General features: G+C 42.2%; 2 protein-coding genes across 2 annotated transcripts; one reads left to right on the forward strand and one right to left on the reverse strand.

Annotated features, from left to right (window-relative positions):
* The first annotated feature begins 15,868 nt into the window (after positions 1-15,868).
* adoa (2-aminoethanethiol (cysteamine) dioxygenase a) lies at positions 15,869-19,250 on the forward strand. Its single transcript, XM_041962865.1, has 2 exons — positions 15,869-16,434; positions 17,696-19,250. Exons 1-2 carry the CDS (start codon positions 16,099-16,101, stop codon positions 18,152-18,154), a joined length of 795 nt encoding a protein of 264 aa, XP_041818799.1. The 5' UTR covers positions 15,869-16,098; the 3' UTR covers positions 18,155-19,250.
* A 4,518-nt stretch (positions 19,251-23,768) lies between these two features.
* egr2b (early growth response 2b) lies at positions 23,769-26,358 on the reverse strand. Its single transcript, XM_041962859.1, has 2 exons — positions 25,992-26,358; positions 23,769-25,570 (listed from the first exon to the last, which is right to left on the reverse strand). The coding sequence occupies exons 1-2, from the start codon at positions 26,161-26,163 to the stop codon at positions 24,399-24,401; spliced, it is 1,344 nt and encodes a 447-aa protein (XP_041818793.1). The 5' UTR covers positions 26,164-26,358; the 3' UTR covers positions 23,769-24,398.
* Positions 26,359-72,089: the final 45,731 nt, after the last annotated feature.

A 72,089-nucleotide genomic window follows, 5' to 3' on the forward strand; every position in this document is an offset into this window, starting at 1 on the left:
CTCTGTGGGTGACCCATCTGTTACAAAACTGGGTGTTGCTTAAGTGAATCGGTCGAGGAAATTCCCTGCACATAACCAAAATGTATATATTGCAACACTATTGTGAATTTGTTTTTTCTACTTTAAATGTCAAGAGTGTCATGACCATAATGTTTCTGGTTTAGGGACAGAGTGAATGCAAGGTCAGTTTGTCAAGTTTGCAGGATTGTATTCTGCTGTGCTGATAGCTAAATGCTAACATTGGCACGCTAACATGCCCACAAATCTCGATGTTAATGTGTTGGTGTTAAGCAAGTTATGCTCACCATGGTCAGCATTATAGTTTAGTGTGTGAGCATGCTAACAACTGCTGATTTGCAGTAAACAGTACAGCTGAGGCTGATGGGAATATCATTAATTCTGCAGGTATGCACAATATTGACAAAACTGAAAAATAGATACACCCACTGACTCCACTGACATCTCCACAGCCAGTGTGGCTAAAAAGTATATAGGAGCTTGTTTTAATCTTCTTAAGATCAAGAGCTCTTTTGCAAGAGACACCTAAGTTCAACGGACACACAGAAAAACAAACAGACGAAACAAAAGGAAAGTGCATGCAACAGAGATAACCAGAAAAACAGAAGCACATATGCATACAAAGAACATGGCCGGACAAAACAAAAGCACACACAGCATCAGAGACAATCACAGACATCACTGAACAGATTTTAAAAAAGATTGAACTAGCTAGAAGACCCAGATGTCTTCTAGGAAAAACCTTCAATTTGTATTTCAGGAATGGGACTTTTTGAATAAACCTCTATGCATTCATGAAGTAGCTCCACTGTAGATGGGAACATAACGGCCACATATGAACCAGAGAGGACACAGGCGTCTGTACGAGGTAGTATGAGGATGTCTCTGCTATTGGACTTTTTTAGCTGCGATGGAAAAACTGGAAGTCTACATGCACCAGCAAAAAAATGCAGATTTCTCCAAAATGCCCAATGTGCAAGGGGGCCCGAGGCACCAAACGAGCTGTTGTTACTTCATTAAGCGCAAACTTATTTAGTCAAATGTGCCATGCAAGTCCAGTTAAAAGTACACTGAAACAATAAAGACCTGAAAACTGTTATACTCAGGGCACCAAGATGGGGCCTCAAGATTAGGAAGTAATGAAGGTGTTGCCTTAAGGCCTCCATCATTTCAATTTACACTGTACTTTAGAGGTGTAGTTAATTAAACTGAGGGTCCCCATGAGGGTCTGAGGCCCTGGGTCAGTTGCCTGCTATGCCTCTTTGGTAAATCAGCATTGCCCTTGGGTGAAAAAGTCAACTTTGCACTCATCATAAAGTCTAGTGGACAGATTACTAAGGGGATAAAGCTGTTGGACCTGAAAACTCTCAGGACACACAATTCTTGACTCTCCACTGGTCCCCCTCATTGCACCCTGAAGAAGCTGCTTTTTTATGCCGTGAGTCTTAATGTCCTCGAGCAGCAGATTTAAGGTGGACTATGACATTGTTGCCACTCGCTCACTGCCACGTCACAGCCGCTGTATTGCCAAACGTCTCCTTCTCCACACCCCCGCTCTGCTCTCCCACACATTTCACTGGGCACATATCGTGGAATGGCAGAGATTTGACTATATTTAGCAGCATGACTTTCAAAATCAGTACTGACACACATTAATCCACATACACACAAGCTGAGAGTGAGGCCTTGTCAATCTTCCATGACCTATGAGCTGGTCTTTCACTTCCTTGTTTTGGATCTGTGGATTCCCCTCATGACACACACACACACACACACTCACACACACACACACACACACACACACTCTACTTCTGTTTATGGCAAAAACAACATTTGAAACATAAAAAGATGAAACTTGCAAACTTCGCTCCATTTAAGGATTGATGTTTCTGATGTTTTGCAGCCCCACTTTATTTACTCCATAGCCATTATGAGCCTTCAATGACTAATGCTAGTGTGATGCAGCAAGCTTTAACAAGCTGTCCCAGTCGTCTTTGTGCAGTTCAGCAGTATCAGCCACTGAGCAGGACGTTCATGTGGGTCTTTGAATGTGCAATGCCCTCACCTGCCAATCAAGCATCTCCATCAGATTCTTGAAGCTCCTAACATGGCTCACATGCTCTCTCCATCCCTTTTCTCTCAGTATGCTTGATGTTCATACAACGCATCATCCAACCGCATCTCAAGCCACCAGTGTTCATGCCTGTTCCACAGTGCCCTGATAGGAGGCAGGGCAGAAAGCCTGCAATCACAGCATCCTCTGGCTGCCTGACACTGCCTCCCTGATCTCCCTCCACATATTCTGTGCCTTTTGTATGTCTTTGCAGTCTAGATTCAATGGATTGTACAAATGGAGATAAGGGTGCACACTTTCTGACAGGTATTCATTGTGTTGCATTCAGTCATACACATTCAGTGCTTCAGACAAACAAACTAAACCTTTTTCCTGCTGGTAGCATCTTTTCTGTATCCTTAATGAAGTTCTTTTGAAACCCAACCGTAAGGGCCTGAAATATACTGTAGACTGAAGAGTTATGCTTCAGGCACAGCTCCCCCTTTTTCCAAGATGTCCAGCACAACTTCTGCTGTATTGCAGACGCTGAGCCGATCCGATTATCAATTACAGACCCAGTCTCAGTAGGCTTGAGACAAAGCAGTCTCTGTAATGTGTCATCCAACCACATCTGATTGCAAAAGAGTTTAAAATCATAATAACAAAACCACAAATTCCTTGAGAAGAGTTAGTAGGTGTACTTCATTTGTCACAGTCAGGCTGGTTGTTTCCTCCTCCCTCCAGTCTTTATGCTGATCTGGGCTAACCACATCCTGATTCCAGCTCTGTACACCCAGATATGAGACTGATGACAATCTGCTCATCTCACTTTCAGAAAGAAAGCAAAAAAGGCTCTTTTTTAAAATGTTGAATATTTCTTTAAAAGGTGGAAACCCTGATTTTTGCTTTCATTGCTAATTGTTAGTGCATTTTTAAAGGAACTTAGTTTCAGTTTTTGACTGATCCATTCTCTCCTCCTCCTCCTCTTCCTCTTCATCTTGGCACTATCGCTGTTACGATTACAACGCAGCCTCTACATCCATGAAACTGGCGCTTTATGTCTGGATATAAGCTTAATGTATTATTGTGACGACAGGAAATGATTCTTCGCAGACATTTGTGTGCATGTGTTTCAAGTCTTTGTGTCGTATGGACATCATTCAGATATTATACTGTATTATCCATTCAATAATTGGGCCTCCATCTCTGAAAGATCATAATATCTATTTCCTGTCTGAGTCATGATCCATCTACATGCAGTCCACGCACACACATGCGTGCACACGCACACACAAGCTCACAAAAGCATCCAAACAACCTCTCTTATAAACACACTGTGCTTCCCTCCGCCTGTATCGCTCTCATGTTTTTAAGTCATTAAGCTCTCTCTGTCGCTTCCTTGTTTTTCTGTGTTTGCCTGTCCTCATTTTCATCAGCTGTCCATTGCTCCCTCATCATCTTCCCTATAAAACTTGATCATTATAGTAATTTTGATGTGTTTTTACGATCTTCAGGGCTAAGAGTTCGGGCTGTTACAGCAAACTTAGAGGTTTTGTAATTGCTACAACCTAAATTGGCCCATTGTGATTAATCTTATTAATCTGATCCTCCAGGAAACTCAATTACTAAGAATAATTTTTACACACATTTGCAAGTCTGCCTCACTCTGTCTTTTCTTTATTTAGACCCTAATTTAGAACAACTCCTGCTAGAAGCCATTTGACAACAAGGTTTGAAGTGCCCTTAATTGCCTATAACGGCCGAAATGTTTATTATACCCCAGATTGTGAAAGAGTATCTGATATCACCACCACACTATGCAGATATATCGTACATGTATGTATGACCAGGCCGTATAATGCTTTAATAGCATATGCCCCACAGTTAATATGTTTACATTCTTTCATTCACTTTGTCAGTGAGCAGTGTGCAGTATAACGGTTTTTCCTGATGTGTGTTCATGAAATCAGCAGATATCTGAGTCTTTCTTCAACTTCCTTCATGATATTTTGGCCTCTACATGGTATCCCCATAGCCATAGACCTGATTAGTTGTTCCACTACAGCGTAGCTACGGCGGCTGTGTGCAGACTTTGTAGCTATGCCGCAATCCCTTTAACACGATACAGTAAATCTGGCTTTAGAGTCTTACCCCGAGTGCAGCTGAAAACATCACGTTTGTTCTGGTGGTACTAGAGGAAAGTTATTTTGTTTAGCAGCTGGATTTGCGAGGTCACGCAAGGTGGAAATCTATCTTACCAGGCTTTGAGTTATGTGCTTCAGTGTCCTGTGAACTACAAGCAGGCATGGATTGGATGTGATCAGCACGACTGCTTGTCTGAAAACAACAATGGCGGCTCCTAAAGAGGTTGGTGTAGATGCTGCTGTAGCAGTATTATGTATATCAAAACATGAGCAAAGACCAGCACCGAGGCTCTTCTCGATGGGAAAGATGTTTTTGCTTGTCTCCCGTCTGGTTTTGGCAAGAGCTTTGCTCGTCCATTATGTTGTGTGGTTCATTGATCCACAATTACAGACGATGATAGACAATCCTGAACAATGATAGCGGAGGCACCTCATGAAAGAGGACTCAAGTTCATTTTTGGTGAAATAAAGGTTTGTTTATTTTCCCTACACAAATTGTATCCCCCCCAACAGTGGTTCCCCGCAGGTTTGAGAATCACTGAGTCAAGGGATCACCAAAGTGATTATTATTCATCCTGAGGGGAGCATGAAGGTCTGAACCAAATTTCATTCAATCAGCGATGTCCAGCTGTCGTTGTGTTTCAGTCAAAGCCATAAATGTCAACTTCATGATGGTACTAGAAAGTGACTGATGAACCGAGCTACACTGCCATCCCTATAGCCATGTTGCTATCATGGTGAGAAAATGATTGGCTGTAATGAAGACTGTGCTTGGCTTCTACTTTGCTGCAGTGTGACATCTTCATGCAGAACTCGAACCACCCTCGACTGATGGCATTCAGTCAGTGTGAATGCTCTGGGAAAACGTGGCTTTGCTGCCTTTTGCGAGACCAGTCATCTCAGGAATGTCCGACAGGAACCGGAGGACCGGGGATCCCCCTCACTTCTCCTCCGCTGTCACCCAGCCCACAAAGACCTGCGCAGGTCCCCATCCATCCATCCACCCCTCCATCCTCTCATACATCATCCATCCATCCATCCAAATGTCAGGCCATGGCGGGACCCAGCACGGCCGACAGACGTGAGCCGCCGTCAGGTTGAGTCTTCTCTTACGAGGGCCCCTCTCAGAGCTGTCCAAGGGCCCCGTCGGAGCCTGGAGTGCTGCGCCAACTCAATCTTAGTAGTGGACAAAGTGAAGAGAGCGGGAGCCGTCCCATCAGTCTCCATTATGGGACAGCGTTGTTGCTCCGCTGTCATGTTCCTGTGGTACTCCAAGGGAGATGCTGTCTCATACATCATCAGGGAACAAAGGGACTGGCCGGGGGAGTGGGGAGAGGAGGTGGGAGGAGGTGGGTCCTTCCTGCCCCTGACACACACACACACACTCACATACATACACTCCAACCCCCTCCTCAAGTTCCGCCATTATCAGCCCCTCCTCTGGAGGGGAGCTCTGCTCAACTTGAGGTTTGTTTCAAGATTATCTTCCAAAATGAGATCTCTGTGATGACAATGAGATCCTCTCTCACATAATGCTCCAATGTGCAAAATAAATATAAAAACATATCAGCATGTGTTACAGGATTATTACAAAGTATTATTACAACTCACAGAAGGCTGCACAGAGAATATAAAACATGTATGCACTGCAAATGAAAACAAATTTTGTGGGGTTGTGGCTGAGTTTTAATATGTCGGTTAAAGTTACTGTAAGATGTTATGGTCGAGTTCACAGCATTTGCGATGCACACACACCTGGCACACAGAACCACATGCACAGCTGTTTGACATGTAAACCCACATGAAGCAGGGGGAGTTCAGAGACCCTTCACCAGCTTTTATAAAGATAAAGAAAAGCATTTTGCGTATTGTAGTTCATACACAAATATCCCTTATAACCCAGCCAACCAATTCTCAACTCAAAAATGTGTGAGAGCTCAAGGGTCAAGGGTGGCCACTTTTTGTCTCCACTGTGTGTGAAGCATTGCAAATGTGTCATTTTCAAGTGTGCTGTATTTGTAACTGGTGCTTTGTGTGTAATATAGCAGGAAGGACAGATAGGACAGAGAGGATCTGGCTGTTGAATGTGACGAGCGGAACATTAGCATAGCAATGGGCAACTCTGTTGTCACTACAGTTGCTCAAATCAGCCCTCCCCCGTTCACCGCGGACAGTAAAAAAGTCAGAGTCCCTCCACAATCAGCTGGCTTAATTTGGCTCTCCATCCACACTTTGGCAGCTTTTTCTCTCTTAAAAAATGTGCTTTTACAAAGAAGTCTCCAGAGATAAATCTGCAGATGCTGGCTGAATGTTTTAGTGTACACATGGAATTGCAAGATGACGATTTAAGCCTGGCTGAGGCCTGTGTGGAAGTAAAGCCCGCCTCTGTGATCACTGATTTTAAATGTCAACGTAAACTATATAGATCCCTAAACTAAAAAAATGTAGAATTTTGAGATATAATCCTTTCTCCTTGCTGTTTGTTTGATGTCTGGCTGGTTAGCCACCACCATCTTGTCAGTCTGGATCTGGAAGTCCCACAGGATCTTGGCTCTGTCATTCTCCACCGCCTTAGGAGGTGTCTTCTTTTTTGACCTTGTGGCTTCCAGCCTGCCATGCCTGCCCCTTGGTTGTGGCGTTCCATGTAGGCTTTCCTGCCAGCATGTTACACCCTGCCTCTATTGATCTTGTACTGAGGGCCTGTTCTTGTGCAGCCATGATTAGTGCTTCTGTGCTGACCTTCACTCAAGCCTTTTGCAGCCACTGGTGGGATTTCTTGATGTCAGCCACTTCTTCTATCTGGCGGTGGTACATGCATGAAGGGGCTTGTCCCTCCATGATGGTGTGCCATCTGCTTAACTTCTCAAATAAGCTCTTCATTCATCCTTTTCAACAATAATCTGATGATTGTTGTTTTCTACTGGGGTGGTAGTTTTTTTCATCTTGTAGGTGTCAAAGGCTCCAGGTCAGCAATGGTCCAGGCTTTTGCCTTGATCATAGAATATCTGCTTGTGACGCATGACATTTGAAGCTGCTTTGGAAGCAGTGTCTCTGCAGCAGCAGGAGATTTTGATGCACCTTTGCACATACATTTGGTGGGGCTGTACAGAACGGTTTGAAGCGTCATTCATAATGTTGACATTTGAATTTTAAATCAAGGCTGGATGCTAAGAGCTACAACAGCTTGACACAATCATTGTCATTTGTTTCTCACATGTTCTACATGTTAAATGGCGTCCAGTTTGGAAGAAAAATCTAACTTCAGTAGCTAGCATCACTTGAGAACTGTCGTGCAAATCTTTCCCGTCAGTGAGCTCACCGTTGCTTTTCTCTGCCACAGCCTCATATGTTAACCTCACTACTGGCACAGTTAGTATCAGAACTCGATTTAAAAGAAACGTTGGCAACTTGGACTGAAATGGCTTCTTGACTTTTTTTCCAGGTTCCTTCGGGCGAAGGGAATCACAGCTCCTAATTACACTGATCAAGTCGTTGAATATCCCAAATAAGAAAGGTAGCATAGCCCAGGTCAGTAAATCATCTTGCCACATTAGCATAACTAGCATGACCCAATGCATGAAGTTTAATCAGACCCACACAGTGTTGGAAGAGTTACAGAAATGAACTGGAAGGCTATTCATGAAGCCCACAGGTGAAGCATGAGCGCACTCGCAGACTGAAGGGCATGTCTGAAAAGTGACTCCGAACAACAGAAAACTGCAGGCGAACCCCACACCACCATGAGATGCACTGGAGTCAGACAGTTTACACAGAGGTTATAGTTCCCATCAAAGCAACAGCAGCAGTGACAAATGGGCCGGTTCCACCCCATTGTTTTACACTTTACTCATTCTCCTCTGAGCCCTGATTGATAGAGACGCAGTTGATTTTATCATCAGCTTTGGATGTGGGGATGCTTTTTCACAAACCAGCGTTTCCCTCGGGAGTGTGTATCAGAGGAACCAACGAAAACAATTCAGACTCATTATACAGGTCAAGTAAGATTATAAAGATATAACTCGGCAGCTATCAATCACCAGCAGCTGCTCTTTTTCAGCATCATGCCAAGTTCACATGTCAATATGTAGTTCTTTCTGTGTGTGTTGGCATTTCGGTTACACACAAACACAGTTTTAGACCAATGAAAACGGAGCTTTTGGAAAACTCCTTATAGGGTGCAGATATTCAAACACTGTGCTGATGTGTATACAGGGAAAACAGAGATTTAGGCTTGTGACGAAGGCGCTTGTGCCCTCATCTCCTTTGTTTACAGGAGGATTGGACCTCTAGTTGCAGGTAGCCTACTGTGAGTGACTTTTTTAAGGCTTCTGATTGGCCAACATGGCTTTAGAATTACGGTTATATTACTGTTTTTGTTTTGTTTTTTTTTTGCTTATGAAAGAAATACCTGTGTGCCTGTGGACGAAGCATCAGCCTAATTTAGGCAGCGTTAAGACAACAACAGCAGTGTAAAAATAAATTGTAGGCTCTGCATTAATTTCAATCCCACCAAAACCGTGGGAGTGATGCAGAAGAACATGGAGTAGCCTTATCAAAACTGTTGATTGTCACTCAACTTTTGCTGCAGCGTCGTCCAGTATCATCGAGCAATGCAATTGGCTGAACAATAGAATATGAGCAATTGTACATCCCAAGCACAACACCAGGGCCACCCCAGCACAGACCCTTTATTTTTGCATTTATTGATGCAGTGCTGCTGTTGTTGAGCTGAGCACAGCAGGTTGCACAGTCATCATGTAAGAATTTCCTGGAATTAACTTAAAAAGATTTTTAAGTTTTGCTAATTTATTATTATTCAGTTAGTATTATTCAAGAGATATATGAGAATTTTCTCCCTGTTTTCTGTATGTTTAGAAGTGTCTGTCTGTGTACGCATGCATATTTGTCTGCGTGCGTATGTGTGTGCATGGCAGTGCTTGTCATCATTCCTAATCCAGAGATCTCAGATAGGCGGTCAGGGTCTGCAACCCAACCATAGAAGACACAGAGAACATAGTATGATGCGTGTGTGTGTGTGTGTGTGTGTGTGTGTGTGTGTGTGTGTGTGTAAGAGAGAGAGAGAGAGAGAGAGAGTGATAAATGAGATAGTAAAAGTCTAGCCAACTTGGTGCACACACACATACACACACACAGCGTGGCTGTATCAGTTCATCTGGATGTGATGAGGCCAGTTCAAACAGAGCACATCCACATCATCAATTTCTGTCAAAGTTACTCTCTCTCTCCTAACAAAGGTCCATCACATGACATACCTATATTCCCTCCTTTATATGCTCAACACACACACACACACACACACACAAACACACACACACACACACACAGATCATGTTTGGGTGCTCTGGCCGTCTCAGTCTCAGTCCATTGAGACCAAAGATTTCTAATGCAACCACAGCTGATCTGTTGGAGCAGCTGGGGGGTCGGTGCCTTGCTGAGGGGCAACATGCCTCTGTCTGATCATGTTGTTTTTTTTACCTTGCCCACCCAGATTTATCCTGCCAGTACAGGGACCACAGTGACCTTCATCTTCTCTAACCTTCAGGCCACCACTTGCACATACAGAGATAATCCTAATAAAGCATGTAGACATGAAACTTTTGTCTTTGTGGGAGAAACATGGAGAAAGGAAATCTAGACCAGTGGCTTTCTGCCATGCTCCCCTTTGGAAGCTGAACTGTTTTTGCATACAAAAGACCCTCCTGCTATTTTCACAGTGAACTCATGTGCAAGACAAGCCTCTTCATATTTCGGTTTTGACTGCAGTGTTTCCTTGACAAGCATCGCATGTTTTTATTCTCTTCCCTGTCCATCTTGTATCTTAGATGATGTTGTGATTTCTGAGGAGATCTTGTTCACATGAATCTTGATGGGCAAACCACCATCAGAGCGCTCAGAACAAGCACAGGAGCAACTAATGACAATGACATAACCAGTTACTCTCTGTGTTTGAAAGGTCATAATGTCTGCTATGAACAACTTCAGTTAGCATCATTTTTCAGCATCACCCACCCTAAATCCACCCTGAAATGGTTCTCCAACCCCCAGTCTTTGTTAGTTCGGAGTGATTTACTTTAAACCACATCTGCAGTCTGACTACAAACACTTTACACATCTGAATTACCACTTCTTATTTATATATTTACTAATTTAGATCATTTTAGCTGTGTTTTGGTTACTTTTCTTTCTCAGTGTAATCCCACTACCCTCCTGGGTGCAAAGGCTGATGGGCAGGTGTTTGTCTTGTGGTGGTGGTGGTGGGTTTTTTATTTGACCGGGCTGGGAAGTGGAGGGAGGGCTTTGTCCTCGTAGTAATTTGTGATTTAACAAACAAGAAATAAAAAACAGCCAAACAAAAATAAAAACTAAACAAAACATTATATTATTTAATTATGAATATCTAATTGTTAATGAAAATTAGGGTCACTAGTAAACTCTAAAAAAAAATGTTAATTAAGCTGCTGGTTATTTGAAAAAAATTTTGTCACATTGGTGGGCAACACGAGCGTTACCTAAGTTTTGCATTGTGATGTCTGCGGGAGCTTTAAGGCCTTTTTTATGAATAAATACTGTTTGACATGTAAATATACAGTAAATTATGTTATGACAAACTCACAATATGTGTGCATTAAGACCCCACCAAGAACACCTTTCTACAGAATGCCAGCAGAGTAAGCCTTTGCATTTTGCATCTCATGGTTCTGATGAGATTGGCTGTGTAGGCTCGCAGTCCATTGACGGACCTACAAAATCCCCAGAAAACCTCGATGTGAAGAAAGCAGCCTGTTGATGGAAAGAACAAACATTAGCATTGCGTCGTCTCCCGCTGCTTCCACTAAAGTTATGCAGACATTTTTTTCCGGCAGTCTAATGAATTTTCAACTTTGGCCTGGGCCGTTAGCATTCTTTGGCGGACAACGGAGTTGGCTTCATTCTCAATGATGGCCTGATTCAGTGAGGCCACGGGGGGCAACAAATAAAAGACTCCTCATGTTCTCAACCGTGGAACACATTGCTAAATAATGACAACTCTGATGACAGAGAACAGGCGGTGTATTGACTGAACACAAAGGCTACGTTGACTTCTTGCACTAAGTGATCCATAAGCAGCTGTTATCATTGTCTCATTGTCTCAATATGCTGATTCGAGAGGACAGAGGAATGTGTGTGTGTCTCTCTCTCTCTCTCTTTCTCTATGTGTGTGTGCATGTGTGTGTATGTCACACTTGTGCATACCTGTGTTGCCACCTGTGTGCATGTCTTTGTTAAAATAGAAATGTTACATTATGTCTCTGCCAAATGTGCAATCATACGTGTGTGTGTGTGTGTATGTGTTCATATGTAGCTATGCAAATTGTGGACGGCCAGAGAATCACTTGCTCCATTCAGAGTTCCTTGGCTGCGGCTCTGAGGACGGCATGATGAAGCTCGTTTGACTTCTCTGCAATGTCAGTCATGCACATTTTAAACAGCCAGAGAATAATGTTGGCTTTATGTCCGAGGAGCAGAGCAAATGCTAATAAGATCTCAGACAAACAGGGGTCTTTGCAACTTTGTCCTCGGTGAACGCATAACTCAAACAATATTGTTTTATGCAACTTAAACTCAGGATGGTGAGATGCCTTGTCAGTAGAGTTCCAGCAAAGTTAGGACTAGTGGAAGCTCTGGAAACACTGGAGTTCAGTCAGAAAAAATATCTCTTGCATCTACATCAAATCCAGAGTGACTGAAGTGCATTAGAGAGGCTGAGCACAATGCATGATGCTACAAGCAGAGCGGTATGATAGAAAACACAGAGAACAGCAGTCTGCTGCCTGAGGACCATTGCTTGGAGGGCGAGATGATGGAGCTCCACTTCTCATGCTTCTGCAATGGAAAGCCATGTTGCCACCATATGTGGTTATTGATGCCTACATACTCAGCAACCAATGCAGAGAGGTTGGACACGCAAATCCAATCTAATCACTTGCAAACAGCAGTAGGGACAGTCAGTCTTAAACATCTGATGTGACAAATCTGATTTGTCCGCAGTCTGAGCAAAGCCTATGTAGCGACTTCAAAGAACAAAGAGTGGCTGAAAGGCTGAGGCCGGGCCTTCCACTTTGTCTGATGCACCTAACGGAAAAAATCACTGGAATATGAAAATATGTTTTACCTTTTTGTTTACGAAAAAGAATGATCAACTTATGATACCGTGCACAAACTCATAATCAAAGTGATCAGGAAATAGCGGTCGACAAAAAATACGGCGACCCTGCTCACCCTCCTTCACTTTCTAGCCACACACCCCAAAAAACCCCATATCCACTTGACCTACATATTCCCTCATCAACAGAATCACACAAACCTATACAATAACAAACAACAATATTTCAATCAGCACACATAGAAAAATCCCTTCTAACTCATTCATGGCTCCTACAGCCTAAGTGTCACACATCCTCGTACACATACACATACTTGTGCGTCCGTTAGCCAGATCACAAATCAGGAAGAGTGGGATGCCATATATAAACGATTAGTTGACCTCCCCTTATTGCTAAATTGCTACACACTCGTCACTATCTGCGGCCACTGTCGAAGAAGACATTTGCTGTCATAGTACCTCTTCCCACAGTTCCCATATTAGCTTCCCTTATAACTCAGCCGACTCCCAAATTACACTGATTACAGGTGTATTTTGTGTGTTTTTGATTATGAAAAGTATGAGTGAGGATAAACCAAAATTTGTGGTGTTGTCCATTACTACTAAAAACTGACCCTTTTGTCTGACCCTCTGGGATTTCAAATGGAATTTAATTTGTTTGCCACACGCCTTATCTGATGAAGACAGGTCACTAAGCAACACAGTCTCATCTTCTCAAGCAACGATAGTGTGTCTGTGTCAACCACACAAAAGTGTGTGTGTGTGCGTGTGTGTTTGTGTGTGTGTGTGTGTGTGTGTGGACCTATAATGAACCCGGCCTCATTATCTCTCAAGAGGATACTGCTTACTTTGTGTCTCCCTCACTCGTCATGCAGGATGCATCATAAATAATGCAACACACGCACAAATGCACTGAGTTACACACAAAAAAATACACAGGTAAAGAGGTACTCAAACCTAAACCCACCCACAAGTGGGCCAACTGTTCAGCTACGCTGCACGTGAACACACACACACAGAGAAGCACACATGTGATGGGTACAGCACATTGCCTCAGAAAGTGTTTGTGATGCTGGTGACTCAGCCCTGTGTTTTAGAGTGTTTGTGATGCAGGTGACTCAGCCCCGTGTTGGGTTAACCATGTTCACTTCCCTCTGCTCCAGAGGGCAGTGACGGGCAGAAAACACTACCGTAGTCTGATCGGTCGATCTCTCGTTGTCTTCATGGAGATGTTTGATTTGAAAGATTCATAAACATTCAGATCATCAAGTTCACATCACACAAAAACCAGACTTTGACTCAGCCTACCTCTGTCTCATGACTGTCTATCAATAAACTGGACCCTGTTATCAGTGCTACAGTTTCTAGGTCCTGACAATGTTCTGTGCCTTACAACAGGTGGTGTGGCTTGTAATGTGTGTTTTACAAGTCCTCATGCATTGATGAAATAAGTCTTTTGTCCTTACCTTCCACAATGGGGTGTTTTCTGAACCGCCCCTCCTATCAGAGGGATGACAAAAATTAAGTGTCGGGCGGTTTCTGATGTGTCACCTCTATGGTTAAAGGACTCCATGGCTTAATATGAAGTGGGCTTTATTCGTGTAAGCAAGTGCTGAGAGATCACGGAACACAGCAACATCACTAACAATAGGTCCATAGGTCCACCCTCATTAAAATCAAAGAAAATGAAGCCGAGCCTGTGGCGTAAGCTAGTGACGACGGACAAAAAACCTGCAGCCAGTCTCACCAGCAAATCACCAACTTGATGCATCACAGCAGCACAAGTATCAGCACAGCTGTCAGGATCACGCTGCGATCTGCTTCCTGTTCTGCAACAAGCTGATCCTGCTGCTGGAGCAGATCCTGTCAGAGTGCTGCCCCCCCACACATTGTCACACATTTGCTCTGAATTGTTGAACAACAGCAAAACAAGTAATCCTTCATCAGAGACATGAAGTCTGTATCTCGCCTCTTCTTCCTCTCGTTCTCGCCCTCTTTTCCCTGAATATGAACAGAACATCGGTCCACATGTGGAGGTCTGTACTGTCTGTGTTTAGCTGCTGTTTGGCTGTACTGTGCAGAAAAAGAATGAGAAGAAGAAAGAGTTCACAGTTTCGGGATTGTAACTGTTGTGCTCTGAGCAGCATCAGCAGAATGAAGTGAACTTGGATACAGTGCCTGAGCACACAGCTGCAGCAGCACATATGTGAGTGGGGACAACAACATATCACCCAGCAATCATTGCATCTGTATATGAGATGAATACCAGAGGAAATAAGAAATATTCATTGGATTGAATTATTTTTTAATAGTTTATTCATAGTTATCATGGTATATGAAAATCCAAGCCACAGTAAATCAGTGAGAAACATGAAGCGACAATAAGTGTCCCAACTTTAAGTTCCACCTGACACAAGAGGCACAAAGCTGCAGGTTCATGAGGAAACACATACATGCCAAGCAAATGGCAATTTCTTTCAGAGAGAGAGCTTAAGAAAGATAATATAGATGAATGAGTACTCTCGGAAGGTAGTTCTTACGTGCTGTACACACTCATGATTTTCTTCTGCAGTGAGAGGTTATGAGGCCACGCTGACACTAATTTTAGCCCTCTTTGAAAAAAAATGCTGACTTTTATTCATTTGGATGCAGTCAGTCCATTGGTGCAGTAAAACAATGCAGGCCCACCAAGCAAAAAAGTTTATGACTGTCTTCCATTATCTTTCACATGACTCCTGGATAAAACAGGTCTCTGTGCTGCCTCTAAATGAAACCTGAAAATGACAACTGCCATTGTTTTGAACCCAGTCCACAAAATTATGGAGCACATATTTCAAAAGGTCTTTATTATCTGTAGGTTCCATCTGTAATTGATTATTTGTATTTAGTATTTTCATTTTTAGGTTTTATCTGATTTAACAAGTCTTTATATTGTGCAGGTGTGTAACAGCTGTTTGCTCTACAGGTGCACTCCTCTCTTACCTCTTACCTCCCAATAATGAATCACAGATGTAGAGATATGTTAGTACTCTAAAATCCTGACTCTGAAGATTATGACCGTTAAAATCGGTGAAAATCGCTGGTTATAATTTTAAACAATCGCAAAGTGGGAAGAATGCGAAAGGGCGGATGCTGGAACCAGTGATAAAGGATGTGATGTTGGACACGGAGGACTGCATAGAGTTCAATGGCCTGTCTGGCCTTCCCCTCTTAGATTTTGGTTTCCCATCAGGACCTCTGGGAACTGTAGTCTCCATCCACTGCAAGCTGTCTCATTTTTTTATTGTTTTAAGCCATAAGTAGATGTCCTAATCTGACAAAATCACACGCATATTTCTGTGACAAACGATCGTATTATGCAGTTCTTCACTCTTGATGTTTACAGGAATAAAAGTATTTTATATTAGCTGATAAAACGTCATATCCCAGGGTGCATTTCGTTTCGTGCGCAGGCTCCGTAGCGGGACGAGGAGGAGAGTTGGTGGAAAATGACTGGAGGGAGGCTCTTATCTAGGGGTGAAATCACACATTGTCACCATGGATTGCGTTTTATTTTTAATATAGTCACATTTTTTGTTTTTTTGAGCGCGGACCAGCCAGCTCCGGGCGAAATTTGGTGACACCGGAGGATTTGTGAAGCCTTTTCAAACTGTTTTATTGACGTCGGAGCAGTGCCAGAGACACACCGATAACCGTTAGTTTTTTTTTCCGCAGCCAGAATGCCGCGGGACAACAAAACTCCTCTTATCCAGAAAATAGCAAAGCAAGCCTACATCTCCTTCAAGGGCTTTAAGTCTTCGGCCAACGGGGATAATAATGTCGTTGCGGACAAACAGAGTGAATTAATCTCCCTAGTGACTGCGGTCAGGGCTGCCGACCTGAAAATTGCTTCCCGGAAAAGTAAACCGAGCTCCGCAGCAGCCGGGCTCCAAAGCCCCCCGGTCACCTACATGCACATCTGTGAGACGGAGGTGTTCAGTATGGGGGTGTTCCTGTTGAGGACCGGCGCCTCCATCCCGCTGCACGACCACCCGGGCATGAACGGGATGCTGAAGGTGTTTTCCCCCCTCCTGTTGATTGTGATGTGGCCTGTTGTTGCCCACGGCGGGCCGCTCTCTGCTCTGCTCTGCCATGTTACTCTGTTTTGTTAGCTATAGCCAGCTAGGCTAACCGAGAGACGGCTTTAACTGTTTGCTGTCTGACTAGCATTCATTAAATGAAGTTAAGAAAACATTCCGTACAAGTATATCAGGCAAACGAGACAAGGTTTGGTCACCCTCTTTGATTTGTGTACCTGGGCCAAAACCGAGGGACTACATTACAACATTTTAGCACAATCTCTCATGTTCATACAGAGTTTATTGTGTGTGTTATTCTTATTTTTTCTCTCACAGAGAGCATAGAGTGTGTAGGGGCCCCATGTTTCTGTGACTCACCCTCACATCACAAATATATATGCAGTCCAAGGGCCCAGATAGCATGCTGGGCTCCTGTGTGCACACAGAGGACACCATGCCACACACACACACACACACACACACGTCAACTGTCCTGGGGCCCCAGACCCTGAAGGGCCTCAAAAGTGTCACTGCATGCCAGTTGGTTTTGGTAACACGATTAATTGTAGATTTGTCTGGGAATTTGTGTCAAGTACAAAATGAGCTAAACTGAGCCTGGCATTATTGGTGACCATGTCTTGTAGACCTGGTACCTGGTGACAAATGCAGTCCTCGAGAGCTTTATAAGATCAGTTATTGTGCTCACATTGTCCGTATTCCTGAATAAGTTATGGACAAACTAATGCAAATGAAGTATTATCTGTTACAGGAACATGTCACGAACAATGTCAGTTTCTAAACTTGCACATAACTCCCACACACTTCTTGAAGAGTTAAAAAGTGAGGTAGTCCACGCAGAATATTACAGGCTCCATAAAATGCGAAAATGAAAGCATGACAGTGGAAGATCAGAATAAATGTCATTTAGTGATTAATTATGCAGAAGTCTGTTTGTTTTTGGCTTGAAATCCTGGTAATTCCCCAAAAAGTGTGATATATTCCCAGGAAGAAATAATCAAGGGGAACCTTCAGTCTTGTTATGCACGCTGAAGTCAATAACATCTCCTGTCCTCAATAGGAGAGTCAGAGGTGGTGGAGGAGAGGAGCACATTTTGTGTCTAAGGGGGACAGCAAAACCTTACATTACACTAACATGTTTGATAATAACCACATGTACATGTCAGTGGCTTGTAAGTCATCCCATGGTAACCTACTGTATGTATGTTAGCCTTCTAACTGTATCCTGTCTCTTGTTCAGGTTCTCTACGGGAAGGTGAGCGTCCGCTGTTTTGACAAGCTGGAAGATAACCTGACTGACAGTTCTGTGCTGCCTCACTTCGAGCCTCCACTGACTCCGCTCCAGACGGGCTCCCTGCGGCGCTCCGTGCTGCGCTCGGTGGCCGAGTACTCAGAGAACAGCGGGCCCTGCCTCCTCACTCCTGTACGGGATAACCTCCACCAGATTGACGCAGTGGAGGGGCCGGCGGCATTCCTGGATATCCTGGCACCCCCATACAATCCAGATGATGGTCGGGACTGTCACTATTACAAAGTGCTGCAAACTGCGGCAGAGGGGGGAACAGATGGAAAGAGCAACGAGGAGGAGCAGGGAGAGGACAAGGATAAAGAGGAGGAGGCATGGCTGCTAGAAATCCCTCAGCCAGAGGACTTCTGGTGTGGTGGGGAACCCTACCCAGGCCCTGCGGTCTCTGTCTGAATGCAACCTCTGATCAGAGGAGCTAGACTACAGTATATGACAGATAGTACAGTGATATCCATCCATCCACAAGGGGGAACTTTGTTTTGCCCCGTTCCACAGGGAGGTCAAACATGTGGGTCATTATTGCCTGAGAGTCAAAGAGAATGAGTGTCTTGCTCAAGGATGCTACAGCAGGGCAGAAGCTTGTAGTAAGAGGAGCGTGAACTCTGACAACCTGCACAGCATCAGGACCACTGAACCTTCTTCCACAAACCAAAACCCTTGTCAGTGCTGAGAAAACATTTGACCCGAGGAATTCCCATTCCTCATTCAGTATTTTTCTTCAGACGATTACGTTGCCTTGAATGTCATCAGCCAGATGTTGTGGGAATGGTGGCGTGTCATTTGGATCTCTGATGTGTGTTCTGTGAGGCTTGGAAAGCCTTGTCTACATTATTTTTCACTCTGCTGCAGAGGACCTCCACATTGTGACATGTCTTAATGCCAAAGCCTGTAACTCAAGACGTACCCGCCTTATTTGTGAATATTGAATGTATACTTATTAAGAGTGCCATTTCTTTTGTACACACTCATTTCTTCTTCCAACATGCACACACTACATTATGTATGCTTTATTTTCATTTTCTGTTTCCAGGTAAGATGGTACCTGCACAGGTCTGGTCAGTTGAGGGGAAAGGCTGATGTTCAGCTTTTTTTTACAGATTCTGTGATGTCATATCATCTACTGTAACTTAATCCAGAGTGATATAGTGTACATGATGTGTCTTATTAAAGACTGAACAAAGTCTTTAAACTCGTTTCACAAAGTATAGTCTATAAAAAAAGTATTGATTTCAAAATGGAAGCTGTGTTAGAGAGCTTAAACATTTTTATGGTATGAAGCCAACGCACTTACACTTTCTTCACCACCTTTTACATGTAGCTTGATAAACACTCTATCATTCCAGCCTGTATGTTACATTACTTTATCTTATACCTCTATCCTCTTTGGGCCTACATTAGACTTCACACAGGTCTATGTGCCAGTTTGACAATGATTCAATCTGGTGTTGAATGTATGAGGAACAATAAAATAGATGGGAATAATCATGGAGATGGATTTAATTTGTATTCTTTCTCATACTGCTCGTCCTCCAGTGATCTTGATTTCTTTGATTTCGGTCAACACAGTATCTGGGGAACCACCGCTGGTGATAGAAAGACACAGGAAGTGTAATGTCCTACTGGAACCAATGTTTTAGCACTAGCATGGGGTGAAACAAATAGAGTAGGACCCAATTTAATGTTAACCTTAAAGGAAGACAAAGATTAATTTGTTTTTACACTGTGTTCATAACCAAAGTTACAGTGCCATTATTTTCTCATCCAGCGTGGAAAGTTGTTTAAAAAGTGGAAAATGCTATAATATTTGTTGTGTTGTATATGCTTATTTTAAAGCTATGAGTTTAGGTACAAAATTCACATAAAAATGACGACAGGATGCACTCAGTGAAACTTTTGTATATTCCTGGTCTTACATTAATTGTAGCTTGTTCAACAGGCTAGCATCCGCTACACCTAACCCAACATCTGTCAGTGAGTGGATGTTAAATAAGGTGCAGAATCGTTTGCCTATCTGGTATTACTTTTACACCAAACATGACAATAAATAATGTTTAGCTTGAACATTAGGGATTGGCCCTGTGCTGACACTGACGGACAAAATGATATGAACAGGACTGAAAGTGCTGAGCAGAAAAACATGGTCAAAGCTTGTTAAATTAGATTCTCTGGAAAAATGTCCACAAGAAAATGAGAAGACAGAAGTACAAATGAGTGCAAAAAAGTAGAGGTAAATCCTTCAAACTGTGCAAGAAAAGAGAATGAGAGGATTCACCTCCCAGCAGGACAATGACCCTCAAACAGAATCAAATCCAGACAGAAACAGCTCCGACGAGAAGAAAGGTCAACGTCCGGACAGGCCGAGCCTTCTCCCACACTGCAACACAATAGAGGATCTGTAGCGCCACTTGAGCGGTATTGTTAATTTGTGGTTCTTTCTCAAGCTTGGGCAATACTTGAAGAAATCTGTGTGTAGCTGAATATTTAGCAAATATTTCTATCTGCTAATTAATTTAAAGGATCAGTATTAGGTTGCAAGATTGCAACCAAATGAATACCTCTTGACTCACCCCTTCTCTTCCAAGCATGGTGGAGAACCTAGGGCTACCATAGAAACAGACACTGTGGAAGTGGACCCACTCCCTCTGTAGACATAATGAGCATGTTCTGAGGTCGTGAAAACGCAGTTCTTACTTTCAGGTGATTCTACACAAATGAAAACATATTTATGAATATCCTAATCCATTTCTGTAATATTCTGCCAATAGATCGGTCTAAATTTTACACACTGGTCCTTTAAATGAACATCCTTTTCGGCCGCTCGTGGATGGGTTGCTGGGTCTTCTTGCATTGGTAGAAGACCACCCTATAACTGGAAGAGCAGGTTTCATCCCAGCTACTGAGTCGGTCAGTATGTGCATCCCTAACTAAAGCTTTTTAGATTCTTCTGTTGGACACCATACTGCTTCCCTCAGTTTTAGTCTGAAGCCTTCTTTCATGTAAAATATCATCAACTACAGCGCTAATACTCATGTCTGCATGTTCACACATTAGCTGACATTGACTGCCACTCGGCTCTGCAGGGACACTGACCCTGTCAGTCAGGTCAGTGGCGCACATTAAATGCAATTATCTTCAATTTCCAGTGTACAATCTATCAGTCCAGTACATCAGTGTGGGGAATAGTTGGTGCAGCTTGAACAAGAGGAGCCATTTGTTGTCAGCCGCGAGTAGAGATGTCAGATATGTGTGTCCATTTTCCTCACTGTGAATTCCCTGCTGCTCTGACTGCCGGGAAATGTTCCACCATTTGCCATCAGGCAGGTAAAACACCAAAATTACCATTCAACGAGATGGTAAGACAAGTGCAGCTGCACTAGTGACCATCACGAACAATGAACAATGAAGGACAGCACTTCACTTGTGATCTATTTAGCATTCAGAAGCAGCACGTATCCTGGATAAATATTACACAGCAGACTATTATATAGTTGTAAGGGTTGGGGGGGGGGGGTTAAGGAAAGTGTCACCGGACCGTCAGTGAGGAGAGGAGGAGGTGGAGAACTGTAACATTCTTTGTCCTGCTCACGATGACTCTCGACAGTATCGCTCATTTGTTCTTGCGGTCAAGTTGGCGTCAGAAGAATAAAGATGTTACAGATGACTGCAGGCTTCACACACGTCTTAAAAGCAAAAGTCTGACACACTGACAAAAGTGCTTGTTTGTCTTCCTCCCCAGAATCTAACTAGAGGATTGATGTCCCTTTAATCTATGTGTCCAATGCAGGGACAGGTCTGAGACATAAAGCTACTTTGTTTACACCAAAGGAGAACTACCAAAGAAGGTGATGAATTTCCACACAGAGCCGCCAATTATTTTCTTTTATTATCTGTTTTTCTATGCATCTGTGTACCAGGCGTGCATGAAAAAACACTCAGTTAAAAGAATAGGCATTATGCTTATATACTATATATCTATATATGTAAATAATAAATCCTTATGTAGATTAACTTCCATTAACAATTAGGGAAAAATTTACAGAACCATAACATGCTATGGGCAGGCTGTCACTGTTTTCTCACAGTTTATCCTGGAATGTCTGAAGTCTTGGGCCTAGTGGCTCACTGAAGGCCCACATATAATGCCTCTGTCACAACAACACTAGAAACTGAGAGAAACCTGTTGTTAGCCAGTCTCACTGCAGTTTGTCTGACCTGGACTCACGATTCTGCCGCAGTGTTTACCACCTGTCCATTCATAAATTGTGCTTTGCTCGACTGCACATAGTTGAAATGACATCGTATTACTTAGGACAATACATTCAATGACTTCAAAATGCAGTTCATTGATTGTCAAACGTATAGGATGATTCTATATTGGCAGGGAGCTGGGGCTTGTGTTTACAGTAGCACTATTTAGCCACACAAAATCTTAATTATTTACCCAATGTTTGACAGACCAACACAGTAACAGTGTGGTGAAGTGGAATAAATAAACAGCAGAATGACCCATAAGATGAGTTTTTTTAGATTCAATGTTATCAGAAATCTTTTTATGAAATGTCATGATAATATAACACAGCTCAGTATATTTCACAGGAGAGATGTGTGACACTAAAAATCAGATCCGGCTGTTCTCTTTTATTTCTCCACGCTCTGCAAAGTGGGGCTTTTTGTTTTGTCCTCAAAAAATGAATTGTTCTTACATTTGTAAAGTTTACTTTACAGCATCAGCGTTCGCTCTTCAGCTTGGTTCCCTGGTGTGATGAACCCTTCAGGTACTAAGTTAAAGCACCATAAATGCCTACACCATACCAAATCCTGGTGACAATTAATAGACAGACATTTAGTAAATGGAAAGGAATCAGATCACCACAGCTGCCCACTTGACAGAGGTGTGTAGGTGTGAGTCACAATAAATAACACAGACAGACGCTGCAGCAAAGGAAAGACACACAGAAAACAAATGGAGCAGCTGGTAGACATTTAGAACAATAAACAGCTTCTAAACATCATCATCGTCATGTCCTCTGTGTTTTTCTGGAAATTTGTGGGTTTTGGCAACGTAAGAGGGGTTTACATTCTCAATTAAAGAATTACACATAATGAGTCTTTTATAGGCTGATTGCAGTATTTTTTTCCCAGATCTTCTGCTTTTAGGCCAACAGATAAGCAGAAAAATAAATAAAGTGTATGAATGAATATATGAAGGATCCAGCATTTCTCCCCACAGCTGCATTCCAGGCAGTGCCGGGAAGACTTTGAAACAGCTGTTACCTTCATACTGGGAAATAAACTTCAGAGAAAACATAATTGAACTGTTAACTTAGTAAAGTATGAAAAAGAAAAACTGCATGTGACTTGGGACTCATGAACTCAGTGTTTCTAAAATCCATGGCCTTGCCTGAATCCTGTGGATGTATGCACCATCTGTAGTCTTGTATCTGACAAAGTGTATTTATTTTCTTTATATTCTGCCTCTTTTTATAATATTTTTTTATATATTGCTGCTTTTTCCTCTGAAACTTGAGCTTCTTTGGAAGAGAATGACCTAACAGTATTTCAGATGGTTGAGAAATGTAGACGAGATCATTTGGACTCTTTTGCTGAAATGTGTCTTTCACCTTTACTGTGACAAACTGAGCATTAGATCCAGTGTGTTTAGAACCTGATGTGATATCTAAATTAAAAGTGAGTGGGTGAAAACTGAGTCAGAGATGCCATGAGTGACGCAAGGCGGGATTTACCCAATTGACTTTTCAACATAAACAGCTTCAAGTCTTTCTATAAAGACACATAAAAGAATGCTATTCACCACTTTCAACCCAGAGACTTTTGGATTCCATGAACACATCAGATGACACTGTTGGCATGTGTTGTCTCTTTAGTTATGAGTAATAAACCAAACTGATACCGTCTGTGTTTATCATCCTCATACATTTAATAAGTCTCAAAACACACATCACAACAACAAAAAAAAAACAAAACACAACTGTCAAGTCGGTATGAGTTCAACATATTTATACTTTTTTTTACACGTGAACCACAACTGCTTAACACTTGAAGTTACACAAGACGAAATGTGTACAAAAATAGAATGTCTTCCAACTTTACATATTAAAGGACAAATATACATTGCATTAGAAGCGTCCTTGAATCAGTCAGTGTACAAAAAGACACACAGCAAGGCACTAAAGGGGAAATAAAGTCATCAACAAACATGTTAGAATGAACACATTGTCAATTCAATAACTTAGAACAGTTCTTTTTTTTCAAAACATTATTGCAGTTATTTCACATTTAGCGCGCGGCCTGTGGCGCGCTCAGCGTATGTTGGCGACATTTTAAAAATCCCCTTTATATCACAACCGCCCTTCTATATTCTTGTGAATTAATGGCTGTATTTACTTTTCTGTTCAGTAGACTGTGCAGGCAAAGTGCTTTCGTTTCAGTCTTTCTGTTAGTTCTGGAGCGGGAATCGGTGCGTAATTGCGCACGGCAGCACAGAGTCTGCTGCTTGTTCATTCCCATTCCGGAGTTTAGGCTAGTTCACATCAGTTTCAGAATCATTATATTTTCTTTTTTAATGGGTTAGTGTGCGTCACGCTGCCATGGTGACAACAAAGTTTTCCACGGAAAACTATGAACAAATCCCGTTTGTTGCGCTGATGCCGCCTGACGACCGCTCCACGCCGGAGCTGCTGGACGAAGAGGAGGACGAAGAGGAGACAGTGGAGGACTTCCTCTCTTTCTGCCTCAGGTGGATTTTAGTGTGTCTCTTCCTCTCGTCGCTGCGGGCGAACTTGCGGCCACAGAAGTCGCACGCGAACGGCTTCTCTCCCGTGTGCGTGCGAATGTGCGTCGTGAGGTGGTCACTGCGGCTGAAGTTGCGCATACAGATCCGGCACTGGAACGGCTTGTGTCCAGTGTGGATCCGGATGTGTCTCGTCAGTTCGTCTGAACGGGAGAACCGCCGGTCGCAGCCCTCAGCCGGACAGGGATACGGCCGCTCGTGGATGGGCGTCTTGCTGGGTCTGTTCGGGTACTTTCTGGGCCGCAGGATCGGTCTCAGGGGCAGGTTCTGTGGGCTGTAAGCAGATGGGATCCTCGGCGGCCCTCCCTCGGAGCCACCGCCACCCGGACCCGTCAGCGTAAAGTTCCTGATAGTGTTCAGCGGGGTAAGGGGTGGGGGGACGCGGAATGTATCGAGCGGACATGGACCGAATGGTTTCCGATCTTGGATACCTGCAGTGTGCATGTCCCGCTGGCAAGCCGGCTGGAAGAAGCCCGAGTAGTCGGGGATGATGGGGAAGAGCCCCGGCGCTTCTGAGCTGCTGGGCTGCTTGGGCGAAGAGTAGGAGGGGGGCGGGTACGAGGCGATGGGGCAGGTAGAGGTGGACAAAAACGCCGAGGGGTCCTGGTAGACCTCCCCGCAGCCAGAAGAGGAGTAAGGAGGCGGAGGGGAGTACAGGTGGTGGTGGTGGTCCATCTCTGCCTGATTCTGAGCCGCCATGGTGCAACTCAAATTTCCGCCGGAGAAGTGATTGGGAGATCCTGAGGAAACCGGGGATGAGGACGCTGAGGAGGAGGGAGGAGGAGGAGGAGGCGGCTGGGCCACGTTGAAGATGCCCGAGACGATGTTGATCACTCCCTCGGGGTTCCAGTTACCTGGATACTGGGGGTCGATGGAGAACTTTCCCATGTAGGTGAAAGTCTGGTTTCGGTGGGACGCGGGCTGAGAGAAGCCGCTGGAGTAGGAGGAGAGGTCCAGGGAGCGTTTCTCTGCGCTCATGTCTGCGCCCATCAAGCCATCTGCGGCCAAAAACACAAGAGGTCATTGGTGAGGAAACACAGCCATGATTAATCAACCTGTTTACACTAGACAGAAGAGTGCGCTCAGTGAGAGAAAGCGGATGCGCCTCTGTTCCATTACGCACCGACTCTGGTCTTATCGTGCTATTGCATTTAAATATGACACATTTTAACAAACTAATTCATTCTGATTAATCCTAGAAAGCAATTAGTTCATATTATGGCATATTATTGCACTGACTAATTCTTATTCAACTTGTTTTTTTGTTTTTAAGTCCAAACAATTAGTCTTTAGATTTCAAATCTGAAGCACACTGTATGATTTGGATTTGTAATTGCTTAAAGATTCAGGATATAGACAACTTTTCATGGGTGAATAAGCAATTTTCTTCATTTTACACTGCACAGTGTGTCATCTTACCTGCTGCCACATTAATCTGGTCGTAATGCGCTCCTAAATCGGTGTTGGGGAAGATAGCCACAGAGGTCGGCAAGCTGGTGGCGATGTCATCCACAGAGTACACGCTTTCGGCCACGGGATGCACGAACCCCCCGAGATTCACGGGCACCTTCTCCAAAGTTTTAGCCGTCATCGTGGAGGGACAGAAGCGACCGTGTCTGCTCGCTCTCTTTCTCTCGTCGTTCTCTTCCTGTACACAAAGCCTTTAACAAATAACAGCGTGGAGCCCAGCCGCGCGTGGGTCACCACTGCATCTCTCTGTCTGTCACCGGGAGTGAGAGGATGATCTGCGCGTGTCTGGTGCGTGATAAACTTAACACCGTGTGCAGTAACTGTTATTGGGAGCAGGGGCCCAGCCACTACTATGTATATATGGGGAACCCTGATTACGGCTGCTACGTCATTACCCAAATATGGAGTGGGAGGGGTGATGAGAGCGGAGAGCGGAGAGGCGCTGCTGATGCTGATTGGCTGGGAAGCTCCGTGACGATTTCAAAGGGAATCACTTGTCAATGGAGAACCCGCTGCTCCGGAGAGATAAAACGGACTTTTTCCACTCCCTGCCCAACTGGGATACACTGTCATAAAACAACACTCCAGCACCTTACACCACAGTGTGTTTACACCGCCACAATTCCTTCATGTTTCTTTTAAATATTAGTTGTTTTTTTACATTTATTCTCCTCTGTGCTCTGTCTAATCGGGTATCAAAAGAGGAATTCCGGTTGAGCTTCTGAAGCCATAAAAGGTTGAATCCGGTAATTGGGCACGTCCCCCATTCTCCATATTTGGCTTCGATTCCGGAATTATGATCATCGGAAAGTGACGAGTTTTACCGAGCTGAGCGAGAGAAAAGAGAAAGCCGCGGCGGCATAACCACAAGCAAATGATACGGACAGGGGAGCGGAATTTACTCCTCTGGGTGCGACAGGCTGCATGGGCTCGGAAACTTCTGTCAGTCTGATTTGACTATGCTCTAGGAAAGAATAGATTCACTGAGGAGTTAAATATAGTCATTTAGAGATATTTACAGTCAGTGAGAGGAAACCAATATTTATAGAGGTGGTGGTGGTGTGCCACCTGAAGTAAACACAGAAAGAACGACAATCAAGTGTAAAGGTGCCAGTGGTCCACCTACATGTGGGCATAGCCTATTCCCTTTCTGTCCGATTTTTTGAAAGTTTTAAATGTGTTATCCGTCAGCATGATGTTGTTTGATATCACATGTCATAACATGTCACGTCTACTCAGCTAAAATGTGGAGCATGTGTGTTTTCACATGCTGCTGTTGCTCACACAACCTCACGTTTTCCTCGAAAATATTGCAATACTGAAGAATTTAAGATTTAATTGTCCCAAGAGAATCGTGTGCCCTCCTGTGGTCTCCTGAGGGACTGTCTCTCTCTCTCTCTCTCTCTCTCTCTCACACACACACACACACACACACACACACACACACACACACACAGGTCATGGACTCTGTCTGCTCTGTTTGATCTTGTAAAGTCCCTCCGTGGGTGGAGAAAGTTGACACACAGAAAACAGAAAATATTAGGCACCTTGCATGGAATATAGTTTCCATTATGTGTGTGTGTGTGTGTGTGTGTGTGTGTGTTGCACAGCAGCATCACACAATCACCACAGTCATGTTGTAGCCTAACCTAAATATAGCTTTATTACTGATGATAGGGTGTCATACTTTTGACAAGTCACATTTTCATTTTTACTGCCTCTGCTGCTCCTGACAGTGCACATCATATGGACAATGGCATTGTAATGCTATAAACTATATTTCAATACATAACATGTCAGCTGATAGTTACACCTCTCAACATCAGAGGGCAGATGGATAATACCAGCCTCACAGGTTGGTCCATATCAACACTACATTAGCTGAATAGTGCTCCCCAGAAGACAGAGCAGGTTAGATAGACACTGAGAGGAAGTAATGCTCAGCATTTATGTAACTGAGATAATTTCTCAGCAGTCAGGAAACACAACAAGTCTCAGTCTTATTCATTTAATGAAAGTCTGGACCAACACCCACCTAATGAAGAGCTGTCTCACTATGTGCAGAGGTATACTTACTTACTGTGGCACAATCCTACACCCTGTGTCGGACAAATGACGACATATTGGAACAAATGGCACTTTAAAGATGTACACACTATTGGTGGTGGATATAGACTTGTCTTTTGTCAGGGGATATCTTATTAAACAATTTGGTCTGAAGGGTAAGCAATATTTCTGGAAGTATTTACAAATAAACATTTTCAGTTTTCAGTTTCATTGCAGTTGTTTCGTCATACACCTTCTGAGTCCACGCGGTATTTCAAAGTGTAACGACCGTCTGGGGTTACCTCCATAACAGAACAGAAGGATAAATCACCATATGTTGGCAGGGCCATAGACAGGATTTGAGAAATACTTTTCTTGCCTGGTTTAGTTGGAAAAATGACTAACCATTTGCTTCAGCAGCTCTGCAATAAAACTGTATACAGCATGACTGTAGACGCTGTAGATCATTTCCCAACATGTCTGCTTTTAATTACTTTCAAAAGAATATGTTAATGCAGTCAGTGATCGTCATCTCGGCATATTTTCCTCACCTGATTTCAGGCTATGGCTTGAATTAAAGTTTATGGCCTGTAAAAACCTGTAACCTACTTTATAATTGTGTTCTAATCATTAGAGTTATTTTATTCTTTCACTTCTTTCATTTTAGCTTTTAGACTTTTCAGTCCGTGTTTTACTCTTCTTCTTTTCTGTTTTACACTACTGTTGCAGGACTGTTAAAACGACTGCTTAACTATCATCTTCACCATCACTGCCGCTAACGCTTGTGTTTCATACTTTTCTACTGCTACTAAATAATAATGAACGTAATGATAGTAAAAGAAGAGCGCTGATATATCATCAGATTCAAGCCTACATGTCTTTACATTTAACATAAGGTGTGACTAATGAGACAACTGTTTAAATAGCTTCAGAGTGCCACATTCACACACACATCCTTCACATTAATCAACGTACTCGTCAATAAACCCTGTCAATAACAGCTCTATTAGTGTGTGTGTGTGCATGCGCGTGCATTAGTGTGTGTGAATCTGTGCGTGTGTGTGAAAGAGACTGTGGTGTTAAAAGGAGGTGGAAATAAGTAAATAAGAAAAGACACAGAAAGCTGAATTGACGCAGGGATTGTCCTTTTAACTGTGGGGGCCTCTTCAATGGAGAGGGTGTCTGCCTCCTGAACCCAGACTGGGAGCTGGTTCCACAGAATGGGAGCTTAGTGGCTGATGATTCTGGCTCCCATTGTACTTTTGGAGACTCTATGAGCCATAAGTTAACCCTGCATTCTGGGAGTGCACGGATGGTGTCTGACCATCAAAGACTTTGGAGGTGAACAGAAAGAATGTAGATTGTATTCTGGATTTTACTGGGAGCCTGTGCAGAGAGGCTAATATTCCTGTCAGTTTACGAGCAGCAGCATTCTGGTTCAGCTGGAGAGTCGAGCCAGATATTAAGGAATTGCAATAATCCAGCCTGAAAGTACCAAATGCATGGACTAGTTTCTCAGCATCTTTTTGACACAGAGCATGCCTAGTTTTGTCAGTGTGATGTTGGTAAAGGCAGTCCTTGACGTTTGTTTTATGTCGGAGTTAAAGGATAACTTTCGTTTTTTACAACCTGGGCTTTATTTGTAGCATTAAATACGACCATTTAGACACCCAGACAACTTTGGTGGCATTTGGAGTCGTTTTGAAGAAATTAGCCCCAGAAGAGCGGCGCGTATATCTGTATAATGCGAGTAATTGGGGCACCCGTGCGTAGCCTCTATAAACGCATAATTTGAGGCGAAACTCGTTCATATTTCAATATTTTGTCATGATGTGCTGGCGCTATTCCCCTCTGAGCCCGTGGTGGCATGTTATCAACATCCAGTGTCTCTAGACAACCACTTCTGATGTGGATGACGTCATTTTCGAGCGCCGCGCGCTGCGAGCAACCAGCCACAACACGGCTAACTCTGCGGTGGTCGGCTAGTTTAGCTGTAGTTTGCGACTGTTATTTTTCACAAAATGGATGAATATTTTTCCGACTCTGAGGTGGTGGACAATGACTTTGTTTACGATGGACGTCCTTACCGTTTGAGCCAGAGTACACGGACGAGGAGCTCGTTGAAAGGAGGACGCGGAGGCAGAGAGAGGAACAGCTGGCCAAACAACAACAAACGGCTGCGTGTCCACGAGTAGACGGTAACTGGTGGTGTTCTTGTGGACAATGTTCATCGATGACAACAGAGGAGGAATGCCTCTGTTGCTCAGAGTGGGACTTGCGGCCAGGAGATACGCGTCTGGATGTGTCAATAAATGTCTGGATCACAACACTGGAGGATTTCCGCGCAATGATAAACTTCTGTCAAACGAAACCAAGGCAAATAAACAATCTATACATGTGTGTAAACTACTGACTCAATCGAAAGTTGCCCATTTGGTCCAGCAGGCTTTGGCTGGGTCTTCAAGTTCACTTTAGGGACACGAAAAAACGTCTCCACCACAGCCCGGTTTATCATTGCGCGGAAATCCTCCAGTGTTGTGATACAGACGTTTATTGTCACATCCTCCTCTGTTGTCATCGATGAACATTGTCCACAAGAACACCACCAGTTACCGTCTACTCGTGGACGCGCAGCCGTTTGTTGTTGTTGGCCAGCTGTTCCTCTCTCTGCCTCCGCGCCCTCCTTTCAACGAGCTCCTCTTCCGCGTACTCAGGCTCAAAACGGTAAGGACGTCCATCGTAAACAAAGTCAGCGTCCACCACCTCAGAGTCGGAAAAATATTCATCCATTTTGTGAAAAATAACAGTCGCAAACTACAGCTAAACTAGCCAACCACCGCAGAGTTAGCCGTGTTGTGGCTGGTTGCTCGCAGCGCGCGGCGCTCGAAAATGACGTCATCCATGTCAGAAGTAGTTGTCTAGAGACACTGGATGTTGATAACATGCCACCACGGGCTCAGAGGGGAATAGCACCAGCATATCATGGCAAAATATTGGAATATGAACGAGTTTCGCCGCAGATTATGCGTTATATAGAGGCTACGCACGGGTGCCCCAATTACTCGCATTATATGGATATACGCGCCGCTCTTCTGGGGCTAATTTCTTCAAAACGACTCCAAATGCCACCAAAGTTGTCTGGGTGTCTAAATGGTCGTATTTAATGCTACAAATAAAGTCCAGGTTGTAAAAAACGAAAGTTATCCTTTAAATATCATGATCAAACATATCTCTGAGATTCCTTACAGTGGTGCTGGAGGCCAGGGCAATGTCATATAGAGTAACTAACATATCTTTACATAATGTGCTTTGGAGGTGGACCTATGAAGATATTATGATTGTATTAAATGTATTTTTTCTAACGTTAGGCATTCATCTAGAGGAAGTACGGTAAGCCATTAACACATTCTTATCCTAGATGACTTAACACATAGTTCAAGGTATGCTCACTTCTCATTGGGAATTTTACAGCCAGGAGAATCTAGAAGGGAAGCTAGATTTTATGGATCCCAAAATAAACAAGACTGTCTTCTCCTGATTTCCTCTTCAAAATGAATTGAGTCTGGTGTGATAATCATATATAACAGGCAGACATAAGACAGTTATGTCATCACGTACATTTGACATCAACATAAAACAGCAACCAGGGAAAATCCCTGTACTGTCCCTACAATGTGCCCACTGTACTGTGACTGATTATGTGCCTGTGGTTGATCATGATGAACAGAAGGCACTAAAACTCTTGATACTGATCGTGTGCCTGTGTCAGCAGTTAGTTTACAATATACAGTATGCAATACATATGATGTCACTTCTTTTTTTCATGTTTATTTCATTGAATCAGTATTTGGGAATCTACTTTTATTATTTATCATTTCATTATCAGTTTTTAACATTACACTGTGGCCTGTCAGGCCTTCAGTACAAAGCAGAATACGTGCTGCTGGGCATGGAACAGCTTTTTGGTCTGGAATTTGAAATTGCGGCCACAGTGGAGCTGTGCCTTTCTGACAGAACGACACCATGGTCATCCTCCCTAAAACACACGCTAGTTCACTTTCAAGCATTCCCACCATGAGTTTAATATGAGAGAATATACAATTATTTCCTTGTCTGTTTAATTGTCACAGACATCAAGAAAAAAACCCACACTGGATACAGTTTGCTTTTGTAGCCCACATACTTTCTCTGTGTGGGAGTACAGCAACTGGGGTGTGTGCATTCAAATATCTGTGTGTTTATGTGTGTGAGTGGGGTGGAGAGAGATGATGAGTGTGCAACTGTCAAAGTGAGAAAGCTAATTTGGTTTGAATTTATATCTGACCCATCTTCAACTGACAGACCAACAAACACCAGTAACTGCCCCCACATATACACTGTTGACTTTCATCACCCATATATGGAGCTCTGTAAGGCTTATTAAGGACTTACTTTCAATGCCCTACATGTGGGGCACTGAAAGTAAGTCATATTACATATCATTCAGCCAGTATGGCAGAGGTTCCTCCCAAGCCACAGTTTCACAAAACAGCCTGAAAACTTGACATGAAATTTGATTTGACTGCTTTTATGAATATATTTCTTTATCAACATAAACCGTCATCACTGCCTTTTAAATAAACATCTTAATTTAGAGCAGAAATGTGTTTAATTCACTATTGGATAGGTTGGTATCAGCCAGCCTAAAACATAAGCAACCTGGGTGGCGGCTTAAGGCCCCCAAGCCTCCATGAAGCCCCTGGAATAAACCTCAATTCATCATTGTGCACACAAAAACAGATAATTACATCAGTATAAATCCGCTTTGTTTCGAGCCATTTGAAGCCATATTTCATTGTGTATCTCTTATACTCAATACTTTTGTAAGTTTATCATGTTTTGTGTTTTTTTTACTGTTTTAATAAAACATAAATTGTGTTCTACCCAAACTTTGAAAATGAAAGACCAATAAGAGGCAATGCACATGAAAAGGACTTTACTAATTAAAAACTGTAACAACAATCTTTACAAAACAAAACCTGAAATGTCAGAAACAACCACCAACAATAATCAAGAACCAGAGGTCCTTCATCAGATGTGGGGACACGAGACCCACATGGAGCTTCTGTAACCGTCACTCAACTCAACTCGACTACACGAAACACCACAAAGGAGGTGGCATTCAAACTGAAGTCTTGTCTGAGCTCGCCTGCTGCTTCAGCATCTAAAACCTATAAATGAATCAAAAGTAATACAAGCAGCCCTTTTGATAAACTTGTTAATCCTGTTTCTCTGATTGGCAGTAATGCTGTAATCCAAACGTACAACAGCCGAAACGTTTCCAGCGGGCCTTGAGGGACTTCCTAAGAAATCTGGATGGTGTGTTTTGATCAGAGGAAGCTATCTTAACCATTAACAATTGTTGATGAGAACTGGTGATGGTGCTTCTTTCCTAGGTTAATAACTAGGCCCTTGCAATGATTGCTGACCCAGGAACCTGATACTTACAGGAGATGTACATTGTTTTCAGCAGGCATGGGAATCAGTCAATAAGATATTAATAACATATGAATAAAAGCTGAGAAGCAAGGAGTGACTAATGAAAAACTTGGCAACACCCCGTCTACGTTACGTCAGTAGCACAGAGGCAGCAGCACCTTCAGTCCTCCATCAGTGTCACACAGGTTGCATTCATCCACAGTACTGCTGTGTGGTCACCTGAGGTTTGGTGCACCAGCACAGCAATACACAATATCTGCCGTTACATGAATTAAACGGGAGAAAATAGACTTGAGGCCGAAAATGTGCTGTTACCTAGCCTGTGCAGTCAGCTGTATTGAATGCAGTTTCAGATGCATGTAAGACAGATAGTTGTAAAAATGTGGCTGAAAAACAACCAGTTTAGACAGTGTGTATATGCAAATGGCACACTTGGTTAAGGTTAGGAAAAGAAAAAAAAAAATCAGAATAAGCAAAGCTGTGATAGGACTCAGTTTTTTCTCACAAAGGTCGAATGTAGTGCACTACACACCCATCCATCACCCCAGCCCCCACACCCATATTTCCTGCATCACACTGACCCTGAACACTGGACATGAACAATTCCTGGGACAGCCAGAACAGGCCACAGGAGCACTGAAGTCAAAAGTGTTCATATCCTTTTGGGACCATGAGTATCAGCAGCAAACCTCCAGGAAATGCAGCCAGCAGCTGTTGCTCTAGATTAAATTATGTGATACACAGACTAGTAGACTGAAAGTCATCATCATCATTCCTATGGCCTGCCAGTAAGAACACAAAGTTGCACTTTTGAAAGAGGTGTATCCATTTGTTTTGACATTATTCATATATTCCGATATTTTTAGGTGTAATGTGAATGTATTCTCACATATTCTGAACTCTGGGAGTGTTTTGGATGCACAGATCATTTTCTGTCTTCAGTTAAACCCCTGCACTATTGTGTGGACCAATGCAATGCCAAACATTTTCTCTTTATTTTGTGGGATAATACCTCACCCACATCACTCCTACCCAACTTCCAGTGTTCCTGTCACGTCAATACACACATCTATTAAAACAACAATAGAAAAACAATCCATAAACAGAAAATGAATCCCACAAACAACCTATCATCCAGCAATAGCCAACGTTAATCCCAAGTGAAACAATAAAATCTTCTCTTGACATGCACTTACAATACTACATTTATCCTTTCAGAAGAGATTTTTCAGTAAAGGAATGTATTTTTAGAGATGTTTTGTCAAGGACATCACTGATTTTGATTTAAAATTTTCGATGACTTTTTATCCACAATTTTCAACCGTCATTGGAACGATGCATGTGTGACGTGTTTGTATTAAACATTTATTTGCGGAGATAAAGTGACACATGAATCACTCCTGTGATTCTGTGGAGTGTTTAGGTTGATGCAGTATCAGTGGGAATGGAACACATGCTCAGTATTAGAAAGGTGCACAGAATAGTTACAGAAAAGTTGAAACAAGAGTTCCACATTTTTTAAATAAACTTCTTCCCTTTCTTTGTGAGAGTGAGACTGGAAGCAGCCTGGATTACACCTACCAACACCTCTACAGCTTACTAATGAACATTTTGTGTCTTGTTTGTTGAAAGCCAGCCCTATGCTAAGATAGTGCGCTAAGTTGCTAAGCAACGAATTCCAGAGGTGTGACAAAGCCACAGCACATATACTGAACTTTAGGCGTTCAGCTGACATTTTGATCCAGAGCTGCTTTCACAATGAGCGGCATTTCCTTCAATGTTGTGCTCAAAGACACTTCAACAGAACAGCCTTTCTAAGCATCACACCAGCGCCCACCGGGACACACACCCATGTCATTTTTCTTGAGGTGGAAGATCATTACCCCGAATTCTGAAAGTCGCCGCTCTCAAATCCATAATTCTTTCTTTAAAGCGGCTTTCTTGCCACCATAACTGTTAGCTTTGTTGCATCACAGACGGACAGCTTTCATCGCTGGCTGTGTGAAACATGAAAGAAAGTGGAAACGCTCTGATATCGGTCCAAGATAGAGGAGATTAAAAGAAAAGAGAATCTAGAGAAATAGATTAAAGAAGAGCTGCAGGGTGGAAAAACCTCTGTTATACAGAGACATGCCTTGTTTCGGACGACCACAGCAGCTTTGTGGGGGGTAAAACTGTTTTAATTTCCTACTGTAAGTGTTCCTGTTCTGCATGACTGCTGAGTCCATCATGATATCCAAGAGATTTAACAGGCAAACAAGAAACTGTGTAACAACGTTTTGCCGTGTTGCTCTGCTTTAAAGGAATCTACTTCGTCAGACTGTTTTCACTTTCTTTCCTGCTGCGTGGTCAGGCACAACACAAAGCTCCACGGCTACAGGTTCACCACCAGAACACACATAAACCAAAAGTTCACATACATACACATGCACAGACACACAAGCAAATACACAACAGCCTGTGACTTCCTTCCTTTCTTTTTCTTGTTTTCTTTCTTTCCATTTCTTCAACATACAAGTCTTATTCATTTAAATGTCTGTGTCTGACCTTGGTGCTATTAGACTTAGTGTTGTAAAATCATAATCTAAAGTCTGTATAATGTAATAAACTCCTCATATGATGAGTTGAGCAGGTGTAATGTCCTCTTTGTCAGTGTGAATGGTGTCAGCACGCAGGCTGTGTGTGTATGCAGAGAGTGGAGCCTCCCACCCGGCCAATACCAACATGTAGCCGCCCCTGTAAAGTTCCAGAGTAAAGTGTACAGTCATCGTCCCCGTCACCATCCACCTCTGCTCCACACTACACTAAGTACAAGTACTGCTGTGGTCTGACTGATCTGACATCACACTGCACAGCACTGTTCCACTGTGGAAACACTGCTGTCCCCGGTGCACTGCTGGGTTCACTTTTTGGTCCTGATCTGTACTGTCCTGTCCTGTTTTGTCTCTTTCTGTCTTGTCCCGTACTGCTGGTGCACACAGTAGTACACTGCTGTGGAGCTTTGGAGGCAAAAAAGGTGATGGCAGTAATCCTAAAGACAACACTGATGCCACTTCATACGTGTTTTTGATCCACAGTAATCTGCAGCCACCAGGTAGCACACGCACCGGCCTAAAACCCTGGAAGCTGCAATAAACTGTAGATGTGAATACAGAGCTTCTGTCCAGGGTTCAGCTAATGTGCCAAGATCACCAGTGCTGGGAAATCACTCATTACCAGTTATTCAGTTGCACTCCTCTGTCCTGGCCTCCCAGTGAAAGTGTAGGCTCACAGACGCTTCAATCCTGACTTGAATCTAATGTTAGCCAGCCAGCTAATATCAGCATGTGTTGACCACAGTCCTCTGAGGGCCTGGTCACGCTACCATTTATCACAGCAAAACTGACCAACTGACCACGTGCAAAGCATCTTGACAACACTGAGCTGTGAGGAAAACCAACCCCCCCTGGAACAGCGCTGGGCTGTGAAAGGATTTTGGCACAGCAGCCACAGTCTGAACGACTCTTGTTTGCATCAAAATTTGAGGTTTAATAAAAAATAAAAAAAAGTCTTGAGGAGCTGGCTGTAAATTATTTTACGCGGAAGGACGAGGAAGTCAACCTGTTCAACCAGAGCAGGTCTGCAGCTGCATGCACTCCGTCAGCCTGACATGTTAACGTATATCCACTTAGCAACCTATCTGACCAACCCCATCTCCTGGAAATGATCGTTGTATATTACTACATTTGTTTTGCCAATAACACTGTGGATTCACTGTGTTTTTTCTGCAGGCAGCTCATTGGAAGACGGTCAGGGTGAATGGTGGGTAGACAAAGCACAGGGGTTAACAGTCTGTCTGTCTCATCAATAGCACTTTGGGCAACGTTAGGTAAATATCATGGCTTTGCTGTAAACACATCGTGTCTTGTGCTTCATGACACTTTTCTATAACTAAACCAAGACCACCTTTTCTAACCTTACCAGAGTGCTGTGAGTGCCTCAACATATCCATAAAAACATGATTTGTTTTTCGTTTTTTTTTATGTTGAAACATATTTGCTGTGTAAATGTAAATTCTAGGAAACATGAAAGGTCAGTTTGCAGCCCAGCTAGCTTAGTGGGCTTTTGTGCGTGGCTAATGTTAGCATTCACCAAAGAGTGCAGTCGTCAAATTCAGTAACACACGAACTAGCTCCACATGCAGTCAGTGTGTTGCTAAGCTTCCAGCAGGATGCACAAATAGATTTCGCTGTCCAACACCCCTAAATTGAGATGTTAACCATAAAAGAAATCCCTCAAGAAGCTACACACACACACACACACGGAGTAAGTCAGAGTGGACGCACTCTTCCCTGCTGATGTATAATCACTGGGTGAATAAATGGCAGGAGTGTTTGACAGAGACATTAAACACACACACACCAGTAATGTGACAGATTCACATGTAGACACTCCCACACACACACACACACACTTTGAATATACATGTACGTACATACGTAGCGCATGAGAAGTGATGAAACGATGGCACATTAGCACATCGACACACACACACACGCTGTCATGCCATAATGAAAGCTGTGACTAATGAGGCCGTCCCCCATTTTACAGGCCATATTTATTGTGTCCCTTGTCATTAGCCATAGATCATCTGCTGCTTCTGCCAGATCCTGGAGATGAGAGCTGACAGGGAATTAACTGTGTGTTATCGTGCCAATTCACACACACTTTAAGGTTCATCACAGGCGCAGAAAATGACCAGAGCGATCTAACCTGGATATCATGACCGGTGTGCATGAGCATGTGTGTGGAAATCTGGATTACAAACCAGGGATAATAAAATGCACCACTAAACTCTGATTTTAGCAATTCATAAAGGATTTTATGATGAGTGACCTTATGCTGAGTTGAGTTGTTGTCTTGATGAGTATCCCTGCATTGAAATGTAGTTTTATAACCAGTATTGTTCGAGTATTGTGCTTACATGTTGAATATTCCTGAATTAACTTGGTAAAGATAGTGGACCAAACAATCAATAATGTGTCAGTATGAAGGACAGCATGGAGGCAAAATCTGGTGTGTGATGGGGATGGTCAGCTGGGAGGTTTCTCTGTTGGGAATGGAAAATGGATTGTTTTTTTTATCTGTGTTATGATATGCATAACTTGTGTTTCTGTTGCTAGTTACTCGTTACTTTGCAGGTTCAGATCTAATACAACATATAATCAAAGAAATAGAATAAGATACCCAGCAGTGTATAAAGTAGTTAAAATTAGCTCCACATTTACAATTTCCAACATTAAGTGAAACATCTATCAATCGATTATAATTCAGATTATATATGTATTCTTAAATGTGCTGTTCTGCATAATCAGTAACTTTATTTCTGACACTTTAGGCATATTTAGGTGTTAATATTCTTCTTCTGCTACTCTGGTTTTGGTCCCTTTAGAACATAACATTTTAATAACAGCTGACTTTTTTGTTTTCGCAATTTATAATAGTGTGCAATAAACAAGCTGGTGTCTGACTTCCTGTGAGGCCTTAAATTCTCTTAATCATCAGCAGTGTTGTTTTACAATACAGTCTGTAACTATGATCCCATAACAATGCACATCCAGCACATCATATGATGATCTTTGTGTACAGTGGGTCATTGACAGCAGTGTGTTTAGACCACAGTGAGGCAGCTCAGTCTAAAAACATAGGATGCTGATTGTGTGAGCAATCCATTGACAATAGCCGAGCCACCACAAAAGCTTCTAAGTTTCTGCAGAACACTGAAAGCGTTTGAAAAACCCCGGCGTTAATAAGCCTCATCTGAATGTTTCACATTTTCAGGAATGTTTCTCGTCCGCCTCCACAAACTCAAATGAGGAAACAGTTTGGCTGCAGGGACGTCCTCAGATAATGCGGCCTGTTTTTCTCTTGTCTCGCCCACGGACGCAAAAATGTTTGCACACTGTGGCAGAGACGTGAGAGAGGAGTGAAAGCCCTGCCAGATGAGAGAGGAGAAGAGGAGAAGAAGAATGATGATGGGGTGTGGGGAAGATGGAGGACTGGAAACAAGGACAGGAGTGAAGCGAAGAAAAGGGAGGAGAAGGAAGAGACTGGAAGCAGCAAACAAAGGGAAAAGAGGAAGGAGAGAATGGAAAGAGGAAAAGGAAGCAAAGACTGAGTGACATGAGGGAGCAGAAAAGGGAAGAAGAAATAGAAAGAAGTGGGATGGAGAACAGAAAACAAGCATAGTAGGGAATAAAAGAAAAAATCAAGTGGAAGAACAGAGGAAGAATGGAATGGCAGAAGAGGAAGGCAAAAAAGGAAGTACAGTGCAGTACAGAGGCGAGAAGATAAAGAAAGGAAAGCTGGATCAGACAGGAGAGGGAGACGGCAGGGAGAAGTGGGAATGGAGGAGAAGACTGGAAGCCAAGAAAGGATGAAGGAAAGGAGAGGAAAGAGGAGGAAGGAGAGCACAGGAAGAGAGGAAGAGGCAGGGGAAGGGAGGAGGCTCAAACCTAGACTATGGCTGGACCATGTGTGGTCAGTGGTGTCTATAATGAAAGTCTGGATATTAAATGTTCTGCAGTACGTATTCTTAAAGTGTCCTGAAGTAGCAGGTATCACAAGGTTAAGCTACATTTGAGTCAGAAAATGTTGTTGCAGCAAGAACAATACTTTTCACAATGTTTTAATGAAGCACAAGCAGACATTTTTAGTCTTCATATAGCAAGACGAGCATAATATTTCGTTCTTAGTGTGCAGTAGATTTGGAATGAGTGGCATTCAACGGCTGGAGCTGCTGTAAAAACCCTCGGAGGACATGACTGAGGACTGTCTGTGCCTTTTCATTTCGAAAGAGCAATGGCCAATGGGGAACTCCGACACTCAACCGGCCAATAGGACAGACTTTTGCACTTATAGGGTTGGTCTCACTTTGCGGCCAAAAAGAGAGGAGAAGTGGAAGGCCAATGAAATGACATACAGAATCAAAGAAGGAAAGGAGAGCAATGAAGAAGTGAGGTCGATAGGTGAAAAAAAATAAAAAAGGGGGGAAACAAAAGGCAAGAAAAGAAAAATAGAAGGAATAGAAGGACAGTATAGGAGAGAGGAAATGCAGTAGAGGCCAGAGTAGAGGAGGTAAAGGAAGGAAGACAGGGAAAGATGGAGCAAAGAATGGGAATGGAAAAGGAAGAGGAAAGATTGCGGGTGGAGAATAGAAAAGAATCAGAGAAGGAGAATTCTGAAAGGAAGACAAGAAAAAAAGAAATGGAAAGACTAGTACAAAGAAGGAAGGAGAGAGAAGAGGAAGGAGGAAAGGAAGTAAAGGCGAGGAGAGGAGGTAACAAAAAGAGAGAAAGGAAGGACAAAGCAAAGGAAGGAAAGAGGGGAACACAGACAGGAAAACAAAGGAGAGGAGAGAAAAACAATGAAGAGAAGGATGAGAAGAGGGGAGGGGGAGGGAGAGAGAAAGGGAAGAAGGCTCGCTGGCGGGGCCTTTGGCGTTTGATGGCCGAACGCTCAGCACTCCCACACCGTGCCGGCCGCTCGATATCCAGTCTTTTATTTCAGGGTTGGCTCCAGAGGCTGAAAGCAGCGGGGGCCCGGTCCCTCCAGCTCCCTCATCACAAGATCAATCAACATTTATCTGCCGCTGCCATCGCTGCGCTGACTTACATAATCCCTTTGTGTTCCTCTGTTGAACGGCAAACAGTTCCAAACCCCATTTGGAGATCTGGCCCCAAATCCACATGATGTCTAATGACTGATTAGATTTGATACTTCTGTGGTTTCATCTTCCCCCTGTGTGCCTCGATGGGTGATAAAGCTACAGGACTGCAGAAAACATGAAGAAGGTCTGCTTTTTGTTTAATGGGGAACTCAGGGATATAAAGTGAGCTGAAAAAAAATCCAGCTTCTAATGAATATGTCTGTTGTTAACTGCTTCCAGTGAGAATGAACAAGCAGCGACACACAATGCATCCACATCCGCACTGTCACGCAGCTTCATGAGTGAAGTGAAAGTTAGATTCACTTCTTAAATACACGTTTTTCCTCCATCATTCCTTACACATACTTATTGTATGGCAGAAGCAACATATTCAGCATCCCAAATGCTGACACTCAAAAAACCAAATAATCAAATAAACACGACAGTGGTGAGCCTGAAGAGACATGTTCGTATCCCACTGCCTTAATGTTAAGGCTGGCAGGTCTGTATGTTTTATTGAACCACAGTAGCTATACATTAGAAGTGATCAGGAGTTACAAAATGTTTGAATCTAAAAAAATAAATTTAAAAATGGATAGTTTAACATCTACATTTCCATGACAACTGGGCAACTCCATCTGCAGAGGAGGATGGTGTGATGAGACTGAAATTAGTTGTTTTGTTTTTTACTTCATGTTGTGATTGCAGAAATTATTACTATTAACTGTAAAATAAATAACAGTTACACTCTGACTTGTAAAAATGAAATCATAAAAAAAGGTCAATGACTAACATCTTATTACTTTAGAGAAAATTTTGAGGTGAATCCTTCTGCTCTGCAACATATGCAACATTTGTTGAAGAAAAGATTTGCTTGCATTGTTTCAAATGTGAAATGGATTTTTGAAATGGGATGTTTTGGGTGTTTGGTTAACTGAAATGAATATATTCGTATCGTCTGACTTCAGAACAGGCTCCTGCGTTGATGGTCATTTGTCATTATTTTAGACATTTTAGAGCTGACAGACTAAATTGAGGGTCCCTGAACAGAAGTGTCCTGAAAAACAGAAACAATGATTTAGCATTGGATAAATGCTGGTGTGGTAGTTTTTAAGTTGTTTATGAGCACTTGTTGGGTTCTGGATGAATTTCATTAACAAGGCCTGCCAAAACCTTAAATGACTGGATAGAGTGAGTAATGCATTGACACCCAAGTAAATAATCATACATACATGAACTACTTGCATTAGTTGATCTGCTGTACACTCTTACTTTGTGAGGTTGTGCTGCAGTTATTTGGAAAAAAATTCATAGAGGAAATACCCACCGAATACTGCTGACTCTGCTCTATAATTAAAACTGTTTCAGGAAATTCAGGAACTTCCTAAGAATTTCTACATTTCTATAGCACCCATTTAAGAAAGTGTCACCAAAACGAATTACCAAGCAAGCTGGTTATTTTCTCGAGAGAATCATTTCATGGGATAAAGCAGAGCGATGAACGTTGGCTGCAGGATGAAAAAAAGGAAGTGCGGTGTGCCGAGTTAATGAAACAAACATCTCCTCTCTGCTCCGCTCTCTCTCCCCTCCTCATTCGCTCTCATTGTCTCTTTACCTTCATGTGCTCTCTGGGCCTGTCACTGTCCACCTACGTCCTCAGATTCCCCCCGTCACCCCGCACTGCCAGGACACCCCCAGCACGCACACACACACACACACACACACACACACACACACACACACACACCGAGTGGTGAGGATGACCATGTGGGAGATGGCTGCCTGTTTGGCCGGCAGATTCCCTTTCTTCTCTTTGGGCCGTGGGAGGTTTCTGTTTTTCTTGGTAATTTGGTGTAGGTGGCTCTTTCCTCTATTGACCGTCAAAGGAATCTAAGAAAGAGGGCACTGAAATAACATGACAGTGGAGAGCAGAATTACCATAATCTGATTGTTGCTATTTTAGAATATTGCTTTACGGGAATTATTCCGCTGCTGGAATTAAAGGTCTGATGTTCAAAGTATTTTTGGGGGAAATGATGGATGGGAAGCTTTGTGTTTTATATTTATTACAACTGGTTTTCAACAACCTGATTGTTTTCCTCATCTTGTAATTATCTTTCATTGTGAAATTGAGAACATTTTAAAATACGCCACAAAATGAAAAAGAAAAGATTTGTGACAGGCGATGAAAAGCGATGGAATTAGTGCCACAACAGTTTTCTTATTGTTCAGATTGTATTAATCTGACTACTCTGACTTTGAAAAATGTTCCCTAAAATAAAACATTCAAATGCAGCAAAACTTGAAACCCACACACGCAAATACATGTGAATGTTATTTAGGAAAGAGAAAAATTCCCCCTTTTTGCTCCCTCTACATTCCACTCCATGAAATGAGCCACTCACTGGTTCAAAAGAGAGCATCTCTATCTGTTCTGAAATCTGCTCACAGGCAACGTAAAGTATGTTAATACCAGCTAACAGCATGAAGCCTGCAGCAGCAGAGGGAGAAGTTTTGGTGTAAAATGGGCAGAAAGTCAAAAGAGAAAAAAACTCTATCTATCTATCCATCTATCTATCTATGTATCTGTCATATTAATGCCGGGATCTGTATATTAATTCAGAATTAAATGTAGTTTTGTGGGTAAATTCACAATCGCGATAACTTGCAGGGTTTTTTTTTTTATTTCAATTGAATTTAAATCTAGACAAAGCCGTAGAAGTGTATGCACAGCTGCTGTAGCTACTCACTCTTGATGCTGGATGGATTCTGGAGGCGTCTACCCTCCTGCTCCTTGACTTCTGGACAAAACTTGGCTCAACACAACCATTCTACTCTGCACCTGGCTGCCTGGGTGCTACCTCTGCATGATGGGCTGTTTTTACCGGCTGGCTGCATCTCCTGCCTGATCTCACTGCAATATTCACTTCTAAGCCCGTTTCTTCTGGGAGAATCTCACCCTGCGTCTTCCTGGGTCGGTTCAGTGGTTAGTGCCATTTCTAGTTGTGTTCTTGCCCGTTTGACTCTCTGACTGTGTCTCAGCTGAAGCCGTGGACAGTTCTACCCATCCTCGTCTAAACTCTGTGTTTGTGTGTGCTGAACGCGATGCTCTGTGGCTTCCTAAAGAGAGCAGGGAATATGTCACATGAGAAGAGAGTGGTGTGTGGGATGCAGCAGCATGTGTGTGTGTGTGTGTGTGTGTGTGTCAGAGAGAGAGTGTTCACACAGCCATGTGTGTGTTTTCTTCCAGGGAGTGATGGGAGCTGCAACAAATTGGCAAAGTAGATGTGGAACAAAGACAGTGTAATGTAATGTTCCAATGATGCGCTGACAGTAACATCAACGTGTGTGTGCGTGCGTGTGTGTGCGTGCGCGCGCTCACACGTGTGTCTGCATGTCTTCTGCACATGCTCTGGGTGGGCGAAGACATGCTGTGCATCATGACAGGGATGCAGAGAAAGTTTCCATTGTGTTGTATTGTCTTTGTTATGGCAATCAACAGAGTGCATATGCACATTTTCAGCTGTATGCTCCATATATGAATAAACACTGATGATGAATCTTCAAGCTTTCTACTGACTACATTGATGTAGATGTTTCATTCATGCATCACAGTGTTTTAAGAGGGTATTTCACAATTCCTCTAATTTTCTGTTAAATATTTCATTGTGATTTTCAATATACAAATGTGTCATCCAAGATGCTCAGAGTGAAATGAATAAAAACTGCTGCAGAGCTGTGGCTGCATCAGGGATTCTGAACCTTCTGCAATATGTATGTATATTTCTATGAACACATCAGAGAAAATGATTTACTTAAGGCACTACCAAATACTGAAGAAATAAGGCAGCAAGGTGATTTGTTCTTTCTCATGTGGTATAATATTTAGCATGATAATATAATGTATTGTTTTAGTTGTTGACTTAATGTCCATGCTGCTCAGATTTGATGTTTATGGAAAACAAAAAGTAGTAAAACTGATTTATCTAATTAATAATTCCAGGATACTGTCATTTGAGGTGATCCCAACTCTAAACAACAGACCAACTGTGATTTTTCAGGGATCACAGTCCCATTTTTAAGTGATGCTCATATCGTTTTGGAATGAATCTCGCAGCTCCCATTTATCATCCGCAGCGTATCTGGAGGATCACATGGGAGCAGCCAAAGATCAGCAGGTCAGAGTTTATTGGTTTCCACTCATTAAAGCGATCCCCTGCCTCAGTCATTAGACTGAGCCGGGCTCCACCATTGACATTTGACTTCTGTACCATCATCAGAAAACATTAATGCTAATGATCTGGAACAGCAATAAAGAATTAAAAAATGCTCCATAATATCGACGTCATTACAAAAATCATGGAGAAAGAGCTTTAAACTTGTCTGTCGTGCATATATGTCTGAATGTAGTAAGGACATTACCATATTGCATGTGTGTGTGTGTGTGTGTGTGTGTGTGTGTGTGAATAGAAATAATGGGGCTTCTGTGAACTAATGGATGCCTCCAACTGTAGAGAAGCAAGTCTTACAGGTCAGAGAGTTCACAAGCTTTTCGCTGTCCTGTTATGTGTCATCTTTACTTCACACCATGTTCAACACAATGCGGGGAGGAACATGCAAGAAGACAAGTCAAGACAAGACAGGACATGTGTTACACAATGTCTGGTAACATTACACACTGGTGGCTGCTTGCATTTGAAAAATGCCACCAAAATCCACTCATATCCAGAATGCAGAATCAAATAAGTAATTCCATGTAATAAAATCACCTGGAATTGAAATTCTGGAATTATTGAGAATATTTTTCTTAATTAGAAGAGAGAGAGAGCCCTTGAATTGTATGAATTATTGCTTATTATATTGTAAAAATATGCTCAGAGTTAGAAATTATTATCAGTTTGTAAATACTAAGATGTCCTACAAGCTGGGCTTTTCACCATTTACACTCATTAATAAAGAGCCGTTTGTTTTTGGTGGTCGATCCGCTCTGATAATGAAACAGGAGTTGTGCATTTCGCTGTCAGTGCATGCTCAAAAGAAGCGTACTCGCCAAGAGTGAGTGGCCTGCATGTGCTGCTACACCTCCAGCTCTCCTGACAGCATTCTTAGGAACACCGTTCCCTGTGATGACCACAGGTCGTCCTCTGCAGGCAGGCCAGGATGACCAAAGCAGTTAGCATCAGGGGTCGTTTCTGTTTCCAGAAGTCAAGCGCCCTCACCTTTTCTGGGCAAGCTGTGGGTGGCCCGGCGCAGCCCCCATGCAGCCCTCCGGTCACCCACAGTGGGTCGGTTGGCTGGAGCGGGAGAGGCAGGATATTGGTGTAACTGCTTGGATCAAAAAGAGGAAGGGAGATCCTATGCTATCCCTACACAGTTAACTGTTAGGCTTGATCTTAAACATGCTTAAAAACAGAAAAAATGATGTAAACATTAAAACAAGATATTCTCAGTGGACAGATGGACAGGCTACCATTAGTGTCATAGGGCACATGCTTATTGCAGGTTGATACTGTCCGTGGTGTTCAAATAATCAAAGCCGCTAATAAAATGGAATATTGTGACCATTTTATGTGAGGCAATTTTATTTATTGACTTCCTCAAAGAAATACTTAAACCTATCAGTGGAATGTATCTACGTTAATTTCAAGTACTGTACTCAGGTATAATTTTCAGGTATTTACACTTAGTATTTCTATTACAGGGCTGGAGCCTATCCCAGCCGCCCGAGAGATGGCTGGGATAGGCTCCAGCCCCCCGTGACCCTGCAAAGGATTCAGCGGTGTATAGATAATGGATGGATGGATTCTATTACATGCTACTTTATACTTTGCTTCTACTCCATTAGATGGAAAGATTTTACATGTTGAACATATCATATAAAATATGATGCACTGTTACACATGAAGCTACTCAACAATATTATAAAGTAGTTGAAATTAGTTCCAGCTGCATCAGCTTTAACACGCTGCTCACACATTAATGAAACCATAACACTAACAGGTGCCATTTCCCCCCATAATGAGTCATTTTTTTTTAATATTCAGTATTTTATTTGAAAGTGCATTTCTCTGATAACACTCCTGCTTAAATAACATTTTGATTTTGACTTGAAATGGAGTATTTGTACATTTTGACACTGCTGCATTTTCTTAAGTAAAATATCTGAATACTACTGATCATTTTTGATGAAATTCAAGTTCAGAACATACACTTTTATTGTGGTTTGACTGTGGTGTGAATGGGTGCAATGACTGACGTCATATATTCTGAATATTTGAACATTTCACCCCAGTTTACTTTGTTTCCAGAGGAAGACAGAAGACAGACAGAAAATGGCGAAGACATTAAGCAAATGGCATCATTAAAGTCAGTTAATCTTCACCTGTTGACTTTGTACTTGTGGAGCGCTCCATTCATCTTTCAGCACCTCCCAGGAGCTGGTCAGGTGTCAGACAGGCTAACAAATGACCTCAACTAATCGCTATTTAATTTACTACCAGCAGTCACATCGAGACATGAGGGCTAGGTAGAATCCAACTAACCATCTTCCCTCTGTGTGTGTGTGTGTGTGTGTGTGTGTGTGTGTGTGTGTGTGTGTGTGTTTGTGCGCGCGCGCTGTCTTGTGTAGATTGTGTGAGGCTGCACAAACATAGTGGAAGTTTAGCCATTAGTCGATGAGTGCATTAATCATATGTGGAGGTTCTCTCTGCAATAAGCTGCTGTCCATCAAAATAATTAACCATGATAGTAGCAGTAATTAATGTCTCACATCACTCTTATGTCTTCACTTGTCTTCTGTGTTTTTGTTTGTTTGGTTTAGGCTTCTTTTTTTTTTTTGCAACTAATAATGACCATCCAACAACACAAGGGTTCAATTCAAATTAGGCTTTTAAAGTGTAGTTCACATCATATGGTTAAATATGGGAATTTGATGTATTGAAATTAAATCTAATGACTTTCAAATGGGGTCAGAGTGATATGTGTGCTAATTGTAGCCCTAAAAGATCAAATGGCAAATCTCTGTCAGATAACATGGAAGTTCCTCTGAGACCAGAGAAATTTAGATGTGTTTTTCCCTGCATGCCAATGCATTCATGTTAAAGTTGTTGTAATTAAGTTAACTGTCTCTGCGGTAGTATACCAACTCCTGTCAGAAAACCTCTCACAGCACATGCAGCATGAAATCAGAGGGTGGCACCAGTAGTTGTAAAGTGCACGTTCTATTACCATGGTAACTACAGGTGTCGCCTACAACTTCAGCAACTGCCTACAACTTCAAACACACTGAGTCGCCAGTTAATTAGGTACTCTGATACAATTCAATGCAATTAAATACAGAAGCTGTGTAATAAATCTTTGGGAGCTGAGGCCCTGCACAGCGAAGTAGCACAGCGAAGGCAGTGGATGTTGACTGGCACTGGAGAAATCAAAGGGGATGTGGGCAGGAGTCCATGCAGAAACTTCATGTTTATGAGCAGAAATAGAAATGAAACAGACAAATATCAACTCCAGGAATTCAACATAAATAACAAGCATTTTGACATTTTTCCGTCTCAGAATAGAGACTGCTGCTTCACCTCTGCATCTAATGGGAGAGTCTTTAAATAATAAGCTTCTTGTAGAACATGAATGGGAACCCATGGCTCATTACCTGTTTTGTATTATTTTACCTTGACCTCCTCAGCATGGCAGAGGCCAGTCGCTCACTGCGTGGACGTCCGAATCAAACACGCCTGTTTTCACTGTCAGTGATGGAGCAGATGATGCAGACCAGAGCATGACTGATGATACATGACTGCATAATATTGAGAGTTGTTCCTGACATTGTCTTCCACTCATGTATGTATATGAATATGTATGTATATATATGAACAAAATATGAGCAACATTTTTCAGTTGCAGTTCAAAATGAACCCTCTGTCTGAGACACAACAGAAAAGCATTACAGGTTTCATTACATTAGTTGATAATGTGTAGACTTTCCACATTTTTTCAAAAAGTGTGTCATGTGACCTGCAATACCAACTGTGACCACCGCACCAAAGTCACATCACATCTCATGGAAATAATGGTGAAACTAAAGTACGCATGGCTTGAACACTTGCTGACTTTAAACAAAATTATTGAACACAGCCTCCCTTTCTTCTTTGCTATTACGAGGTCATGGCAGCCACCGCCATGCCAGACAAAACATCGTGCCATAATATCAACCTAAACCTAAACTTAAGCTCAGCTTGTTTTTTGTTTCTCATATTGTTATATTGCTTGTGATGCTTACTGTACTTAGAATATAATAAACCTCCATGGCTTTTCTCTCAAACTGAGATAAGGAGGATGAAAGTGTAAGAATGAGCACCTTCATGTAGTTTGGGGAAATATTACCCGACAAATATCTGACATCTTATTGGTCCCGTCCTTACAGAAGTGTTTGATCCAACACTGCTTCATCGACAATATCAGATATCTTCTTATAATGTTTGTTCCATTTATGGTAAATATTGGGGATGCTATTACCGTGTCATTATAGTATATTTTTCAGTCAATATTTCTGAGACAATTCTTTAATCAGTGGCAGCCTATCAGAGCCAAAACATCTAAGAGACACATTAATACACCACTGAAGCCCTATGAGGCTTAGTCCTTCTCTAATAGCCTGGGTGATTAGGATCCTGACCAGTCAAGTGACCTAAACATTAATTCAAACATACACATTCGTAAATGCACACATGCACACACACACACTCACACAGACACACACACACACTTACTGTACATGTACTTTCTTATCCATTGAACTAGAGTCATAAAAATTTACAGGCTGGTAAATGGGAGACTGGCATTCAGACATTATTGTGTATCTCCACCATTACTTTAATGAGTTCAGTGATACCATTATGATATCTGATTATCTTCATTAACTTGCAGAATTTCATGCATTGCTGAAATGTGAGATCAATTGTCCTCTTTAATTTGAAATGCAACATCCTGCTCAAAACCGTGTGTGTGTGTGCCTGTGTGTGTGTGTGTGTGTGTGTGTGTGTGTGTGTGTGTGTGGGAAGGAGGGTGTCAAGAAGATGAATGACCTCAGTGGCACCCAGGCAGTCAGGAGTCCTGTAATTAGCAAACAGCACAGAGGAGATCAGGAATCAAATGTATGTGTGTTTATGGCATGTCTTCATTCACCAACACACATTAAACACAGAACGAGTCGTTGCAGAGAAGAGACAGGATGACAAGTGAAATAAAAATAAAATAAAAGAGGAAAAGCAGTCCTCAGATGGAATGTAATGCAGAAGCTGTGCGACGTAACATTTTTCCATTTTCAGTTTCAATTTCAACTATTCTGGTGATTGTATTATTTATTAATTATTTATTTTTGTATGAGGAAAGAAAAAACTACACAGGTTCAGGATAATTTTCTTGAAGTGTGTCTTTACAAGCGAATCTCAGGGAATTTCCAGGCAAGATAAAATGTATTCTGATTGGTCCTATATATAATCCAATCAGAAATCGCTAAAGCAAAACAACGTGGCTGATGCATCAGCTGCATCCGTCTCATCCATGCTTGGTGCCATTTTTTGCCCATTCTCTGTTGCTATTTTCAAGGATGTAGCTCATGGATCGCCTGCAAAAATCCCCACCACCAAAAAGCATTTTCCCCATTTACTTATTATAAAATAGGGCAGGTGGCACATAGCCACCAGCGTACGGATGTATATGGTTGTTAAAAGTAGAAAAGTGCTGTATTAATACAGTCCACTGATTAATCCTCTGGCTGCAAACACGGTCAATTATTGCTCTAATGAATTTATAATCTATCTAATCTTATCTATAATCTGTACACTTTGAAAACTTTTTCCAGAGCCTAGAAAAGCCATTCTTATTCTTAATCCCACTTTAAAAAGCTCTGATTGGTCGACAGTGAACACAACACCAGACCAATTCAGCAAAAAAATATCGGTGTGGGTGGTGATTCAGAGATCTGGAAACTGGATTTCCCAAAATGTTACATACTTATATATAATCAGCTGCTGGTATAATCACACCCACATAGACATAATCTCTCTCTCTCTGTCTCTCTCTCTCTCCCACACACACACACACACAAACACTTAACAGATTATTAGCATCATCACTCTCCTCAATTTGGTCCATACATTCATTCAAATCCCGCCTCCCCCTCTTCTTGTCTTCCTCATATTGATGCTAATCCTATCAACATGTTATTGCTCTGACTCTCTCTGTGCTCAACAGGTCAATTAAGGCAGCTAGGTGAGCTAACAGAGGGACTTTATTGGCTAATTGTCCGGTTTGATTTGGGACCTGGTTGATCATGTTTTGTTTTAAATTAGGATAACATTACCTCTAATACTAATGTACAAACAGCCTGTATAATACAGAGACATATCTCATCTAACTGCATATACATCTGTATAGCACTGACACCTCACTTATAGCATGTGAAAAAACAGGTTTTTAACGTGCAGGTTGGCCTCCCATTTTGCCGCTTTTCCCCTTTCCATTCACGTTGAATGGTCAAAGGAGCTCTATAGACGACGGAAGTCCTGCTTTAAGGCCTTGACAACATGTATATACGGATATTTGTTTGCACCTTTTATAGGCCTTGGGGGGGGGGGGCAGTTAGTTACACAACCACAACTCCAAAAAAGTTAAGAGTTAAGATGCTGTGTAAAAGATAAATAAAAACTGATTGCTATGATTTGCAAATCATTTTTTGACCTATATTCAATTTAATGCGCAAAAGAACATATTTCATGTTCATATTGGTGATTTTTATGTTTTTTGTATTTAGTGTATGCAACACATTATTATAAAGTCAGGACTAGGCCATGTTTACACCTTTCCTTTTAACGGCACTCTGGAACTCTGGAGATGAAGTTTTGATGTTTTGAAAGTGAAATTCTTTCCCAATCTTGCTTGATATACGGCTTCAGGTGCTCAACAGTCTGGAGACTCCGTTGTCGTATTTTGCACTTCATAATGTGCTGCACATTTTGAATGAGAGACAGGTCTGGACAGCGGGCAGTCTAGTACCCAAGCTCTCTACGAAGCCACACTGTTGTACCGCGTGCAGAACGTGGCTTGGCTTTGTGTTGAAATAAGCAGGACGTCATCTGGACGGCAGTGCATGTTCCTCCAAAAGCTGTATGTACCTTTCAGCATTAATGATGCCTTCACAGACTTGCACGGTCCCGATGCCATGGGCACAAACACACCCCCATCACAGATGCTGGCTTTTGAGTTTTGCACAGGTAGCAGTCTGGATAGTTCCTCTTTATCCCGGAAGACTCGACATCAGTGATTTCCATAAACAATTTGAAATGTCAACTCGTCAGACCACAAACGCACCATCTCAGATGAGCTGGAGCCAGAGGAGTCACCAGTGTTTCTGGATGTTGTTGATATACGTCTTTCGCTTTGCATAGCACAGTCTTAATTTGCATTTGTAGATGTAGCGACAAACCGTGTTTACTGGCAACGATTTTCCGAAGCTCTTTCAAGCCCGTGTAGTAATGTCCTTTATACAGTCATGTCAAAGATGAATAAACCTAACTCTGACTTTTGTCAACCCCAGAATCAAAACCTTGACCCTTGTTTGTCAAAACCAGCTTGAACCCCGGCCAAACCCTGTGACAAAGAGCCTCAGCAAATTCACACTGTCAGAGCCCCAAAAGGACTATCCATCAGCATCCCAACATGGCTGTTTGCCTCTGCGGAAGTTGGATGGCTCAAAATCGATTAGTCCTAGTTGATAAAATGACAAATCAAATTCACAGGGCTCATCGTGCAGTTAAATGATATGAATGAAGAAAATAAAAAGAATGTTATGAAGGCTGATTGTATGCTAATTGTAGGTATAAATCATATTTGTGTAAGAAGTGAAAGACAGAGACAGCATGAGAAAGTGAAGGGGGGGTCACTATGCCAGAGAAAATATTGAAGCCATATCTCCAAATTCTCAGGCTTGACTCTATGAGGATGAATGTGTAGAAATGTGAATGCAATGATATTATTCAACGAAAATGCGAATAATAACACATCTGTTATGAAAACAGATGGTGAAGGGTTATTTGAGTGTGGAAATATGACTTCATATTCAGTCACACATACAATCAGCTGTATAAGACAACTGAGAGCACAAATCCAGCCTTAAACAGGATCTACATGACACTGCTATGGTTTAAACACAGCTGGATAATTCATAAGAATTTATTCAGAATTATTTACTGCATGATATCACACAAATGCGTCACAAAAAGCAAGCTTGGTTTTCAGGTGGAAATACTGAGTTTGTGCATCTAAGAATTATTTTGGACTAACATTTTCATTTAAAGTCAAAGGAGTAGCTGTGTAGCACTCGTATAAAGAGGTTTGGTCATTGTTTCGGACATTTAATGCTGTTCTGTACCGTGGATGTATTAGATAAGGCCTGTTGTATGCTTCTTGCATTGGGCGTTCAAACATGTGCACAAGCCTGCAAACGTCCTCAAGTATGTAACCGCGACCACGTGCTGTCTCACCTCCAGCACGCCGCCCCGTGTCGATGCCTGGCCTGTTGGTCTCTGCTTCAGCCAACCCAATCACTTCCTTTTACGCCTTCTTTCCAAAACACGCTGAAAAGAATATCGCCTGCATATTGTCACATTTAACTATATTAAGGAGTTGGTAATTCAACCTTCAACATAAAACAGGAAGTGACAAAGCAAAATCAACGGGATCACAACAGTGACAGTGGAAAGACTACCTGAGATGGATTTGGTGAGTTTTATTTAGGCTCTGTTGAATTTGAATAAAGTGTGTTTCATGATGGGTCAACAAGGCAATAAGCTAGTCCTGACACACTAGTCTGCAAACACACCTGCGTGGACACATCAGCAGTCGCAGGTTGTTGGGCTGACCAACCCTACTATACAGCTTCTCAATGCCAAGGAAGAATTTATTTTAGAGTCATATCTATTCATGAATACGCTTAAGTGGCATTATAAAAACAACACACCCTGCTAAATGACTTCATGGGTCAATTGCCATTGAGTCTCCAAACAACATATATGTTCACTGGAGAGTATGACTGATCGGCGTTCACTGATAACCCCAGTTTGCTCTCTCATAGGTCAATATTATAAACTACTCACACATAGTACTCATTCACACCTTTCACAGTTATTTAGGAACTTCTAATTAGCAATTTATCACTTGTCCTTCCTCACTCATTTCTTAGTTACTTGCCAGTATTTTGTGTAACTACCTATTTAAAATGAAGACCAGACGATCATATTAAAATTATTCATCATCATCATTAAATATTATTATTTTCAACACTGTGAAGTAAAGAGTATAGCAGTTAGGAGGATGCATGTTTGACTCAATTAAGGCCCATTAAGGGTTTTGTATACAATTAGAATCAGTTCTGAATGTTACAGGAAGCAGAGCAGCTCAAACTGGACTAATGTGCTCTCTCCTCTTAGTTCTGGTTAACAGCTGAGCTGCAGAGTTTTGAATGAGCTGAAGTCTCTCAGTGTTTTTTCAGGAGGCCTGTAAATAATGCTTAACAGTAACCGAGAATCATTTTTTCAGCATCTTTTTGATTTAAAAGTGGTGTCTGTTTTTTTTTTCAAGAAGTCGTCTTGTTGATGCAGGACTTGAATCTTAGAAGTGAATGTAGGAGAACACCAAGACGTAATTAAGATTCAATCCAGTGAGTTCATTTCTTTAGTGGAGCAACGGCATTTAAAGCAGATGACATGGTATGTCGACCTGTGTGACTCAAATGATCACAGAAAGTGACAAAGCTTTTCTTCAGCCTTGCCATCTAGAAATCTCTTTTCAACTACAGATTCCCTTTTAGTCTTTGGTAAGATTAGGTTGGCATCAAAAAACGCACAGTGAAATCACAAATAGGTCATTCTAATACTGAAACATTGTTGTTGTTGTTATTACCAACTCCAGAATGTTACCATGCTGCTGAGTGGCTTTACATGTTGTACAGGTTCAGAGCTGTCCATACATTCACAAGCTCCACAGCTCTGGAGTCAGTCTGTGTGCTGACTTGAATATTCAGGTCTTTTATTACAAACTGTAAAAATGTTTGCAGGTCATGTGCTGTTGCACAGACTGAGCTCGAAAGGTAACTATAGATTTGAAAACATGCATATTTATTCTCCGCCCACAGTTTACATTCAGTTCACTCACTCACATAACTGGAGGCCTACACCAAGCTAAAGGTCAATTTCAAGACACACAGAAATGCGTGGATGCTTTCAGCGCACCTCTGCAACCACACACACACACACACACACACACACACACACACACATACACACAGAGGTGGGTGGGAAAGGAAATCCCCTCTGTGTATTCTTTCACTCTAGCTATGAGTGTGTGTCTGACATTCAGCTAATCCGTTCAGTAGCGTCTGGTCCGACCTCGGGATTTTCCTCTCTCTTCATCAACATTACCGGACTTACCTTTTAGTGAGATGTAAAATTCTATTCAATGCCAGCAACTGAGGTCTAATTCCCAAATTAAGCGAGCAGTACTCTTACATGAATAAGAGGTTAAAATGCTAGAAATTCATCTAATAACATACCATTTAAAAAATTGTTAAATGTTTGGAGTCATTTGTGGGTCAAATGACCAGAGTTTGGCTTGTTAAAAGCCAACATGGATGCAGAAGAAAAGCACATTTGTATAGAGCTCTGCAATTACTATTCTGCATGTGGTTCAAGAGGCATGCACAGTAATTGTCTACTGACGTACCCTGATGGTCAATGTGATATGTTTATGTCAGTGAACATTAGCTTAAAAGACCTGGCCGAGAGATGTGTATTTAAGTTTTTATGTGTGTTATTTTCTTGTAGTTTTCACGGCGTCTGCTGACAAAAGAGAGAAATAAAACTTCAAAAGACATCCGTACAAAGCGTGGCCGTCATTTTTGTTGAACCAGTGTAGCTACAGAATGAAATCTGAAGATGATTAAAGAACTAAAATAAAGCTCCTTTGGGGGGCTGTTTCAGCAGCTAGCAGCAGGGGAGCTCAACGTGATCTGGTTGGATGGCGTAAGAGTAGCACGCCACTCGTGTCACCCATTTTTAGCTCTTTTTAAGATGCGTTTAGCTTTTCACATGTAATTTATCGCCATTTTAATGAATTTTGGACGGACAAGAAAAGGGCGAATTCAGATGACTTTCCTTTCATCCTCTTCACGCTCAGCTATTCCATTTCCTCCACACTGGACCTTTAATTGACACACCAAAGCATTAAAATGCATTGAGATAGATGCTAAATGACTTAAGACACTGGCATGTTATTTCCACCCTGTTTGGTCAGACCAGGTTGAGGAGCAACATGTTTTGTTTTTAGACCGCTCCTACAAACCTCCTGGTTCAAAGAATGTTACACAGCCTCATGAAATCTCATAACAATTTACAAAGGACTCACAGAATTTAAGGATCAGTATCTTTGTCAATTAGCTTCCAAGGCTCGCTGTGACCATGACGACCACTCAAATAGTGGGGAAAACAATGCAGCAGCTGATTTTACTGGTGTCTGACATGAACGCAGAATGATTCATCTCTTCACCAACAGAGAACAGACACATCTGGACAATCCGAACAGCAGCACCTGATAACGATGCTACTAGTTAGTTACTCCTTAGAGGTGGCGTAATACACGTTGGTGCTGAACCCTAGTGCCACTTATTCAAAATACAAAACATGGCAAAGGCTCACTGTCTGAGAGCATCATACTGGGCAGCACACAAAGCTGCCTTATGACTGACGGACCTGCACCAGAGAAAATAATCCCTCTGTATATGACCTATGTCAGAGGCTGGATAAGGCATGTTAGGAGAGAACACATCGGGGGTCACTTTCATTGCATTGATCCTCCATCGCTAAAGCCATGACACATGGGCAACATTGATGGCTATTGTTGTTCCTTGTAACCCATTATTTCACCTGTATTGATTCTGTCTTGACACTGTGCTTCCCCTTCTCACTCTCTGTCTCTGTTGTCACCAGACAAAGGAAAGATGACCTTTACTAGCTGCGGTCTATATTTTAATCTTTTTTAAAACCCATTGATTTAACCCAGATTTTAAAAAAGTTGGGACGCTGAGTAAAATGTAAATTAAAACATAACGTAATAATTTGCAAAACCTTTTGTACCCATATTCAACTGAAAACAGTACAAAAAGAAGATATTTAATATTCAAACTGATAAATATATTGACTTTGATTCCAGCACAAAACAACACATTTCAAAAAAGTTGTGACAAGGACAATAAAAGACCCCAAAAACACCTTTGGAACATTTGGAACATTCCTCAGGTAAGCAGGTTCATTGGTGAACAGGTGGTAGTATCAGGATGATATGAAGGGGGCATCCTCCAAAGACTCCAGATCCAGATCCAAGACCACCCAGATTGTGAAAAGTTCAAAGGCCAGGATCTGTGATGTATGGAAAGCACATACAGCGTTTGGAGCAACGTCTGCTGCCTTCCTGCCAGCCTCTTTTTAAGGGATGCCCCTGTTTGTTTGAGCAAGACAAAGCCGAGCCACATTCTGCAGGTGTTACAGCAGTGTGGCTTCTTAGTAAAAGAGTGCAGGTACTTGAGTTTCCTGCCTGCAGTTCAGACCTGTCTCCCATTCAAAATATGCAGCACATTACGAAGCACAGAGTACGACAGAGACCCTGGACAGTTGAGCAACTGAAGTCGTATATCGAGCAAGAACAACTGACGATGTTCAGAAAGCAGTACACTCTGCTGCATCTAGGTCGCAAAGTGGAGATAAATATGTATTTGTATTGAATGTTTATTGTTTATTGCAAATTGTCGCAAAAAACAGACTTCAAGCATAAATAAATGTTTCAGGTCACCGTTACAACTGTAAGACACAGCTGAGGTGCGAGCTTGCACAGAGCCGTGACGACAGGTGCAGAGATTTAAATCTTGTCAGCAAAATTCCAGGCTAAAATAATCATAAGGTGAGTTAATGTTGCCATAGAGAACAGGTTACACTGAAGCTATCGTAGATAGCATTATTATTACAAACCGTAATATAATCGTAATGTATAATGCTAGTCGTAATTCTGTAAAAGTGATCAAATCAGTAACACATTACTCCCCCATAAAGACATAATATTGTAAAGTAACATATTATTTTCAAACGACGGTAACTTGTAATATGGAATACACAGCAATCTGAAAGTCTAATCACTGAGTCTGTGTATGGATCAAGCCCACACATGTACGTTAGCTTCATGCTGAACTCAAAGCAGTGAAAACATGACTTAATATGCTATTTAATGCAAATACAAACAATGAGGAGTGAAGAGCTTATCAGTGACGCACAATCACCAGGACAAAAAAGCACAGCAAGTACAAAATTGCTGCATGAACATGTGAACTGCAAACAGCCCTCTTCAACACACACACACACACACACACACACACACACACACACACACACACACACACACACAGGATGAAGAGTATTGTGGAGTATAATGGTGCATTGGAAGGGTTTTATGTGCTATGACCTAATGCATCACATATAAAGAGGCTCTCCACTTCTCGTCCTGCTTCTCCTCTATTTTCCTTTCCTCTCCACCCCTCTTTTTCTCCTCTCTTGTGTCATCACTTCTCCTCGTCTCCTCTCTCCACCTTTTCTGCCCCCCCCACTCCTTTCGATTTCTCGTCTTTTCCCTGCCTTTTCCTCCTCTTCCCTCTTGTCTCTCTTTCTCCTTTTCCTTGTCACCTTTCATCTTCCCTTCTCTCTTACTTTGCTGCTACACTCCCCATTCCCTTCTCCTTTCATCTCTCCTTTGCTTTCTTTTCCATGCCCGTTGCTCCTCTCCTTTCTCCACCTCTTCCCCTCTCTTCTTCATCCTCTTCTACTTCTGGCATTTACTCTTCTCATCTTCCTTTTCTTTTTACACCTTTTACACCTGTCCCCCTGACCTTCTTCTATTTTTGTGTTGCTTCTTCTTCTTCTTCTTTACACTTCTTATTTTTCTGTCCCTGTCTCTCTTCTTTATTTCCTCCTTTCAGTGTTCCTCTCCTCTATTCCCTATCTCCTTCTTCTGTCCTCTCCTTTCCTCCTGTCCTCATGTCCTTTTTTCCTTGCCGATTTTTATCCATCCTCCATTCCCTATTCTTTTTTCTTCTCCTTTCCTTTTTTTTCTTTTGCTCCACTTCATCCTTATCATATATTCATCTTCTCCTACTTTTGTATTTGCCTTTCTCTTCCTCATTATTTTATTCTTCCTTTTATCTGTCAACTGTCTCCTCTCCTCTTTTTTCCTCATTTTTTCCTCCTCTACACATTCTCCTCTCCTGTTTCCTCTCCTCTCCTCTCTTCCTCCTCCTTTTACACTCCTAAACTCCTCTTTTGTGACAATCTGACAGAGATAACTTATATCATTCCGCAGTGATCTCACACACACACATACACACACACGCGTAAAAGCATATACGAATGCTCCCACTGCCTTCCATTCACTCTGAGTATCTGACATCTATCTGTGATTAATGTGTGACCTCTGACCTCCAGTCCTCTTGATGCCCAAATCTTGAAACAAGTTCACCTTTAATTACCAGTGCTGGTGTTAACATGCAAATCACATACATGCCCGCACATACACACACACACACACACACACACACACACACACGCACACATGCATGCACATGCACACTCACACACACACAAATATACACACAATCAAGACAAACAGTCAAAAAAGTTCACTTTTAATAACCGCTGCAGCTGATGTGGTATCGACCTGCCAACCACACACACACACACACACAGACACACACACACATACAACACACACACCGTTCATGAGTGATTACATTATGTCTGCTCACTAATGATGCTGGTGTGTCTTGTGTTTCCTCCTGGATAAAATTGATAGGAAACCGTACCTGCTCCAACGCCTTTAATGCTGTTAAAGCAGCATAGGAGAAGCTCATCTATTCCCTGTTTTCATTTTGTTGGGGATGAGTTGTGGGGGGAGGGTGGCGGGGGAAGGTGTAGACATCATAATCAGGCATTATTATCAGATGCCAATGTGTGTAGTTTAGATAACGGAGGAGGAGCGGGTGAAATGGGGGGTCTTAATGTTGTGACAACAGAGTAGGAGTGAATTAGACGGGGCCCTAACCTCCAGGCTGATAATAACGCTCATAATTGAATGCCATTCAGTTGTACAGACACTAGTTAAACAACCAGCACGGTCAGAGAAGAGAAGAGAAGAGAAGAGAAGAGAAGAGAAGAGAAGATGGCCAAGACAATGACAAAATGACATCTAGAACATTATATTTTAAATGGCTCGGGTCTTATTAGTGTATACCTCATAGCAAACACTGAGTAACGTAAGCAACCTGTTACAATTTTTGAGACTTCATGTAAAGGAGCGCTCTTGGAGGTTGTGCTGGGAAATATATGAAATTAATTAAATTAATTCAAGTAGCAGCTGTAATTATTTTAAGGAAAGCAAGTCCACATGAGATTTCTCCAGGGGAGGAGATCAAGTGTGGATGGAAAAGATGAGAAGATAACATACTTCAACACGGGGGATGACTGTTTCTCCTTTCCAACCACTAGTCAACATTGTTTTGTTTTTTATGCATGACCACCATCAGTCCCTCACCTCACCACATGGTTACTATTGTAACCATGACGACGAAGCTCCCCTAACCTCAACAAAGCAGTCATTTTAACCCAAACCTTACGAGACTGAAACCAGACCGCTGTCACATCATAAAAAGTATTATTTATTTGGCAGTTATGAAGGCATGACGTCCTCCTCATCAGATCCGAGAACAGTTGTGTGTGTCGTTGTAGAGGGCATGACCAAATGTATTTTGTCTTGTAATTTGGAGAACTTGCATCAAATTTTGGTTTTATCACAGCGTGCAAAATGTATGTTTTGTGAATTATGAAAAAAAATTAAGTTATTGCAGCATGCACATAGGGTATATTTTCCATATATTTTATATCTGCCCTGAGTCACAGCTGTCCTGTAAACTCTGACTTTAGCGAATAATGAATTATGAATTTACAGGACTGTGATGACTGGCTAGGTGGCTCTTTCTGTCTCGTAGCAATCTAACAATGAGATCTACAGGAGATAGATGATAAAAGGTTCTTCCCACTCATCTGATTTCTGGGTTTGTGTTTGTTGATGAGGTTTTGTCTCTGGTGAAGCCATGGAAGCTGACAGAACCAGTAAAAGATAATAATGTTTTAAACAACCATTGCTGTGACCTGCTGTGTTTGAGGACCTACACCTACACCTACACTTTCACCTCCGCCTCCACCTGCACCTTCTGTGTACTTAACATTTAAGTACACACACACTTAACTAAATGGTCAGCCATTGGCATTCAATATATACATTTTAGTATATTGGTACATTTCACTGGTATATTTTATTGTTTATTGTTTAGTATATTTTTATTGTCTTAGTATATTTTCATTTCTGGTATATTTTTATTGCATTTCCGAATATTTTTACTGCATGTTGGTTTATTTTATTCTAGTATCTTAATTTTATTTTAGAATCTTTCTTATCTTTCTTATTATCTTGTTTCTAACACGGGGGTTGCAATGCAAATTTCATTGACATGTCATACTCAATGACAATAAAGAAATCTTGAATCTTGAACCTTTAATCTTGTTGCAATTCCACTGGATCCTTTTCTGTGTGACCCTTCCTACATACATTATAGATACTGCTTGGCATGTGAGACACATACAGGAGAAAGGTTTTGGAGAAAATCCTGCGTTCTTTGTTTACGCAATGTTTGTTAACACTGCAAGTTAGCTACTCATCAGCCTTACAGTTAGTGAATCCTAAAATCACCACCAGGCAAACACTTGCTTTAAAATATCAGAGCTACAAGGATTACGTTCCGACATTAAGTGACTACAATTAGGTGGTCAGAATTATATTTCAAAAAAGCATGACTCTGACCAACATATGGGTAAATCTCCTCCCTTTTGGCAAGACGACAGTGGAAGAGAAGGGTCAAATACCTGAAAAATGGGAGGGTTTACAGGTGAGAGATAACGTAGCCCTTTATTAATCTCAAAATGGGGAAATCTGCAGTATTTACAGCGGCAAATGGGACAGTGTAATGGTAAAAAGTATGAGTCAGAAAAAAGCAAGATATGATACATGAGTAAACAATACAGTATAAATATGTCAAACAAGGCCATGGTTGACTTACAAAATATTATACATTGGGACTGTTGGTATTGCACAGTTCAGTATGACATGAGGGAGTGAATTTCTCTGTTTCCCTCTTGGGCTCTGAGACCAGTGTTGATTGTCATGTCTGACAGGAAGGAAGGACCTGCAGTAAAAGAACAGCAAAGATTAGCAAAGAACTTTTTCAGGTTGCAATTTGACGTCTGCAATGTAGAAGGTGAAAGGGAGTGCTGCCATGTCTGTTCCTTGCGGAGTCCCCGTGCTGCAGACAATCATGTGGGATTCACAGTCCTGTATCCGGACATACTATGGTCGGTTGGTGGGGTGGCCCATGATCCATGCTGTGAGGTGGTGGCCCACCCCTTCGTGTTTCAACCTGTCTCTCAGAAGCGTTAGCTGCAGGGTATAGAAGGCAATGAAGAAATCAAATTATCCACCCCAATGCCAGGTTGATAGGAAAACTGTGGTGGGTCCATTGATGGTCTCACCAGGGAGGGCAGCCTTTCCAGGGTCCTCATCAGGTCAGTGCCAGCGGCCTGTAGTTGTTGAGGTCCTTTGGTGGTGGTACCTCCCAGCTCAGGATAAACACGTGTTCAACCATCCCCAGCTGGTCCACACAAGACTTGAGAAGTCTTGAGCTGATGCCAACCTCTCTCGCTTTCATCCTCCTAAGTTCTTTCCTCACTTGGTTTGTTGTGGGGGACAGCTTGGGGCAGGAAGGGGGGGCTGTGTGCTGGAGGTTGTGGGCAGGAGGTAGGCATTGTACAGGAAATGAAGTAGATGTACAGGGTGGCTGTGGGCTGGATGTTGTGGGAAAGGGGGTGTAGGCGGGGGTGGGGCAGTACACAGGGGCTACAGATGATGGGGGTTGGAGCAGGGACGACTGGACAGGGGGAGGGCCAGATGACTGATCAAGTCTTTTGAAGAAAAGGTTCAGACCATTCAACCAGTTTCAGTCCCCCACAGGCTGGGAGTTGGATTCCTTGCAGTAGAGATGGTCTAAGGCCCCTTCAGACTCCACTGATGTTGTTCTGCTCCTCTATCTCCCTCCTGTAGCTGTTTTTTCCCTCTCTGATCCTCCTCCTCAACTCTCTTTGGTCATTCTGCAGCTCCTCATCTGACACATTAATGTTAGGAGCAATCCAGGGTTTGTTGTTGGAAAAACACCATGCAGTCCTGTTGGATACAGCATTCTCCACTATTAATACAGTCCATTATACAGTATCCCCGCCTCCAGTCTTTGTGTTAAGATAGGCTAAATATATCATGTCTGGTTTAGTCAAAGTGGTTTACTTCAGTGTCTTCTTCTTGCTGTCAGACGTCTGGAGTTCACTCCAGTCCAGTGTGGGAGGATTTCACTCAGCATTCTGTGAGATGTGTAATGGCACCTGCCACACACATTGTCATTTTTACATTCTAGACTAATAACATTAAAAATTAAAATTAAAAAAAACATTAAAAAGGAGTAAACGTTGTGTAGGCTTTTAAATAATCATAAAAAAACAAGGTTATACCATACTAAAATCTAGCATGTGGCTTAGAAATCTTGAAGAGAACTACCATCCTCAGCTTATGATGCTGGGTCATATTCTGAAAAAATATGCTGTATTTTTTGGCATTTGCTATTTTATGTGTAAATTCATGCTGCTAAAGCTTGGAAGCCCATAACTGCCAAGTCTGTACTCAGCATTGACTGCTGTGAAGTGAAAAGTGCTGCTATCGTTCTTGAATTCACTGCTTAAACCTCCACACATTAGCATCACATCATTGGCTGATTCTGTGGCAATTAAACCACTTCAACTTTTTGTCTTGCGTAAATCTTATCCTGCACGCCAAATCAAGAAAAACAAATCACCCTGCACCTGCGTCTTGTCATTAAGAAACCACGATTATACCATTTATTGGATTTCAGTGTCGCTGGAGGACGGCTCCAAAACCACAACACTGGCATTAAGCAGAACTCGATCCAGCTGTCTTCACACTCTTTAGCGGGTTTTAATTGGTGGGGAACAGGAGAGAGGAGCGCGGCAAAAACATCATTACAGGCTTAAACTACCACAACAGGGTATTGCTGAGATTTAATTACACCAGGCTATTGTTTAATTTGCCTCTCAATGCTTCAATTAAGCAAAAAAGGGAATGTGAGGGTTCAGGTTTCAGGCTCATCTGGGCAGGAGAGGAGAGAGTTTCCCCAGTGAAGTTCATATAACATCACACAGCGGAGATCAAATGGATTTGTCATCGTTTGACTAATGACAGGAAAGAGGAATAAACCCTATTAGAAAATCATCAAGAATCCCTCTGTCTCTGCTGATAGTCTTTGTGTGTGTGGTGTGTCTGTTGTAGAGAGGCCTCGGAGCTGATGCTGATGTATTTACTGTTATATTGAATGGTGCAGATGATGTGATCTGAGGTTGATGGGGACTAAAAATAGCAAAATCTCTCCCTCTCTTCAGAATAAAGGAAAGTGCAGAAACTCCTCGAACCATTTCCCTTATTAGTTTTGTAGTTATTCAATCTCCATCCCGTTTTTTCTCAAATAATATTCTTTAATCTGCATCCAAAGAAACATTTAGGCTGTAATTTCACTGAGGGAGTAATAGAGAAACTTTTAACTCAGTGATGTGAAAGTGAAATCTCTGGGAGAAGATGGAAGGTGGAAGACTCACATTGACAAGTTTTCCTCTCAGTGAAGTTTAAACTGCATGTCCTATTTTTTTAACCCAATATATATATACATATTAAATGATTATTTAATCACAGACACTATGTGCATGTTTGGATTTGTGTGTATTTACTTGTAAATGTTCAATGGTGTGTACATCTTCTCCAACAGTCTGGTTAATTAGGAAATCTTGCACATAGGAGGCCTTCAGTTTTAGTGATCTCTATGTCCTGAAGTATGTTACCTAATGCCAATTCATATGTACTGTTGGAATTTGGATTGGTGAATGTGTGTTGGCCATTTTCCTGTAGATTTCAGAATCATTTAACATTGAACTCTGGAGATTTATTGAGGTCTGGGAATGTGGTCTGGGAACCCTAACCAGACCAGACCACATGGATTCAAAGTCAGTTGTTTACAGTCCTAAAATTCAGTCAGCTAGTCCTTTCTGCAGTTTAAACTCATGTCAAAGTGATTTTTTCAATGTTTTTGTAATTTTTTCCTTATAACAATGAAGAATATATCAGAAATGTTCTTGACAGACTGCCTGTGAGGTGAAGGTCTTTCCATTCTTCTTCTTCTTTTCATTTCCATCAGACTAGGCACAGGAGGTGCATCGCTGCCTCCCGACTTTGCACACAGAAACGGTGTATGTGTTTATTTGCATATAGAGCCGTCAGGACTGACAGTGTCCTCCTGTCCTTTCCCTGGTTTCTCTTGTTTCCCCTCCCTTGTGTTTCTTGTGTGTTCTCTCTCTGTCCCTGTCAGTGTGTCTCTGTCTGTGCCCGAGCTGAACTAGGCGTGGTTCACCTGCTGCCAGACCCCCTGCACACCTGAGGTTCATCAAGCGATGGATACTCACAGTATATAAACCCCGGTCCTTCACTCCAGTCCTCGCCAGATCATCAGTTATCTCATGTGGTACTTTGTCTCGGCTCTTGTTCTGCTCTTGCGTGCCTGCTCCATGCTCTGTGTTCTGATCTCACATCTGTGTCTTCTCTCCTCTGCCCAGAAGTCTTCCTGCCATAAGTCAGCAAAGCTCTCCCTGCCTCGTCTCCCTGATCCTCCTTCGTCTCCCGCCCGGATCAAGCTCCAGCGAACTGCACACTCTGAACATTTGTATTGTGCGAATAAACGGCTTGCATTGATTTCTGTTACCGTTCTGCTTTTGGGTTCTACATCTCACCCATTATGACAAGAGCAGGGAAGTGACATCTGGTCACTCGAGACGCATGTGGAGACTAGTGTCAGGTATGAAATGAAATCAATTTCAGGAAGGGAAACAACTGTAAATAAGGCTCTTTCCCCAAAATCTTAATACAAATGAGATCTTGCAGTGATTTCAACTTTGACATACCATACTTACTATAGTCGTTGTATGTGCATTAGGTATTTTAATTAAATGGACCACATAACAGTTTCAAAATGGCTTTGAAAAGATAAGACTAACTATGGTGTCCAGGTGATATATGACAGACAAAGGGGATATCTACACCTCTCACAAGGTTGTCTTTTCAGTATATGTCAACATGCCCTCACTAAACTCTGGTCACTTAAGATGTCAGGATAAAATCTGTCAGTCGCTTTCTGGCTTTCAGAGTCTGTGACTGTGTCTTGTGAGGCTCCTCTAATCTACCAGCTGTGATGTCTTTATGGATGTAGCTATAGTCGCAAGTGGCTGTGATTCCTTTGGATTCAAATTGACTTATCTGCCTCCTTCATGCATCCAGTTATAGTGACAATACATTTTCTCCTCCCAACGATTTGAAGGCTGCTGACAAAATGAATTAATTTTTCTACAGATATATGCACTTGGAATTGAGTATACAGATTTTATGCGTTCGTTGCATGCCTTTTCACCATGTTCACTTCAGATTCCTCAATAATAGCCAGTCTAATGACTTACAGAGAGATTAAACTGTTGTTTTTCTGCATGTCAGCCTGCCAGCAGATCTCTCCTCCCTCCAGTGTGAAACATCCCAGAATATCCATGCAAAGCAGATTGACGCGCCTCCATTCCCAACATTTGGATGAGATGTAATTCCTCAGACTTTGCTTGTCGGGAATCCTCCATCGTGCAGCTATTGTGCTGTTCTATTATGTCCTGTCCTACAAAGCACTGGTCATGTATTTTAGAAATTTCTGCTTATAAAGCTGCAACATCAAAGAAAAAAAGAAAGAAATTGCAGGGAAAACTTTGAATCTTTATGATTTCTGGGTCCTCTCCTGAAATATTCATAGTCAGGGCTGCGGTGTGTCTGTTTGTCTTGCTGCTGTGAGCATTCGTCCTGCAGGATCAATACACTCTGGTCATAACTTATCAGCAATCAATGTCTCAGGGCTTTACAACAGGGCATTTGGTGAACTTTATTTTACCCTGGGCAGGATCGCTCTTTTCAGCAGTGCTCTGATCTTTATTTCAAATTCACATCTGGAAGCTGCACAGTCACAATCTTCAACCAGAGAGAAGGTTTAAGACAACTAAAAATAGACTTTACATAATGAATGAGACAAACTTAGACAGAGCTGGAATATTGCTTTGGACAGGAATCTATACGTACTAATGAAATGAGAAACAGCACACAACAAACATTTGTTTCCTGTTCAATATTATCTACTCCTGCCCGTCCCCGTTAGGCGCTTGGGTAGATCCATGGTGTGGTAGCCTAGCTTAGCATAAAGACCAGAAGCAAGCTCAGCACACTCTTTGTTGCTAGTCATGTATATTACTTTTCATGTGTCTTCCACCTCCGTACTTCCGCCCCTCTCTGCAGCTTCCTTCCTCAGTTGAGTAAAAACTCCACACATGGCTATTATGGCTGATGTGTTGTCGCTCCTGTCTTGTCTCGTCCAGAGAACAAAGACACTTAAAGATGGATGGCCTCAATGTGTGTCTGTGATGAGACGGAGACTAGAACGCTGTCCTTGTCACTGAACACCAAAGATTTGAATTTTCAAGAAAGCTGCAAAATAAAAAGATGATGCCAATAGGTTGTTTTTGAAGCTGAAGTCTGATATGGTTTGCACAGGGTTTGACAAGCCTCAAGACCACTACTGAGTCTGCTGCAGTGAAAAGGTCTCTGAGTTACAATCAAGCCCATCAGACCATTAAACACTGACACAAACAGTTTCAACACTTGGGGAAGCAAAAGCTGTCCAAGAAAAAACACACTCCATTCTACATCAACTCTACAGTGTGCAAGTCTGACTGAAAATAACATGCACACTGAAATTATTCTCTTGTTGTTCAAACCTCCAGTTTAGGCAAGATGCTGCTAGATGAAAAGTGCTTGAAAGCTCAGCATAACGCTTCTCGTCCGTCTCCCTACTTCCTCTGCCTCCCTCTCTGCCGCCCGCTGACTGAGTTCCTGCTGCAGCAGAAAACTACAGACGAGGCCATTATGGCTGACGCGTCGTCATCCCCGTCTTGTCTCGTCCAGACAAACAAAGACAGAGGTTCCTGTTGAACAGCTCTGTGATGATGAGACACTGGCAGTCCCCTGTCTGCCTCAGCAGGGCCTCAGGATGCAGGAGCAGGAGCTACATTCACGCCCATTCACAGTGGCGCTCAGTGATGGAAAGCCTGTTAATGTTCAACCACAGACAGGAACTGATGCAGTGCTTCTGCCATCTTTTTGTTGGTTGGCTCAATAAGGTAGGATGTTTGAACAAGTATCACGTCAATCACATTTAAAAGGCCCTGCAATTATTTTAGATAAATACTAATATATGCAAATATAATACACATGCACATGCATACAGACAATTTAATATGCAAATACCGTACACACACAACATTGATACAAGTGCAGTTTCAGCACCACACTGACATCCCAGTACTCAGGTATGGGAGTGCTGGTAGAACTGAGAGACCCAATCCGTCTTTCAAGTGACAATCAGTACTACTCCACCATGCCTCCTCCCAGCTTGCAGCTCCACAAGTCCTGTTACCCCCTGCTGCCCTCTCTTCCCTCTCTGAGAGATGATGTGTCCATCCATGCTGCTGACCTGCGCTTTTGTCCAGAGCCAGACATCGCCACATTTGTTAGACAGATTGGATATTCATGGTACCCAGAGGATTCATATTTCTCGTTTAATCAACATTGCGATTCTGATATGCATTCATAAAAAATGGTGGTTGGGTGAGAGCGTTTGATTTCAGTGCAGCAGCTGCCCTTTTAGACTAGCATGGTTCTGCAACTGCAACTCATTGACAGGTAGAGACTGAAATATCTACTTTGGTCCAGACTAAATATCTTTACTTGATGGATTGCCATAAAATTTGGTTCAGACGTTTATGGTCCTCAGTGGATGAGTCTTATTGGCTTTGCTGATTCCCTGGTTTTCCTAGTGCCACTGTGAGGTTGACATTTTTGGTTTATGTCTTGACAAATATCAGATGGATTGTCATGGAATCTGGAACAGATATTCATAGTTCCCAGAGGATGAATCCGAATGACTTCAGCTGAACTTTGTGTTTCGAGCTAATGCTAACATGGTGAATTAAAATGATGAACATGCTAAACCTTACCTGCTAAGCATTAGCATGTCATCATTGGCATTTTGAGAGTATTAGCATAATGTTAGCATTTAACTCAAAGCATAACTGTGTGGAGGTAAAGCCTCACAGCATCACTGGAATGGCTGTAGACGCTCAGGCTGGATTTAAAGTTTACACAAGGTGTCAACAGGAGTCCAGCTGCAGATATCTACGGTGTAGGCTCGTACTTACAGTTGCCTGTGAGATTTCATCCCCAGATATCACCAGCGTAACGCTGAACAGAATTATCATGATCTGGCTGCATCGTGCTTTGTAACACTCCCTACAGTAACTGCATTTACTTTCTTTCATTCACTTTGTAATGTGAGCAAGGGTGAGAAAGTTGCTTAATTAGCAAATGCAGGACTACTGCACGTAACTGATTGTAGTCAACAGAATTAGATTTTATGTCAGTAATTGTGGTGATGGGGCCTTGTTTTAATCCCTGGCTGGGTCTGAAAGTTTTAAATGCATTCAATGTATTGAAGTACATCACTAACAAGTTGGTCATAACATCACCTATATTCAGGCACATTACAGTGTGTGTGTGTGTGTGTGTGTGTGTGTGTGTGTGTATGTGTGCGCACATGTGTGTGTCTGGACATGAACAACTCACATAGGGAACTAATGAGGACATAAATTTATTTACAGTGACATTGTGGGGACACTTCTTCCTTAAGGGAACAAAATACATGAGTTAAGGTGAGGGTACGGTTAGGTTTAGGTTAGATTGGGTTGGGTAAGTGTCCGGGAAATGAATGAAAGTCTATGTAATGTCCCCAAAAGTGATGGATATATGACTGTGTGTGTGTGTGTGTGCGTGTGTGTTCTTGCACTTACCAGTGTGCTGTGTTAGCCCCCTGCTGTTTCTTTTGTCCTCATCCCCAAGGACTGCTATTCACCAGGCCGTACAGAGAAGATCAGCTCATCCATCTACGTTAGTGAAAGTCACTTTGCGGTTGGTCTGTTGGTCTCAGAATGTTTCAACAACTTGAATGTGCATGTGCCAAGCTATGGGAAGAAACATTTCTGCATCCTTTTTGAGATTAGCTGACTTGGCAGAGCTGAGGTTTTTCTACGGTGTGCCTGGTCACATTAATCCCAAATTTTGTCCCTTTAAATGTCTGTAGATGTGGAAGGCTGACTAAAATACTGTGCCACTGTTTTTGTCAGGAGCTTTTCCGACAGTACTTCATATCTCTTAATTCAGAAACATGCTGTCAGTGTGTTGTCACACAGAGACAGCATCGTGTCGTCCATCTCGGGATGTCTTTGTCTCTCTGACAGGACAAGACAGGAGTGACGACACAGCAGCAATAATGTTCATTCCTGTAGTTTTCTGCTACAGCAGGAAGTCAGTCGGTGGCTGACACACAGAGGGGGTATGAAGCCTCTCAGAGTAAAGTCATGGGAAAAACAAATGTAAAGCTGTGCTGTTCTGTCAAAAGCAGCATGTGTGTAATAATGTCCGTAATAAAGAAGAGGGCTAACCCATGATTACCTCTACTCAACCAGTTGGGAATTCACGGCCATGTTCAGGAGCCCGTAGCCACAGCAATGCACATAGCTCATAGCTAACAGCCTTTTGTTCACATTAGTATTTCAGATTGTTTTTTTTTTGTTTGTTTGTTTGTTTTGACAGACTGAAATATCAGGAAATTAAGGACCTGAAAAATGAAGGAAATGCTTTTTGCATAAAATTCTGATGAATAAATTGATTGAATCCTTGTGAAAATATCCTAAGTGGAAAATCAGCCTAAAACTTTGTTTGTTGCTGTAAAACACCTGTAATGTTAAGATGAAGATTATTGTTTTTTTAATCTTTCCACTGGATTTTTTTGAGACTAACACAAATATTGAATATCACCAGCCTCATCTGACATATATATCAGCTGATGCTAGCTTCAGGCTAAGAATAACAGTGTTTCTTCTAAAAAAAACAAAAAACTGTCGAGTCCTTAATATTATGTATTTAACAAATGAATACGTTTAACAAGGAAATGCCCTTTGTGGAGTCTGGAATCCCTCCTGGGTGTGTGGGGAAGGTGTGGGAGTGTTGTGTGGGCTTTCCCCATACAGCGGGACTCTAAAGGCCAGCCTACACACTCAGGATCCCGCCTCTATTGCAGTCATGACATCCAGCTGGAGTCTGTCAGCAAAACAGCCAGCAAGGCAGAAACCATAGAGGAGGAGGACAACAAGAAGACCGGAGGAGGACAAAGGCTATGTGAGAGTGAGAGTGTGAAGAAAGGAAGAAAAGTGTGTGATAGAGAAAGCGTGAGGACGACTGGGATGCGGAAAGTGTGTGTCGGTGTGACCATCCTGGTGTGCAGAATAGGCAAACTCCTACACTCACATTCCTCTGTATTATATGGAAGTCAACGGGAA

Source organism: Chelmon rostratus, chromosome 21 (assembly GCF_017976325.1).
Source record: "Chelmon rostratus isolate fCheRos1 chromosome 21, fCheRos1.pri, whole genome shotgun sequence".
Lineage (NCBI taxonomy): Eukaryota > Metazoa > Chordata > Actinopteri > Chaetodontiformes > Chaetodontidae > Chelmon > Chelmon rostratus.

Excerpts from the sequence above, each read along its gene's own strand:
- adoa (XM_041962865.1), top strand. The coding sequence starts at position 16,099 with ATGCCGCGGGACAACAAAACTCCTCTTATCCAGAAAATAGCAAAGCAA. Across the intron at positions 16,435-17,695 it reads GCATGAACGGGATGCTGAAG|GTTCTCTACGGGAAGGTGAG; the intron begins GTGTTTTCCCCC and ends TCTCTTGTTCAG.
- egr2b (XM_041962859.1), bottom strand. The coding sequence starts at position 26,163 with ATGACGGCTAAAACTTTGGAGAAGGTGCCCGTGAATCTCGGGGGGTTC. Across the intron at positions 25,571-25,991 it reads CCAGATTAATGTGGCAGCAG|ATGGCTTGATGGGCGCAGAC; the intron begins GTAAGATGACAC and ends TTTTGGCCGCAG.